At 41.1% G+C, this 72,089-nt stretch overlaps 2 protein-coding genes across 2 annotated transcripts in view; both read right to left on the reverse strand.

Annotated features, from left to right (window-relative positions):
- Positions 1-25,939: 25,939 nt before the first annotated feature.
- Rbm46 (RNA binding motif protein 46) lies at positions 25,940-55,183 on the reverse strand. Its single transcript, XM_075950637.1, has 6 exons — positions 55,108-55,183; positions 48,079-48,240; positions 46,868-47,335; positions 45,555-46,337; positions 30,352-30,411; positions 25,940-26,066 (listed from the first exon to the last, which is right to left on the reverse strand). The coding sequence occupies exons 2-5, from the start codon at positions 48,227-48,229 to the stop codon at positions 30,356-30,358; spliced, it is 1,458 nt and encodes a 485-aa protein (XP_075806752.1). The 5' UTR covers positions 48,230-48,240; positions 55,108-55,183; the 3' UTR covers positions 25,940-26,066; positions 30,352-30,355.
- A 16,753-nt stretch (positions 55,184-71,936) lies between these two features.
- The window catches only part of Lrat (lecithin retinol acyltransferase), a 4,423-nt gene continuing 4,270 nt past the window's right edge, over positions 71,937-72,089 (reverse strand). Inside the window, exon 2 of the mRNA XM_075950740.1 lies at positions 71,937-72,089. This exon is cut by the window's right edge and continues 519 nt beyond it. The gene's annotated coding sequence lies outside the window, so the exon portion shown is untranslated.

Below are 72,089 nucleotides of genomic sequence, written 5' to 3' on the forward strand. Positions count from 1 at the left end.
TCTGCCAGGAAGACAAGCTCCCAGTGGAGTGTCTTTGGTGCTCAACGTTCTCTCGGGAGTAGAGTGGTGTTGCCAGGAGTAAATTGTGTCTCGATGGCACAGAATTCTAGGTTAGATTAAAGGCCATTTTCTACAGCTCTTCAAAGAAGCTGAAGATTATACTATCTATACTGAAAATAATCTCTATGTATCTAAAAGACCTGATTAACCTAAAAATAATATGACAAACATGTAATTCTCAATACCTATCTAATTTGAAAACTAAGGGAATAAACAATTGTGCAATGTATGAAGACAATGATCTTCACTTGTAAACAATGTCATTACTTATCAAATGTAAACAATGTTATTACATAAATAGGACCAGAGGTAGAAATGTACATTGTGATATGATAGATGTATCCATACAATATAAGCATACTCTTATACCAAAATAGAGGTAGGAACACTCACATTCAATATTCAATATATCAATATACAAGAAACAGTACCAACATAATTTTCTAAAAACAGTAAGTCACAAATACCAATCATCCCATCAACCCAGTTAATCCCCCTCTTTTTTTTTTATATATATATATATCCCTAATTCCATACAATATCTCCCCATCCCCTCACCCCTAAACCAACCACTAAAAGATGTCCCTAACCCTGTGGGCAAACTCTGTTGGGAGAGGGGACGTCGTCCTCTTAGATTGCTTCTAGCTGACATGGGGGCGACGTTCTTCTTAGGGGCCCCTGTGAAAGCAAACGATGGTAAAATTCCCAAATTAACCTTTGACTTAAGAAAACTATAACTAGTCTCTGTGTGTTTCGAGAAGGTCCGGCCAGAGCGTTGTCAAAAATGTGCATCATATGAAATTGTCTCTTGCAATTGGTACCAAAAAACAGATCCAAAATTAGTGCTTAAAAAAAAAAAAAAAATTCATGACGTCATAAAAACCAGATTGAGTTGATGTTGTGGGGCCCCATCTTCATCCTGGAAACTTCAAAAATTACTGTAGGAAAATATGTTGCTTGTTATGGGAAATTTAAACATTAACAACAAGGACTTATACTGACATATAAAGAAAGACACAGATGTGAGGGAAGGCAAAGAAAGTTTATCAAGTATAAAATTATTCTTATTCTGTCCCATTTCATGGCTCCTGACCTGAGACAGAAACTTTGAAATATCTCTTATCAACAGGCTTGGAATTGAAGAAGGACTGAGCCATAGTCCAACTCCAAAACCAGCTCTACACATTTATAAAGAAGTGTTCAATAAAACATATAAATATACATAAATATATATAAAACCAATACTTACGATACGTATAGAATTTTATTGTTGATGTTTAATGGGTCGTATCTATTTTCCATCCATCAGTAATTAAATATTCAGGGTCCCTCAAATTCTTTGGAGATGAATATTTTCCTGTGGAGATAAGAAAAGAACCCTGCCCCCATCCTATTAGTAAACCTTACCATCTGTATGTCGGTCATCCTTGTGAATGAATTGTTATTTATCTTTTCCAAGTGACTTCTCTTCCTCAAACCGAACCTTTATTAATTTTGACGGTATCCATAATTTTTCCTCACCTGTGGAGATAAGAGCAAAACCCCTTCCCCAACGCAGCACATCTCCTGGCTTCCATTGTGAGGTCAGTACATCCTTGAAATAAACTGGTTGATTTAGTTCAGCAGACTTTTCCATTATCCAATGTCTTTCTGCAGCCGTCGTTCCCTTCTCGTTAGCGTTGAGAAAATTCAAGGTTAACAAAGCATTATGTAACCTATTTCTAGGGGTGTTTTCCACCCCTTTCTGTTTGTGCAACATATCCTTTATAGTTCGATTTGATCTTTCTATGACTGCTTGACCTGTAGGATTGTATGGTATACCTGTAACATGCTTGATATTGTAATGATCAAAAAACCGTTTCATCTTCCTAGAGACATAAGCAGGACCATTATCTGTCTTTATTTGTGTAGGTATACCCATGATAGCCATGACTTCTAATAAATGAGTGATTACTGAATCAGCTTTTTCTGAACTTAAAGCAGTTGCCCACTGAAAGCCTGAATAAGTGTCGATGGTGTGATGAACATACTTCAATTTGCCAAATTCTGGAAAGTGGAACACATCCATCTGCCAGATTTCATTTCTATGAGTGCCCTTTGGATTAACTCCTGCTGGCAGTGGCGTTTGGTTATAGAAAGAGCAGGTAGGGCATTTCTTCACAATCTCCTTAGCTTGTTGCCATGTAATAGAAAACTCTTTCTTCAAACCTTTGCTATTAACATGATGTTTTTTATGAAATTCAGAGGCTTGAAGCACACTACCAATCAATAATTGATCAATTTCTGCATTACCTTGTGCTAGAGGACCTGGCAGACCCGTATGGGATCGGATGTGTGTTATGTACATAGGGCAAAGCCTGTTCCTGATCAAATCTTGAACCTGGATAAACAATGAGGTTAGTTCTGTATCATCAGGTATAAATTCAGCAGTTTCAATATGTAAAATAACTCTTTCTGCATATTGTGAATCAGTAACTATATTAATAGGTTCTTTAAAATCTCTTAGTACCATAAGAATGGCATATAATTCTGCCTTCTGGACAGAATCATAAGGACTTTGTTCCACCTTACCCAAGTCTTCTGATTTGTAACCTGCCTTCCCTGATTTATTGGCATCAGTATAGAATGTACGGGCTCCAGTTATTGGAGCATCACGGACTATTCGAGGAAGGATCCAAGAAGTTCTCTTTATGAAGTTGAGCCGCTTGCTTTTTGGATAGTTGTTATTAATGTCTCCCAAAAAATTAGCACAAGCTCTTTGCCATGGTTCATTATCTTCCCATAATTTCTTTAGTTCATCAGCAGTGAAAGGCACTATAATTTCTGCTGGGTCTATGCCTGCTAGTTGACGAAGTCTCAGCTTGCCTTTTATAATTAACTCAGAGACTTTTTCCACATAAGTTTTCAGTTTCTTACTTGGTTTATGTGGTAAAAAGATCCATTCCAAGATAATATCATCTCTCTGCATTAAAATTCCTGTAGGAGAAATTTTCGATGGTAATATGACGAGAATACAATCGAGCTCTGGATTCACTCTGTCCACATGTGCCTGTTGTAATTTCTCCTCAATCATTGTCAGTTCCTTTTCTGCTTCAGCTGTTAATTCTCTGGGACTGTTTAAATCTTTATCACCATCCAAGGTCTTGTTCAAATGAATTATTAGATCAGGTGTTATCCCAATAGTTGGTCGTAAACTGGAAATGTCTCCTAACAGTCTTTGAAAGTCATTAAGAGTCCGTAAGCGATCCCTCCGAATTTGTGCCTTCTGTGTCTTAATTTTTTGCAAACCTATTCTATAACCTAAATAATTAACAGAATCTCCCTTCTGAATCTTTTCAGGAGCAATTTGCAATCCCCATTTAGGTAACAGTATCTGTATTTCTTCAAACAGCCTGTTCAAGGTATCTATGTTTGAATCAGATAACAATATGTCGTCCATGTAATGGTATACAATAGATTTGGGAAATTTCTTGCGTATTATTTGCAATGGTTGGTTCACAAAATATTGGCACAGGGAGGGGCTATTTAACATACCCTGGGGGAGGACGGTCCAGTGGTACCTCCTCGAAGGTTGAGAATTGTTATAAGTAGGCACTGTGAAGGCAAATTTTTCTCTATCTTCTTTTTGCAAAGGTATAGTGAAAAAACAATCCTTCAAATCAATAACTATGAGAGGCCATCCTTTTGGTAATAAAGAGGGCAACGGAATTCCAGATTGCAGAGGGCCCATAGGTTGAATAACCTTGTTGATGGCCCTGAGATCTGTCACCATTCTCCATTTACCTGATTTTTTCTTAACCACAAATACAGGAGAATTCCAAGGGCTGGTAGATTCTTCTATGTGTCCAGCATCTAGTTGCTCTTGTACCAGCTGTTCTAAAGCCTGTAGCTTTTCCTCAGCTAAAGGCCATTGCTTTGTCCATATTGGTTTCTCAGTCAACCATTTTAGAGGCAAGGCTGTTGGTATTTCTGAAGGGACATCAATTGCTTGTTCCTGCACAGCCCTAATGGCCGGTTTTGTCCTTTTGTAATAACTTTTAATATTCCTTTCAGAAATATGGGCTCTAGAAGTAGCAGGAATGTTAATTTGAGTATTCCATTGTTGTAATAGGTCACGACCCCATAAATTCATTGCAATATTGGCTACATAAGGCCTTAATTTTCCTATTTGTCCCTCAGGCCCTATACATTCAACCCATCTCGTGCTCTGCCTTACTCGAGATAGGGTTCCAATTCCCAGGAGCTGGACATTTACATTCTGAAGAGGCCAATATGGATGCCAAGATTCTGGGGTAATGATACTTACATCAGCACCTGTGTCCAGTAGGCCAGTAATAAAAATGCCATTTACACACACTCTCAGCTTAGGTCTTTGATCATTTATAGAAGTTTGCCAAAACACACGTAACTCATCTTTCTGATTACTATTGCTTGTAACAGTAGGCATGTGGCTTTCTAATTGTCCTGACGAGGCATGTTCTCTGCAGAAACTGGGAATGTCTGAACCATGTTTGCCATGGGGGCCTGAGAGGCCCCCCCTCTCACGTTTCCCGTCTGTATCAGGTTGCCTTGTCTATCTCTTGTAGACCTGCATTCATTCGTCCAATGTCTGCCCTTCCCACATCTTCTACATAAACCTGAAGGCTGATTCCTTCTATTCCTGTTATTTCTAGAAGATGCATTATTATTATTTCTGAAAACCCGTTGTTTACAATTCCTTTTCATATGACCCATTTTGCCACAATTAAAACATTTGGTATTCTGGTGTCTCTTTTTACCATTGGAAATTGCTTCTTCTACCCATGCTTCCGTGCCATAGTCAAATGTGTCAACATCTAGTGTATGCAAGACCCATTCTTCCAAGGACGCTGATCTGAACATTAAAGGCCTCAAGATCCTTTTGCATTCCACATTAGCATTTTCATAGGCCAAAGACTCAATTATTATACGTCTTGCTTCTGGGTCAGGTATCCCCATTTGTACAGCTTTAGTTAATCTTTGTAAAAAGTCACTAAAGGGTTCTCTCTGACCCTGTTTAACTGTGACAAATGATTCCATTCTCTGTCCTGGGTCTTGTACTCTGTCCCAAGCCCTTAAGGCTGCTGTAGTACACATAGAAAGTATGTTTTCATCCAAATTAGCTTGTTCCTGAGGGTCTGAAAAGAGCCCTTCACCTAGAATTTTATCTAGGGAAACGTCAATTCCCTTCGCCTTTTCCTGCTGTTCTAAAAGTCTAGCCTCTTGCCTGAATAAGCATTTCCATTTTAAGTGCGGTCCACTCTCAAGGACCGCGGAGCTCAGCTGGAGCCAGTCCAAGGGGGTTGCTTTGCTTGTTGTGGCCCAAGATTTTAGCATCTCTTTAACAAAAGGGGAGTGCATCCCAAAAGACATGATGGCCTGTTTAATTTCTTTGAGATCATTCATACGGACAGGCTCCCATGTATCTTCCTTGATGACCCTATGGTTTCTGGAACCAACCACCTTTTCTGTTGTTATTACAGGAAAGGCATGTAGAGCTGTAGGTAGAGCTTTGTGAAAATTGTCCCGGAGGGATTTATCCACAGATGTAGTTAAAATTTGCCTTTCTACCCTTTGCTCTTCTTCTTCAGAATTTAGAAATTCCTCAATCTTTTCAATTCTATTCACCATTGCTTTTTGTAATGTCTGAATCTCCTGCCCAGAATTATGTTCTAAAGCCTTCATTGAGGATTCTAGAGTATGAAATTTGTCCAGTAGAGATAACTTGTCATCTTTGGACATAATTTTTATGGCATAAACCGTGCCTTCTTGTATTGACAATCTTTCCGCCAATCTGTCATAAGCTTTAGACAAAATTCGATTGTCACATTCAGCAGTTTTGATTCTCTCAGTTAACGTTTCAGTTCCTACAGAAAGGGACTGCTGAAACTTACGATCCAATTCAGCTGTTCCTTCTTCCATAGTAATGAATTTCTCCTTAACATCAACCTGTACTTTTTTTAGATTTTGCTCAGTTAACCGAGTCATGTTAAACAAAGATTTGTTTTCTTCCTGGAGAACTTCAAACTGATTCTTGAGAAGATTGTTGTCATTCTCAATTGTTTTTAAACGTTCAACCTCTGCCTTAAGAGATTTGATCATTTTCCTATTATCAAACCAAATAGTGCTAAGGAAAAATAAGAATCCCAGGAATATCCATATATGCGGTGTGGTAGACACCTCTTGTAAGATCTCCCAAACGGTGCATTCAAAAGAACTATTGAAATAGGCTGCGGTCACGTTGTCAGACATTATTTAGAAAAGAAAAAGTTCTCTTACCTGTAATAACTGGTTCCTGCCAGTGGTGGCGAAAGAGCCCAGTTGAATCCACGTGTCCTAAATCTGAAATAAAAGGACTCAAAAACAAAATTGAAACAGACACCAAGCTGATAAGTATTTTTTGCCGGGGCTCTCAGGCCGCTGTCACGTGACCTGAGCGCTGGCGGCGGTGGGGGTGGTGGGAGGGGGAGCAGACACAGGCAGCGCGCGCGCCGCGGGCGGTTGCGCACGGGAAATCTGGCCGGGGCGGCTCGGAACAGAGCTTTAGGCGCTGTTAAAAAGGCTCTGTGGATATCAAACTCACTGCTTGATACTCTAACAAGCGGCAGGGAAAATCGAGTCGCTCAGAGTCTCAGCTGTTTCAGCGCGCGCCCAGAGAGACTGCTGAGAATCTCAACTTCTTCCGCGCGCGCCCAGAGAGACCGCCGTAGCGACCCCGGGGTGCAAGAGACTCCGTTCGGGGCCGGTTCTCGGCAAAGCCCCACGGGGGAGGCGCCAGATGTTCCGGCACAAAATAAAGGCAATGCAGATATCAAAGAATATTTACCAGTTTATTGTTAAACTTACTAAACCAAAGTTCCAGCGTAGCACAGGTAGCGAGGAACAAAAGGGCCGAGCCGCCTCTCCGCGCACTCTTTATTGGCCGGGATTTGCCTGAGGCAAACCCCGCCCTCTAAAGGGAGCTGATTTAACCCCTTCAGCCATTAGTGAGTGCTGGGACCCGGAGCAGAGGGCCCGTCCTCTCTGGGCCCAGTTTCTGTCACTAGCAGATATGAACCCCTTCAAATTTCTGTTGTTCTTACCATTCATCTTCTGGTCATCTGGTCTACCACAATAGTTTTCATGGCTGTCCCAAAGTTCTCTTCCCCGTCCAGTTGTTGACAAACCCAGTTTCCAAAGCCTACGTTCTCACCTGTGCCACCCCCAGCATTCCCTGGCATCAGGATGGCACTTAAGCTTCCCTCTGGGGTCGCGAAGGCCCCGATCTGGCCTCAAGTCGACTTGGCTTGCAAATTCCTAAGGCTGTAGATCTCACCTGTACTCCCCTTTGTCTTAGCTGCTGAAAGAACGAAGGATCTCGCTCCTTAGATCTTAGATTCTCTCTCTCTCTCTCTCTCTCTCTCTCTCTCTCTCTCTCTCTCTCTCTCTCTCTCTCTCTCACACACACACACACACACACACACACACACACACACACAGCTAGAAATCAAAATTGGGTCAGGAAAACTACATGGGATGTTTTTGAATCTGTTTTCTACACTTCGCTATTGATTTGGACCTTGGACAGCTATTGCTTTACATAGTTTCTGCCCAGGGCAACATGAAGGTAAACTTGGTTTTTAATTTTTGATTTCCTCTCCTCTTGTCTCTGAACTTCTTAATGGGAAAATTATTCCCATAGAGTAACTTAGCACCACAACTTTATGAATATGACACCTTTCTTTAGTTCTGTAACACAGGAATTCAATTCTAAATATGAAGTGATTTATAATATTACAAATTACACAAACATTCATGCTGATATAAGGAAGGATCTGCAAGCTTTTGAAGTCATTGATAAATGTGTACTACTGGATCTTATTTCCTTTGACTGATGCTGAGTTGGTTGCCTGTATGGTAAAGGCAACACCAGCCTACATAAATGACAACAAAATTGAATATCAAAGATGCGTGTAATATTGCATTGCTTTAAATAAGACAAGCTGATCATTCAAGTACATATGAGTCAACATTTCCAAAGGCATTTGATTTATGTAGGCATTCTGACTCAATGATGTATGCCTTGTAAGCAGAAAAGAAAGGTAAATACCAGAGAGCCTGTACACTACTGCTTTACCAGAAAAAAAAATCTATGAAACATTTTCCATATTAGTCACTCATTTCACGGGTCAATGACTCAGAGAACTGCTAAAATATTCAATTATTTAAAATGCAGCAAAAGAAAAATAAGCATTGAAAATATTTTCTTCTTCCTCCTATGTTTGTTTGGTTTTTAATTTTGTTTTGTTTGTGCTGTAACACTGAACCACACCCCTGGCCCTATTTATCACACTTTTTAAATAACTGTATATGCTAAGCCTAATAAAACAGGTATCCTATGCTATTTGGTTTAGTCTTTTGTGATAATGATTAGGTTCTTTATTTACGTGGTTACAGTCTTCAATAACCAATACATTTACTGGTTGCAGATGATACATTTCAATCAATTATCATGATGGAATTTATTTAGAATGTATGTGTTGAGATCATCGTGTGCCCTTTGGTATTCTAAACTGTGTGACAAAGAACAGCTCAGAGAAACACGAACTCTCGGGAAGCCCACACTGTATTTGAGAGAGACAGGAAATACGTGAATGCTAAGATGATTTCACACGGTGATAAACACTATGGAGAAATGGAAGGGGTGGTAGGAGGCTGATGACCTGAGCTGTCAAGGAGAACGTCAGCCTACACGACAAGAGTCAGCTGTGCGAAGCCCTGGGAGGAGAGCGGTACAGACTCGGAGTGAAAGCAAAGGCTTCTAAGGGGCAGCAGGTAGGGCGGTATGGAGTCTGCAGCACGAGAGTCAGGAGGCCTCAGAAAAGGACCATGCTGGAAGGGAAGGGGCTTCCCACTCCTGTGTGTTGGCCACACTGAAGGAGTTTGACATTATTGGAATTTCATCTGTACATCGCTAAAATCTTAAACAAGGAGTATGTCATCTATGTGTATTGTTTGAAAAGAACATTTTGAACATTGAATGGGAGAGAAGGAGGAGTGGGAAAGCAGGAATGAAAACAGCTCGTGGAATGCAGGTTGCAGTAGAGGAGGGTATGCAGCACACTTCTGACAGCACACACAGGACTTGCTAAGATCCAGCCAAACGAAACCCAGTGCGGTGCACAGAGAGTGGACATGAAATCCACCAGTAGCTAAGGAGATGTTGGCATCTGATGGCTGCTGGGCAGAGGGAGAGTCAGTTCCTCCACTTATGTGATCCCTGGTCAAACATGTGCCAGAGCAGACCCTACTCCCAGGGACAATAAGAAGGAGAAATCTCAGAGTTGGGTGGGAAAGGATGGGAGGGTAATTATGGAGAGAGTTGTGGAGAGTTATATATTCAAAACACGCTGTGTGAAATTCTCAAAGAATAAATAAAATATTATTCAAAAGCATAAAATGGCCAGGCACGGTGGCACATACCTTTTAATCCCAGTCCTCCGGAGGCAGAAACCAGTGGAGATCTGTGATTTCCAGGCCAGCCTTAGCTACAGAGGGAGTTCCAGGACAGCCAGGACAACATTGAGAGATAAAGAGAGACCCTATATCAAAAAACCAAAAGCTAAAAAACAAAGCAAAATACTGAGTTTTACATCTTCTCTACTTACCATAGAACTTAGAATATAGCAAAGTTAATAAATATTAGTAGAATTATGAATCAATAACAATATATTTATTTTAAAATTAAGTTTATTATCATCCAAATCAACCATCGTTCACAGGTCAAACTGTACAAATGTAGTTGCCTAATTAGATAGATGAGGTATATAATGGTGCACTGAGTAACTCCGGGTCTCTGCTGTATTGGCTTCCTCTGGCCTATGTATTCTGAGACTTAATTGAGCCTTCCAAAACTATGGCTTTCAATGTACAACTGGAAACAGAAGAATTTAAACCTACCTGAAAGGTCGGATGCAGAGATGTATGACATGGTAGATAATCAGGTTTGGGCCCTTTCTGTCTGACCCTGGTAGATCTGATCACAATTCAGCACTCAAAAAAAAAAAAAAAAAGAAAGAAAGAAAAAGGACCGGACGGAGGTGAGGTGAAGGCCGAAGGAAAGCGGAGGACCATCCTGGCACGTGGGCAACAAGATTCAAATCCTCCTAGTGACAGAGCAAGTCAGGACAAGTCTCTTTGACTACCCAGCATTGCTTAAGGAGTCAGAGACATGTGAGAGACAGATGAGCAAGCTGTGAAGCTGGTTTGCAGAATAACACCGCTGCCTCTGAAGAGCAATGCACGCAGGAGGCAGGGAAGGCAGGAGCTTGCTTGGGCAGAAGCTGGGACTGACTGGGCGCTGACAGAGGAGCGTTTCCTTCCTTTGGGGGAAACTGCCAGTTTGCATGACTTACTTCTGTTCATTGTCCCTTTCTTGTCATGGAGACAAAAATGCCGGGCATAAGCAACATCTACAGAGAAAAGTTTATTTAGCTCACAGTTTCGGAGATTTTAGCTCACACTGTGGCTAAAATAAAATAAAAGGGTCCAGCATAGCAGCTCAAACCATAGTAGGAAACACTCTGTGGGTTCCTTTTACTCTGCAGTGGGATCCAAATGTGTGACTCATTGGGATAATCCACTCTGAATTTACCCAAATGAAGCATCCCACACAGGCAGCGAGAGCTGCTAGCCCATGACAAGTCCGCAGGGCTTGAGTCTTCTAATTCTATCACACAAGATTCCTTCTTAACAACAAAGCAGAGCCAGATATAGTGAAGCACATTTGCAATCTCAGCACTTGGGAGGTGAAGGCAAAAGATTCAAGAGTACGAGACCATGCACAGCTCAATAGTGAGTTATGGGCAAACGAGGGCTACATAAGTCCTTGTCTAAAAAATAAAGTAATTAAAAATATTTAGAATTAAATTGACTTTTAAATGTAAGAATAAATAGTAAAATACTTCAACAATAAGGAGCCACTCTTACTCATCTTTTGTATTCCCAGTCCTGAGTGAATGGATAAAAAATTGAATAAACAGTATATGTTAAATTCTGCCTCCTTTTAGATTAGAATTTAGGAGTTATTCCAAAGTGGCAGAAGCAAAAGAAAACAGGAATTTTATTTTTGCCCTTTAGGGTAATGAACACACCAAGAACTGAATTTTTCCTAGAATGGAAATGTCTTCCCGTGCATGGAAATAGCCTTGTAGGAATCACCAGGCTTCATCTCTCCCTAGACTACCGCAGCACTGGAAGACCTGTAAGTGGTATCAGCCAACAGATGCATAGGTTTTGCTTTTTTGTTTTTTGTTTTTTTACTGGAATTGAACAACCCTGTGTTCCTGGAATTGCTATAAAAATTGATTGAATTTTATTTGAAATCAAAAGTAAAGAGAAGGTCATCATCAGCAAAGGCCAGAAGCGTAAGAATTCATGGAAGACCTAAGAGCAGAGCGGAGAAAGCCATGCACAGAGAGCACCTGAGAGCGGCTTCACACCAGGAAGCGTAGGTACCCACCATATGCAAGCCTGCTAAACTGCTAGCTTTAAGTCCCCATAGCTTTGCCCACTCATGCTCATCAATACACATTTATCTCAACTTATCTATGCATGCTTACAGTAGGCCACTGCACAAACACACCAGAAGGCTCAAAAATGAGGCAAGCAGATGCACACATACAATATAATGGAAAATAAAGGTGCACAAGCCTTTCTCCCCATTTCTTCCGTAAGCCATTAAACTACGTTTAACTAAATGTTGTCTAAATATGCCCAGTGTTCATAAACATAGATTTTTTTTTCCCAGTCAACAACTGGAACTCGATCCACTGAAGACAAACATGAAGAAGAGTATGAACTTGAAACCTGAGGATTTCTCCCTCCTCAGGGCTTTGGTTAAATCAAATGAAGTGCCTTTAGCCACTTACTTTCAAAAGAATAAGAAACTGTACACTCCATGTGCTTCTGATCTGACACCTGAGGAACAAGAGGGAGAAATAAAACCAGACATTGGGAAACTACAAAATCACAGTGTCCCGTTTCTAGAAGCTAATGGAACAAGTATAAAATCAAACTCCAGTAAACTTAGAAATTTCCTGTCTCAAAACAGAGCACTATAAAAAAAAATATTGTACAAGTATCCCTTGTGGTTTGGACTTGAAGTGTGCCCCATAGGCCCAGGTTAAAGGATTAGCTACCAACACTTCCTGTAGGTGGTGGAATTTTGGAGGTGGGACCTACTGGAGGGAATTCAGATCATTAGAGGATCCCGGGAAGAAATGTTGAATCCTCTTCCTGTCCCCTATGAGGTGGGCAGCTTTCTCCACCAAATGTTTCCCATCAGTGTTCAAGATCACAAAACAAAGCCAAGCAGTCATTCACGGAAACTTCTGCAACTCTAACCAAAATAGACCTTCTACTCCTTTTGAGTTGGTGTCCTTGGGAATTCTTTCACAACAACAAAATCAGAGTATGTAACAAGAACAGGAGCAAGAAAAAGCATAAGGACAAAATTATGTGTTTGATCTATAAGGACTGTATTATTGCTTGTCTGCATATATGTATGTGCGCCACACGCATGAAGTGTCCACTGAGACCAGAAGAAATGCCCAGTAGCTATGGACAGTGATGATCTCCCACGTGGTTTCTGGGAACCAAATGCAGACATCATGTAAAGAGTAGCAAGTGCTCTACTGTGGAGCCATCTCTTTGGGCCCCAGACTGTAGGCTCTTTAAAAGTCTACTTTAACATATGTGCCTCCAAGAAGATGGTAGCATTGCGACCTATCACGAGCCTCTAAAAACAGTTTACTATACTATTTTTAAACTCTGATCACATGGACAAAAATAAACAGGCCTCCATTTTATGCACTGCAAGGAAACTTACATTCAACAAGTAAACTAACAAATTGGATACCTGCCAATCACAGACCCCTTGTGTGATGAGAAAACCTCCTGCTTCCTCCTGCTTATTGAAGATTTAAAAAAACGTTCCCACTAGGCTAGGAGACAGGATGTCATATTGTCAGTATTGATAACAGAATTACTAGACAAAGTAATGAGAGGAAGGGCACGCCTTCTCATACATCTGTCTAAGTGGTGGAGAGAGAGGATGATCTCATGTGTAACTAACAAACCTGTGTCATTGAAAAGATGAACCTTCTGAGTTAGGGCTTGGCCTACAGTGCCAGCCAACAGACCTGAATCTTGTAAAGACCTCGGTGGCATTGTGCAATCCAGCACTTCTACCAAAGCCACGGGTATGGTGTATAAATAGTCTACTTCTATTCTGTTGCTATGAGAAAACGCCCTGACTAAAAGCAATCTAGAGGATGAACAGGTTTACTCAGCTTCTACTTCCTGCCACTGTCCGTCGTTGGAGGGAAGACAGGGCAGGAACTCCAGCAGCTAGCCACATCACATCCATAGTCAAGATGAATGCTTAATTAAAAAACTGTTCCTATCAGGTTGGCCTATGGCCACGTCTGTGAGGGGTTGTCTTGACTGTTAATGGGGGTGGTAAGATCCACCATGAACATGAGCGGCACCTTGGATAGTCTAAGAGTGAAGGAATCTGGCTGAGCGCAGCATCGAGTAAGCAGTGTACAGCCACGGAGTCTTTACAGTACAAAACAGGGCCTTAACAAGGTCATAGATGATAAAACATCAGGAGGCCCCATAGGAGCCTTCACTATAAATGTGTCTTTACTTCATTGCCCTTTTAAAAGCTATTCAAACATCAATTCTTGACAGTATGGCTCTTTAAACACTGAGATAAATGTGTTCTTTCAGACATTAAACATCGAATGAGGTCAAAGTGAAGAAACAAGAATGCTGGAGAGGACTGAGGGATTCATTAGGTGAGTATCCAGGGAACCACTGAAGTGGGTACCAAGAGAAAATGTGGAGCTTTGCCCCAAGACCGAGATAGGAAGATTTCAAGAAATAAAAAGTGAGCTCCTAATGCTAAAAGAATCCTAAATCTTTTGAGTTTGACTAGCGTTTAGCTTATAGAAATATTTTACCTAGAAATACAAGCAAACAATAAAACATAGAATTGGTACCAGGTATTTCCTTTATATAAAACTAAAGCAATTTAAATCTAAATTTAAATCACTGAACCAACCATGACTTTGATCTTTGGTTGTATGTCTTTGATTAAATTGAATTTTAGTAATGTGATCATTCCTCTTGTTTTATTTCATTTCTCACCAAAGAAATAAAAAATCATCCTGAAAAGGTTAATGTTAGCTCCTTCTGCTTCTTAATCTAATTCTCTATTAACATTCCCATTTTCTGAAAGTTGCTACAACATATTTCTCACATATTAACAGCAGTGCCACATTAATGCCTTGTGTATATGTAAGATATTAAAATAGGAATACATAGATACAAAGACAAGAATAAAAATGATGATGATAGTAGATTTGTTCCTAACTACAAACAATGCAAAGCCCTTTCAGAGTCTAACTAATGTATTAGACTCAAACAGCCAATATGGAACCTCTTGCTCCTAGACAACAGGCTTTCTGTCCTCAGAGAATAAATTCAGACTTAATGGGCTGACTTTGGTTATAGCAATAGAGAATTATCAGAGTCAGGCCTTTGGGGGTTTATAAAAACTTAAATATTTAGTAAAATATGCTTTGTTCCTGACCATCATTTCAAAAGTAATAGTGTAGTCACACTCTTTAAGGGACAGAATCTAAAGTTCCATCTAGTTACTGCAACCAACTCAAAGTCCAGGGTCTCTGGGTGAGTTTAACTCCCGGCACCTACATAGCAGTTTACAAACGGCCTATAATGCCTGACACCGGCAGCACCAGACAAACACTCATACACATAAAACAAAAAGAAATAAAATGTTTTCAAAAACTAAACCTTTAAAAAACATTGTGTTCACCATATATTATCAAAACTTACTTAGCACTCACCTTTGGATTTAAATAATAGAAATAAAAGAAAAAGTTGGGAGCACACAAACCGCACAGAATATTGGGACAGGCATTGTATCGCAGTAACAGCATCCTGTTCTTTGCTCTTCAGATGTAATTTTTCTTAAGCATATCTACATTGGGACATGACTGAATTTTAAGCATGATCATGTTTCTCTTCTTCTACCATTAAGCATCCTTGTAGCTCAGAGAGACCACCAAACATGTCACACCTCGGTGGGGAAAGCCAGTGTTCCTACTGAGGGCATTACATAGTTCTGTTGCTGTTGCACTTAGCTTTCAAATCCTTGCTTCTGATAAATCTAAAGGACCCAGGATCAGCAGGCAGATCACCAAAAATAAATTTTTGATTAGAGCAATTATTCAGAAGGAATAAATGAGGCACTGTTATATAATCATCCTCCAGTCCCTTCTGCTTATTCAAATAAACAGGTTTCTTGGCACTTAGGTCTAATACAGGGAGCAATGTGGGTAGAATTGTCAATGAGCTCTGTCTTTTCGGAGCAGCAAGTGATATTCATGCACAGATCCAAATGCGAATGTGCCTGTTTATTACGCTAGGCTGCCTCCTTTTAGGGCCACAGGCCGATGTTGGAATACCACATGCAGGTAACCACCTCAGAGTTGGGCAGAAACATGTCCCCCAGACAAACCTCCTTTCCAGGACTGGGTAACATTACCCAGGAATCCGGTCCTCCGAGTCTGTTCCTTCCTCGTCTTCTGGAGACTCCTAAAGCCAATCGTGAGTTACCCCTGATGCCAGGTGGAACCACAACCCTGTTACGAACCTCAGACCATCAAGTACACGACCTTACACTTACAGAACTGCCACCAAGCAGCACAGGTAATTCTGCCCATTTTTCTAAATTCTAACACACAAAACCCAAAGTAAGTTCCCACTCTTCATTTCCTTCTTTCTATTCTTCTCCTTTCTTTTGTTTTCTTTCCTTTACTCTTCTTTTCTTTTCATTAATACTAGTCAAAACCCAAGCATGCTTCCTCTAGCATCTGGACACTGTCCCCTTCTGCCATGTGGCCGTGTGTCAACTCAAAAGGTACCGATTCCTCTCCTCTGTCTTTCCTGCACCTGTGGAGACAGACTCCTCCTTGGCCCTGTTGTTTCTCTTTCAAACTTTAATAAAACTATCATTGAGCTTTAAAAAAAAATACTTAAGCAAAATGTGAGCAAATTCAGGGTTCTATCAGCAAGACTAAAATATTGTTCAGGCAGCCATAGTCAGCCTCAGTTTAGGTCCTAATGTAAGGCCATGAGCAGGCAAACATTAAGGTCTGCCTCAATAAGACAAGGACAGGCTCTAAGGTAAGACAAGATTCAGGGGCCCTTCCTGCCTGCAACATCTCTCTCACACCCTCCAGCGACACACTGCAAACACTGACCGGAAATTGCCTTACTCTCTGCTCGGAAGAAATTTTCACAGTCCTTTTTTTTGCAAATGGCTTCACTGGGGGCTGTGGAGGACAACAAGCACCAAAGATGAATGTGGCCCGCTTAGTTCCAAGGGATGTAGGAGGCATGAAAGAATGTAGGCGTGGAAGGGGGCGGGACTGCATTTGTAACTCAGAGTGGTGATCTCCTGTGCAATGCTGAGCATTGGCCCCTGTAATGAAGGCCGCCACCCTCCTTCCTACCATTTGCATCTACTATAAACTTGGAAACGACTAAACTACATCTATCTTTGGGACAACTCTTAGCACTGCCCTTTGCATCTGATTTAATAGTAACTGCAATGCATTGAATGTCTGCCACTGCCAAGCACTGCCCCAAATGCTTTCTATGCAATGAACGATTTAACACTCCCCACAAGTGAGGTCTCAGCATCTCCATCTGACAAGCAAATGAAGCTGGTCCAGAAAGCCTCAGTGCCTGCCTGAGGTCACAGGTGTGGGAGCTGGTTCGCCCTCTTCTCACTCTGGTATTTCTGCCTCTAATTAGCATTCATTGCGGGAAACTGAATCATCTCTGCTTGTTACCCAGCAAATGCACAGAGCTGATTACTAGTTGTGTGCCCAGTATGGTGGCATGTGCTGGGTGCTTCGACATGTTATCTTGCAGAATGCTGGTTTTCTAGCTCCTACAAATATGGAATGTTAACTGAAGAGATACTGAGTAAATCAGTCATATCACCAGCTACGAGGAATCACTACTGGCCTCCTCTTTTGCTGTTTTGATGCAAACAGAAACAACACAACCATTTATAAAAGTCAAAACAAATTACTTCTTTCTGTTAATGTGGATTAGCCAGTAATAACTGACATCTTGAAAACTCTATTCACTTTTATTACCCAGATCTATTTTTACCAGTTGTGTACAGGATGTCTCTGTGTGTTCTTAAATCCTGTTTCTGTAAGTTTTTGTGAGATATAGTACTGGGAGTTCTTAGATCTGTGAGATATTTCAATGAGCCACGAAGCCGGGTGGTGGTGGTGCACGCCTTTAATTTCAGCTCTCGGCAGAGGCAGGTGATCTCTGTGAGTTCGAGGCCAGCCTGGCCTACAAGAGCTAGTTCTAGGACAGGCTACAAAGCTACAGAGAAACCCTGTCTCAAAAAAGAGCAACTAGATCTAGTAAATTGATTTTCTCTGCCAGGGAACTTACTAAGGTGCCAGAGTGCCAGATAGACTCTAACCAACAAGCTCAGCCCGTGATATCTGATCTGTTCCTCTGTGTCCTGTCTCCAATAAGGTGCCAAGACTGTATTATAAAATTCACAGATGTATTTAATAGGTTACCACCTTTTGGAAACTTTCTGATCCTGTCTAATAAATAATAGCTCAACCATTAAAATACTTCAACACAAGAATGTGTTCTGTTAAAATGCACTTAAATACACACGCGCGCACACGCACACGCACACACACACACCTTAAGGAAGGAACCTTAAGATATGAAAAAGTTTTAAAATGATTCAAGAAAAAGAGCAGGGACTAGATTTTAGATTCGCTACAGCTGAGTTTGCCTGAGTGAACTTCAGCACATCGCTAGAGCAGGATAGTAAGTGAGTTGCTGTTTAAGATAAAGTTAAAACAAAACCTAGTAGATTAAAGCAGGCAAAAGTAGACAAAGACCTCCCCATTTTGATCTCTGCCACATATCCAGAAACTGTTTTGTCTCTACCATTTCTGGACTTTATTTTGCAATTTTGCTTCCATCAAAGTTCACGATCTCAGAAGGAAAACAAGAGAACAAAAGAAAACAACGTGGAGCCCAGGATTAAAGCCAAGGGACAGTGGAGAGTAAAAGGCTCTGGCAGGGTCTGTCTTTGCAAAGGCAATTTCCAACTGCACCGGGAGTAAGAAGCAAGGGCCACTTACTGCAAACCTGATTCCTTAATTAATTAGGTTACATCTAAATCAAGTAATGAAAACTGATGAGGAAATCGCTCCTGTGACCAAAAGCTTTTTTTTTTTAATGTGTGCCTTAGGATACCACAGCAATCATCAGAAAAAAAAACAAACATCAACAAAGGCTTCATGAGAATGTGGAGTTTTAAGTCAGTGGATGAAATAAGGGCGTGAATGTTCCCCTAAGACAGACGAGGAGTGGCTCTGAGTTAAGGAAGCACTTACATTTCCAGAGGACCCATGTCTGAGAGCTCTCAAATGCCTGCACCTCCTGCTCCAGGGGATTCTACAGGCACCTGCACGCATGTGCACATGCCCACCCAGAGACATATATACGCACACAGTCAAACCAAGTAACATGAGAAGTTAAAATAAATTTTTAAATATGATAGAAGATGACGAGACAGTGGCATAGACCCATTGCTGTACCGAAGGACTGAGAAGCAGGTAAGCCGGTAGAATGACTTCCAATCCAGCCCTGAACCCAAAGACAGAGAATGCTAACGCCCTGCTCAAAGACAACCAAAGCAGAGAGGGCAAGCTCTACTTTACTCCACTTTTTATTCTGCTCACACAGGAAGCCATCTAGAGAGGTCTACCCACACTGGAGAGGAAAGCACAGCCTCTTGAGTTACCCACCTAATGCAGATGGAATAATGTCTAGCCGAACAGTTGGTTACTTTGTACAACTAATATACACCAGGGGTTTGGGGGGTTTTGTTTTTAGAATTCCTGAGGAGCTGGAGATAACTCAGTGATTAAACACATTGGCTGCTCTTCTAGAGAACTGGCTGCCCTTCTAAGATCAGTTTTCTGCTATCACATGGCAGTAACAATCTAACTAGTCTCAAGGGATCTTCTGCCCTCTCCTGGTTTCCCCAGGCATTACAGGAAACATAAACAAAACAAAAAAACGTCCTAGGCTAGCAAGATGGTCAGTAGGAAAAGGCACTTGCTTGCCAAGCCTGACCATATGAGTTCAATTCCCAGAACTCACATGGTGGAAGAAGATAAAGACCAGCAATAAGTGTCTTCTGAGCCCCCCACTCCAGCAACAACATGCCCCTGTCCACCATTAACTTTATTCACAAGTTAAGCCTCATTATTTGGGAGACGCTGACAACTTCCAAGTAAACTTTGTATAGGCAGACTTTGGCTCCTCTTTGCTTCCCCTGCAGCCGGGAAAGTGGATATGCATGCCGTCCAGATGTGGACACGACCTAGGATGTGGCAGAGCAGCTGACAGACGCTTTATTCTAAGCTTGCCTCCTCCTCTCCATCTGCATGGGACGTGATAGGGAACATCAATCAAGTGATAACTGAGTTTTCTCCTGCTGGGAAAATACAACTGACTCTATGCCATCACCAACATCCATAATATGTTGAGAAATTTAACCTGTGTAAACCTAAGACTTCTGTAAAGATCTCCCAGTGCTGTCCTTACAGGCTGCCTTGCACACAGAGGTGGTGGAGAGAGCAGGAACATAGGACAGGAGGAGGAAAGTGAGGGTTTTATTTCTCCTGCAGGGTTTCTGAAAAGCACATTGTGAACCCTAAAGATTATCCTTAGTAATAGGAAAATCTAAGAACCTAGCACAAATCAGTTTTCCTTTACTAATGGGAGTTTTCCACAGTAATGTGGTTTTACTAGAAAAGGTCCATGAATTCAGTCACTTCCAACAGATGCTCTTTCAAATGTCACTTGTTTATGCCTTGTTTCATTGAAGTTGAAGAATCTTGCCAAAAGTCATTTTATTAAAATCAGATAAAAAGAGAAAAGTCAGGGGGGAAGAACCATTGTGCGTAGCTTGGTAAAAGGCCTTGGAAAGAGTTTGGAATCCTACCTTGCTCAGACTCCACAGCGCCCCACAATCCCCCGGGAACTTGAATTTGGTTTGAAGTCTACCAAATAGTAAATGCTTACCTTGAAGTCTGAGTCACTTCCTGATTAAACTAAAAAATTGTTCTTAAACACTTTCTAGGCATTATGGTTTGTACCCAGTGATAGAAGGTAAACATTTGGCAAGAGAGCCAGGTATAGTGGTACACACCTTTTGTTCCCAGGACACGGGAGGCAGATGGCCTAGTTAGTGGCTAGCCTGATCTACTCTGTGAGTTCCAGGAAAGCTAGGGCTACATAGTAAAATCCTTTTAAAACAACACAGCCTGGTCTACAAGAGCTAGTGCCAGGACAGGCTCCAAAGCTACAGAGAAACCCTGTCTCAGAAAAAACAAAAAAATAAAAATTAAAAAAAAAACATCAGAACTGGGTGTTTGTGGTAAGATGATTTCTGCCATGCAGAGAAAAGATGGGATTGCATGTTCATAGCTGATTCCTCACTCAGGATTAGAAAACAGGAAAACATACAAGTGATCTGAGAAATCCTTTCCAACTTGCAACCACAAAGGACTTCAGAGAAGTTGGTATCTGAGCTGAACCTAAAAGAGCTGGAGACCACCTCTCGTGGTCGGGGCCACAGGACTTCACATCCTGTCCTCAGAGTCGCCTTTGGCAGCTTCTGTCCCAGCAACAAAAAGTAGAGCACAGCTCTCGAGATGGGATCCACCAGGGTATCTGCGTACACCCACTGGAAGTTAGTCTTGAAGAAACATATGCAAAGCTTGAAAAAGGCTGGACCTTTGCATATCTGGGGACAGGTGGGAGAGGGTTTCCTAATATCCTTACAAGCTTCCCTGTCTGGGAAACAGAGGCTTAAAGGCAGGTCACTGGGAAGTCTGCAGCAATGACTGTAGCAGAAGCATCAGTATCAAGTGCCTGCTAGCACTGTCCCATCCCGCACACATACCCATTGACTCCCACCATCCCTTTTGCACATTTCTGCTTTGCACTGGCAACTAGGGGCCATCTTCATATCAAATTCACACCATCCTCTGGTACCCTTACCATGGTATCACCAAAGAAAGCTCATAGATCGGCCTGCTAGACTAGCCCCCCTCATCAACACCCTTTAGAACCCAGTCACACACCATCCTCTGGTACCCTTACCATGGTATCACCAAAGAAAGCTCATGCATCAGCCTGCTAGACTAGCCCCCTTCATCAACACCCTTTAGAACCCAGACACACAACATCCTCTCTGGCTCTTTACAAGAACACATTAAATTTTGCGGTTATCAGGACCATGTGGTTGCACTGAAACTCAAGCATTAAGTCTAGAACCTAAGACTCGGAGGGGAATATATGACGGCCGGGTGGTAGGAGAGTTATGCTGTCTTGTTGCCCAGGAACTGACTCTGCAGGACTCTAATATGGGAGAGTGTAAGCTATTAGCAGGAGGAAAAGCTTTGGAGATGGGGGCATTCACTCAGATGTCGTATCTGTGAAGATTCCATTCTTTTTAAATCATGGATGTGTTGACTGTTAGCTCTCTGCCCATTGGTCTGGTCCTGACAAGTTTTTGTTCTGTTTATTTTTTTTTAACAACTTGACATTTAACAACTTCATTTGGGAAGGAGCCTTGGGTGGGAAAGTGCCCCCCCCAGATTGGCCTGTGGGGAAGCCTACAGGGTATTTTCTTGATTAATGATGGATATGGTGGGCCCAGCCCATGGCATAGGCAGAAACAGAGGATTGTTGGCATCAGCCCTGGTCAGGCTGTCCCGACTTGTATAAAAAAGCATGCCAAGTAATCTGACCAAGCTAGTAAGCAGCATTCCGCCCATGGCCTTTTCTTCAATCCCTGCTTTCCAGCCTTTACTTTGGTGATGGAGTGTCATGTAGAAGTGTAAGCTCTTTCTGTCCGTTGTTTTCAGTCATGGTGGTTTATACAACAATAGACTCCATCACTAAGACACTATTTCTCCTTCAAGAAAGGAACTGCAGAACAAGAAGTGTGCATTCCACTACATAAGAGGTCTGTTGCAGCAAAGATAGCACATAAGCAAAGAGCACACATAGCCAGAGCGACAGGGCAGGAGGTGTCCAGAAAAGCAGCACCTTCTGGCCCTGTATGGATTTATATAAAGATTTTAAGAGGGTGTGGGATGGGGCTGGATTCCTTTCCTTTCTTGAACAGGAATGGGCAGAATGGATCGTTTTAAATGAGCAGGGGCTTAACTGGGTGAGACAAAGTTGGGACCTCTGAAATTCCCAGAAACTCCTAAGCCGTCATCAGATCTGCCTGCAGCAATTTACCCTGTCCTGCCCAATCCCGCAGCTGTTCAGTCCCAAAGAAACACACAGAGGCTTACATTAATTGTAAACTGGTTGACCCATTAGCTCAGACTTATTAACTAACTCTTATATCTTAAAGTAACCCATAATTCTTGTCTGTGTTAGTCATGTGGCTTGGTACCTTTTATCAGTGAGGCATTCTCATCTTGCTTCTTCTGTCTGGGTTATGACTGTAGATTGAACCTTTCCTCTTCCCAGAATTCTCCTGTTCTAGTCGCCTCGCCTATACTTCCTGCTACTGACTACAGCCAATCAGTATTTTACTAACCCGATACAACTGTCAGCTGTGTTCTCCACAGTACTTTCCTACATTGGGTACCGAGTCATTACCATCCTCATCCCCTCCCTCACCACTCCTTAACTCCAGCTGTGGAGATAAGCAGCTTTGCTCCACCCACCACCCAGCCATGCTGCACTCATGTGATTGGAGGAGGAAGTGAGGAAAGTTGTGCAAAAAAACAAATACCACATCAGTGCAAAGATACCCCCCAAAATATCAGCTACTATGTGGCTTCTTACACTTACCAGTGTTCTAGCTTCAATATTATAAGGACCATAGCACCCTCAACAGGGGCCTTCAACTAGACTCAAATAGATTAAAACCTGTTCAAGTTTAAAGAACAGGTTTTTGGCAGAAGTCCAACTTGACACCAAAATTTATGCATTACATGATCATGGATTTTCAAATCTTATGGGATTAAAGCTCTCTAAATTGAGGTGGGTTTTGGTTCCCCAAAGTGAAAAGTCCATGACAAAATTTGTGATAACTTATAATTTGGGCTATTACAAGTGTTTTTTTATAAAAAACTAAATGTGTCTGTTTTTCTAGCTTAGAATCTGAATCACCTGTGTCCCATGGGTACTCACAAAGCAGTCAGCATTCAATGCCTGTTTTCTGAATGATTTTACCCAAGCGCCTGTCATGTATGTGACAGCGGGGTTGTGAAATGTATGCAGTGCTCATTCAGTGTCTCTACTCTCTTAAAACTAGAACATCTAAAGCACCGGACTGCAAAGGCAGCAGACATGCTTTATGGGAGATAACCCTGCTCTAGCACTGCAAAACTGAGACTCATTTACTCTTTTTATAACTTCCTGCTACAAAAGTCAAATTAAGCTGTAAGGGAAGTTATTTGCAACTATTTCTAATTCTGTGTACGTAAATCCTGGCTCTGGCTCTACCACTTGTTATTTTTAGTATTCAATATTTAGATATTAATGATATCTAGAATATCTGGTATCAACTATGAAAACCATCATAATTAACCATGCATGCTAATAAATGATGAAATCAAAATTATCTGAATTCGTTAATTATTCTTTAGTAAATAAGGGAAACTTCTGTAATTCTACCAACAAAACATTTCTATTGGCACTTGAAAATGATTCTACTTTTATTGTACAAATCTCTTTATAATATCTGACCCTTTGATCTCATGAAGACATTGAACTTGCAACTGTTGACCTGGCAAGTTAAACTCTTCTCAAAGATGAGAGACATTTGAGTGTGTAAATTTTAATAAAAAACAAAACACACATTAGTAGCAACATATATTTAATATTGAAGAATCTGAAGTATAAAAATTAACACATGATTTCAACATTTAAAAACATTAACACTTCTTGCCAAAACAATGAATATCAAAACATAGATGAAATATAACTATAAAAACCTTAAATTTATTAACAGCAAAATTATAATTTATTTGTGTAACAAATATTAACAAAAATATTTAGTTACTTCAAGGACCACAATGGTTGACTGATTTTTCATTATGACTGTCAAAAATTTGCATCTTAATCTTTTTTGTCTCATTATTTCTTTCTACATAATAGTTAGATGCTTCTGGTTACATAACTATTCCAAACTCCACTACAGATAGTGATCCTTGGTAATCTAGTTTAGTGTAAACACTGTCTTTAAGCACTTTAATAGTTATGAAATGATGCTTTACAAAGTTGTTATACAAAAAGAACATAAACTACTGGAATCTTTTCAAACTAGGAATTACAAAGTCCCAAAGTTCACAAAGAACAGTGGTAGTTTGCTACCACTAACTTTTAAATGTGTTTCTGCTAACTACCACTCTTGTAATTCTGAATTATAGTTGATGTTTAATATGTTAAAATATATTGTTTTTAAAGTCAAATGTGCAAACCCAATTCTAAAATACAACAGTACTTTAATTTTCATGCCTTATACAAAGAAAATTTATACTACTGTATCCAGACTTTCTTCAGAAGAATGAGGCCTGATTGGAGATATATAGTCGTTGTCCAACATGGCTGCCATTAGCAAGTGATATTGTTGGTGACAAGGGATAACTTGGATAAGAATAAGGCCGTGAAGTGTAAGGAAGCACGCTGGGCGTCCCAGAAGAGAGGGTAGCGCTAACAGGGGAAAGACTATTTATTGAGCTGCGGCGGAAATTGTAGTCTGTAAATAAATATATATGAACAATTATGCTGCACATCTTTTATGGACACAAATTTAATTCAAGAGACAAACATTCAGACAATCATGTTTTAACATAATGTTCTAACATTTAAATACCTGGTGATACCGTAATGGTGGTGGATTACTATCACTGCAGTGCAAACATAGCAGTTACATCAAGTCAGGACTCTTATTATCTGACAACACTGCTGGGGAGATCTTATAACAGGACATTCTTGGCTATCTTTTTCTTTTTAACACAGAAAAAGAGAACCTCTGATTTTAATCAACAAAGAAGTTTCTTTAAATTTGGTTCTGATATATAGATATATATATATTATATATCTACATATCATGAATGAAAGAAAAGAACAGCAAATTCAGTTTGTTTGTTTGTTTGTTTCTTTCTTTCTTTCTTTTGAAACTATATCAAGCATCAAACCAGCATAAACATTTGCCCTTGGACTTCTGGTACAAACTAACTATCCAAAATTTCATTATTTAAATGCTGGCACAAACATTCATATAACCAAACACATCAATTTAACATTAGAGTCTCACTGGTACCACAAAACAGTAAAATGAATCATCTCTACCAAATGAACTTCAAAAACCATTATCAACCTAATAGTATAGAAAATATCTAAAATTAACCAAATTATTAAAACAATTATATTTGAAATTACTATTTCAAACAAACGTTCATCTTATGTACCAATAATTTCCTGCTTCCTTAATTATAGTATTTCTGTATGTGTGTGTTTTATTGACCAAATTTGTAGATCCTGTACTTTCCAAAAACTCAACTATGCTCTTTACTGCAGTGTAGTCAAAGTGGCGACTGCAATTGTAAAATAATCATTGGTAGAAGCTGTGCTGTTGCAATGGGAAGTGGAAAGGTCGTTTAATGTACAGGTCAATTTCTCCCCCCAGTATCATTCACTATGAGCCCTACAACACGTGTGCATCAACTTTATGTTGTCATGGGACTTAATATGTAACCAACAGGAATGAGACCAACTGCAGGAGAGTAAGCTCAAGCAACATCAGAAAGGACCTATTTAAGAAAAAATAAAAAATGAAAATCAGTTGTAAATAGGTTTAATTGCTAGCATTGTAAAACTTTAATTTTTGTAAACAAACTTTTAAAAAATTTTGTAAACAAATTTTTAATTAATGGTACTACAAAATCAACAGAGTAGGTTGTTTTAAGAAATCATAAACATGTTTTGTTATGTCCAAAAAATGTTCAAAATATTTTGGATATTCTGAATTGAGAAATTACCTGAAACCGTTTACTTTTCTAACATCAGATCTATTCTTTTAAAGAATCTACTTTATCCAAGGGTTGAGGTATTGAACATAAACTAAAATGCAAGATATTCTATGTATTGATAAATAAATTGCCCTTTAAAAGTTCTGAGTTTTCCTGTTGAAGACTGGTAGGCACATACAGTCCCTTAGTAGCCACATACCTTTAATGTGCCAAGTTTTTTTAAACTTTACTGATGTAGTCATCAACAACATGATTTAAAAGTGACTTCAACAGACAGAAAATGTAGTTTTCAAGGAACTGTCATGCTTTCTTTGAGTTTACACCAATTCAAGAGATCAATGGAGCTTACTAAAAAATGTGGACTCAGAAAGTATCTCCAGAAGATGTAAAAACAAGCTACAAAGCGAGCTATGAGCATAACATTTAGCATTTCTGGTAGTCCTCTACCACAAATCTTTAAGCAAACATGGATCACCTACTATATTCTTGTTTTTAAAGAAAACTACATTAAATCCAAAATTAGAAGATGACGCATAACATTATTCATATAAGATATGAGAAAAACCTCCAAACTACTGCAAGAATTGGGCAAGTGAAAGACTTGCGAGATGTTTATTAACATTTCACAAGCACTTCACAAGTAAGTACTACTCCTAAAACCATTATGAATCTAAGTACATTCAGGAAAACAACCGGTTGATTAGAAAATAGAACACATGTTAAGATAGTAAATTAAATGTAAAGTGAAATATATAGTTAAATAAACATAGGAGTAGGAGCATATTCCTTTGACACAATTTACATATTATAGAAAACAGAAAATGAAAAAAGAAAAAATGAGTTAAAATTCCAAGCATGTACATACTTGTCCCCACCCCATCCCAGTTGTTCCTCTTCAAGTACATCTTCAATCTTCAGTCCCAAACTGAACTCTACACCCCCTTCCCCTTATTAATGAATGAGAGGGAGCCAATTTCAGAGCTGAAGTTTTACAGCTGTCTTGACAGTGAAAACTGAAGCACAATTTGCAAACAGTAAGACACACTGCGCTCTTGTATCGGATTTGATGGTTACATACCCTTACGTCATCAAGTCACCTGTCTCTCCCCAGTCTGCAGTCACTTTCTAACTCTGCTACCATGGATTCATTCATCTGGTTTTGGATCTTGTTATTTTTAAAATATTTGTTATTTAGTTTCTTTAATACAATTTCTAAGATTCAAGTTCTCTATTTCAGCAATTTCTTCCATTTTATTGTTAAGTATTTCTCAGCTATATGAATACACTATGATTCTATCTGTGGATGAACATGTAACTCTCCTAATACCAATCTCTTACAGATATGCTCTATGCTCACTCTTACATAAATAGTTTCATGATTTTTTTTTCTTTGAGGTAAATACCTAGGAATAGGGCTGCTAGGGCATGGGGTAGAGATATTATGCTCTGGAGTATTCAAACAGTAAAATATGAAACTGCCAGTTGGTCATATCACGTCTTCCACAACAGCACATGCGCACACGTGCACACACGGGAGTGGGGTGGAGGTTGTTGCATACTACATCTTACTCTGGCTGGCCTGGAATTCACCTTTGAGAAAAGTTTGGTCTCAAATTTGCACTGATTCTCCTACTTTTTCCTCCTAGATAATGTGAAAACAGGTAGTAGGCACCACAAAACCTGGTCTAGTATTCTTAACTATAGCTTCACCAGTACATATGTATTCCATTGTGGTTTTAATTTATATTCCTTTATAACTAATAATGTGTACATTATCTATGTAAATATCTCTTGCTCATCAATATTGGTTTGGTCTTTTGACTCTTATTACTAATAAACTTTTTACTATCTAATTCGAAATTGGAAATAGAGAATGGACTGAAACTTTACGAGTTGTTAATTCAAATGACCCCAATTCATATGAATGACAAAGACAGCTGATTTAGGTTAAGGCAGATCCATAGGTCCACAGGTTTATGGGTACAGAACAAGCTAAAATTTTCAGATCTCCTGATTCATAGGAAGGTATTGTTTCTAAGTTTTTAAGAAACCTTAAGCAGGATATTTGAAAGCAACCATCTCCAAAGGCCTCCAAAGGCCTCCATTCCGACAGGGCAGGAGCACAAGGGTCAAGTCGAAGCAGCCTGGGTGTGGCCTGTACCTCTTCATTTTCACAGCTTCTCTTCTCAGTGCATGCAGCTCTCTGCACATTTTCTTATGTGCTAAAATTTTCTAATTTCAATTGTATTTGTGGGAGATCGACCATGAGAATGTTCTAACAGAGCTCTCTCTCCCATTCCTGCCCCGACCCCGTGACTTACGTATCCCAGGTTATCCTTAAACTTGTACCAGGGATGAGCTTGATTCTAATCCCTTTGCCTTTACTTCCCCAGTACTTGGAAATAATAAGAAAACATGAACAACAATAAACCCCTCTAGAGACGAAAATTCAGCACATAGGCAAATGGTAAAGGAGGAGCAGATGTAAAGACAGTGCCCACGACGCTGAAGTTACTCCAGCTGCTTTCCTTTTGAAGAAGCAAGAAGCCCAAACAAACCACACTGTGAGATGCCAACTGCTCCCTATGTACTAAGAGATCATAATGACAGATTCCTTCTACTGCTAGTTTCTCCTATGTAGTGAGATCATGACAGACTCTTTTTTTCATTATTCACCATTTTTTTATTTTACATACCAACCAGTTTCCCCTCCTTTCTCTCCTCCCATTCCCTGACCTCCCTTTTACACCCCCATCTGCTCCTTCTCTGTCTCCATTCAGATGGAGTAAGGAAGGCATCTTATTTGCTTTGCTGATGGGAATCAGCAAATCAAGTTGAATCACGACCAAGCTTCTCCGCGCTGCACCAAGGCTGAACAAGACATCCCACCACAGGGAATAGGTTCCAATAAGCCAGCTTATGCACTAGGGACAGGTCCGACGGCTAGGGGCCCCACAAAAGACAAGCTACACAACTGTCACACAGATGCAGAGGACTTAGTTCAGTACCATCCTGGCTCCTTAGCAGACCATTCAGAGACAAACAACTTCTAATTCTAATTTCTAAACTGTCTGGACACAGCCTTCAGAGAAAGAACCATGACGGGAACTGTAAGTCTAGGGTTCAGAACAGGTCCCACACTGTAGCTCACTAGATATATCCGGGCCAGACTCAAGAGAAAGGCTTAGATTTAAAGACACAACTCTTCACGGGTTTCAGTTTTGCCAGTCCTCACAATCACTCTTTCTAAATCAAGCTTTAAACTCATGAGGTTAAAAGAAGGTGGCTCTAAAATAGCACTGTGTGCTTGAAATTTATGTAGGAGTTAAGACCTGCAGCTAGTTTTGCTAAAATCTGTAAGGATAAATTTAAGGTTTAAGATTTAAGTGTCAAGAATAATAAACATATTTCTCATAGACTAAGGCTAGCACTTAGTACACGCCAAAAAAGACCAAACAAGATCAGGAACAACTGAAGCTCTCTCACTGCTCCCTTTGATAATGCTGAATTAAGGCACACACTGATGAAGTAACCTCCTCAGGACACAGAATTATTACACGGGCTGATCCATTCACATGTATAAAAGGGTTCCTGGCAAATCATAAACTGCTTCAAACTGCCCCACAAACAGTCTCTTTATTGTGCTCTGGTGAGGAAACATCAAACTCAACTTTTATAAAAATAATTTAGAGACAGAATATTATTGTAATAATGTAGAAAATGTCTCATTCTCAGCTTAGTTTGAGAAACACTACATAACTGAAATGCAGCATTTACTCTTAACTATACCTGATTTAAACTACTATTTACAATCCTGGTGGTTCGATTTAGATATCAAAACATTGTCAGGTTCAAAGATTGGAAAATATATAAAATATGGAAACTCATTTAACTTTTAATTTTTCCTTAATGAGTCTTTAGCTAGTAAAACTATTATAAACAAAATACCACACAGGGTTTTATCAGACAATTCTAGGCATTTCCTAATGTTCGAGAGAGGATTAGCTGAAAACTGTTTTTCTGGGAATAAAATATACCACAATATTCCTAAGAGATGTTTTCTTACCTGCTTATTTTCTCCAAATTCTTCTACACAGGTCCAGGCTGAAGAGACTGTGTTCCCTGTCTGTAAGCAGTGAAGACAGAAAAGAATTGAGTCCTTGGGTTAATGTTATCCCTATCTTGGAAGTGCATGGAATCCTTGATAACTTTAGTTGAAAACTTTTTGGTTAGTAAGTAAGAAAAAAAATGGAGAAAAAGAGACAAATGCCAACCAACAGGTATCATTTCTTGACTCTGAAAAGATGAACAAGAACTATATCTGATATCTGCATAAAAATCCTGAGTTAGTGCATCATCTGAAAAAGCCTGTCTAAGTCAATTAAGGCCTTACTCATCAGTGGATTCAGGAAATACTCTCCTATTAAGAGAAAAGATTTTAAAAAGTTAAGTGAGATTACATAACTTCAGAAAAGCAAAGAAATGTAAGTAAATTCAGGAAATGTAAATGTTGTAGGTACAGCTACTTACACATGAGCTATCGTTTCCTTCCTGCCTTTAGAAGAGATAGATGGACAAAATAATACTGAACTCCAGAAACTTGCCTGGCAGTCACCTTTCCAAACATAGTTCCATGGCAACACCTTCATCTGTTAGCTGCCATCATTTCATATGCCTTGAACCCTTCCATCAAGAAGATAGATCCAACTCCATGCTAAGAAACTACATACAAGTAAAACATGTCTGATGATCTCCAAAGGCACTGCAGAGTTTTAAATAATGTTTTAAAGATAATTCAGTATAAAAAATGTCTCGATAACTTGTTAACACATAATGAACTAGGTAACAATCGATTCTGTTTTAAACACAAACACCTATCTAAAATCACTGACAACAGCTAAGAGAATAACGAAGCATAGGGTAATGATTGTAAGACACATTGAAAATCCAAAGAGGTATAACTTTCTTTGAGAATTGTCTCTGTCCCTGTAAGGATTGGTCAATCCTCAAGAGGAAGATGACACAAAGGGGAAATTATACATGGAAAAATCACTGAAGTTCAGGGGTAACAAACTGAGAGCTGAGGAGGAGCTACTGTTAAGGCAAGATCGATCCTGGTAAAACTGACTTCAAGTAGACCAGCAGAGTGAACTGAACTCAACCAGACCAGCAGTGTGAACTGATCTCTAGTAGATTAGCAAAATGACCTAAATTAGAGAGCTTCTCAATTCTCATTGGTAGTAAGACAATATAGACTTTTCAATTATTTTGCACCTCTGTGATGAGGAAATAACTTCTCTATGAGTAAAGGTAACATCATGTTAGACCTTAAATTCTCTATAATTTTTCATATGCAATATCTGGTATTCAATTAAAAATCAGTTATACTAGAATATAAACTAGATCATCTAGAGCAAACAGAAATAGCAGTCAAAAAAGCAGATCCCTACACATTTAAATAATAAAGCTTCAAACTGGATATTAAGATAATTATGTCTTGATGGTAACACATAAACACACATGTAAACCAGTGAGAAAACAGAGGACCCTGAAATAATTCATTCTTGACAGAGGTGCTTCCTAGTGTACATCAGAGGAAAGGCAGTGATAGAAGTTGGGAATCTGTTACAGGATAAACTAAGCCTCTATCCTCCATGCTACACAAAAACCAACTTAAAATGGATCAAACATGTAATGTAGCTGAATCTTCTATAGAGGAAACATGTCAAGATATGGGATAGTAAGTGACTCTTTGAATAGCTTGGGACACAATGGCAAGGACTGACAATGAGACTGCAGCAGACCATGTCTCTGCACAGCAAAGGCAGTAGAGAATGAAGAGAGAGCATTCCAGAATGCTAGAAAACCCGTCAGCTACTCAGCTGACAGGGAATTATTATCCAAAATACAGAACCCATCGAATTTGTTATCAAAACAACAAATTATCCAAAGAACAAATAGGCAAATGAATTGACGAGAGAGTTCTCAAAATAAATATAAATGGCCAATAAACTTAAGAAAAAGCGTTCAGTATCTCAGCCATCAATGAAAAGCAAATACTTACAAAGAATAAGGATCTATATCTACTGCTAGTATGGTGTGAATTAGTACAGACAGGTACTAAGCCAGACAGTATGGCGCTTCCTCAAAAAAATCTAAGAATGATGACATGATCCGTCTGTACCAAACTTCTGGGATATACACAAGGTATTCTATCTCTGCACACCCCAGACATATCTGTACATCCATGTTTACTGCAGTAACAGACACATTAACCAACATAATGAAATCAGCCCAGCAACAAATGACCAGATAAAGGAAATGTACCATAGAACAAAGGAGTTCTATTCAATCATAGAAATGAAATTATGAGGCTACTGAGATGGCTCAATGAGTAAAAGTACTTACTGCTGAGCCTAACAACCTGAGTCCAATTCCTGGGATCTACACAGTGGATGGACAGAACTGATTTCTGCCCTTCTTCTGGATGTCATGCACCTGTGTTCCCACACACATACACATGTACACATGCATAAACACATATGAATCGATGCTTTAAAATATTTTTAAATGAAATCATGGCATCTACAAGATAATGGGCTGGACTGAAGATCTTCATGTTATATAATATAAACTCAGAAAGATAAATATTGCATTTCCTCTCATTCAAACTCTATATTTAAAAGCAAACCCCCCACAAAAGTAGTGATATTACTTGGAATGAGAAATGGGACCAGTGGAATGACTGAAGAGTGACAGAGATTATTGGGGGTGGATATAATCAAAAATATAACAGACATGTATGATACCATGATGTTACAATGAAACCTACTTATCTTGTATGATTAGTGCACACCCAGGACCTGAGGAGATAGCTCAATAAACTGTCTGCTGCACAAGAATAAAAGGACTCAGCTCGAGGTCCCCAGCACCCACATCAAAGCCTGGAAGGATATAATCTCAAAACTCAGAAAGTGAAAACAGGATTCTCAGGGTAAGTTAACAGAGAAAAAAGAATAAGTGGAGAGCAAGAGGCCTTGCTTTAGTAAATGAAGTAGAAAACACCCGATGCCAACCTCTGGCTCCACATGCACATACACATACATGTCCACATAGTAAAAATGAGTGTTCATATAGTGTTCCTATAGTGAGAATATTCATACATACATGCATGAAGAGCATAGGCAAATACACTAACAAATATGAATGGTAATAAATAAAAGTTGCTCTGCCTAATATACTCAGGAATTTTAAGGTTAAAATTATTTAGAAGAAACTGGAAGTCCTAAATTGAGCATGGTGACACAGGTCTGTCATTCCAGCTCCGAGGAGTCAGTAAATAAAATTCAAAATCTGAAAAAAAATCCAAATCAATATTTCTTACCAGCATGCTAAGAAGGAAATACTCAGACTGAACATACAAGAGGGCAGAAAATACTGAAAGGAAGTGTAAAGGCCTACCGAGGTGTGTAAGTAGAATGATAGAGGCAGAGGAGAAGTAGATATCTGAAGACAATACTAGACTTTTCTAAGACATGCTATAAAACCTGATAACATAGCAAAAATAATCTTCCAAATACCAAATATATAAAACACAAAACAAATAATTCCATCAGTATATCCACACAAAATCAGAATGTTTTTAGATAGATGCTTCTGTTTTGAATGTTTAAAAACAAAACTGATTGTTAACCTGATCCATGTACACACACACAACACTCATTTATGCTAATGTGACACTAGTTCATTGTGTGGTCCACGTGAGCACACATGTCGCTGGCTTATGCTTGTGTGACACTACAGTCATGGGGAGTGGCAGTCTTCCATAACTGTAAAGAAATGGAATAGGGGCTGGTGCAGTAGGCAAAGCATTAGCTATGTAATTAAGCCTGATGAGTTCAGATTCCCAAAACCCCCTTCAAAAGCTGAATACAGTAACACTGTATTAACCTTCTATAATACCAGTGTACTTAGACGGGGAAAACAGATACAGAAAGAATACATAACCAAGCAGCTCCCAAGATAGCTAGCAGAAAACAAAAATAGCCAAAACCCTCCTCTAAACAATGCAGAAGACATTCTCCAACAAAACCCTTTTCTAAAAAATGCAGAAGACATTCTCCAACTCCTGAAAGCTGTCACAGGCCACCACAGACACGTCCTTCTCACACTCACATAAATACCTTACACACGCACACCAACATTTAAAGAAGCTATTACAAGAGCTGTGCATGAGCTTAGTCTGGTAAACTGATAGCTTAGCGTGCACAAGACCAAGACCATCACCACCACCCTCTGCTACACAGGGAATGTGAGGACAGCATGGGCTAGAAACAACAAATCCAAAATAAAATAAATAAATAAAAATAAAATAAAGAAAAGTTCTTCACAATTTGAAACAAGACACAAATGTAGCAGCAAGTGAACAAAACTGCTACAAAACACCACATGGATCATCTTCAGAATCACATTAAAGAACCGGAACAAAATATATATAAATGTATAGATTTCAACAAAATACAAAATTAGAAGAAAGGCCAAATTATGGAAGAAAAGAGGATAATGTGAGAGGAAAATAAAAGCCTCACCAAGTACACAAAAAACTACACACAATGTCACTAAGATGACACAGTCTGAATACTTAGTTTACATGTAGTAAATAATGAGTAAAAATTAAAAGCAAAACATTGGGAAATATGACACCTATTGATATAAAATATTCTTAATATATTAACTGTGATAAATTATAAAACCACTGATTCTAACAGGTTATCAAAACCAGATAACACAAAGTAGAAGAGAGCCCAATATGAAGAGTGTTAGAATTCCAGTGGCTGTTTTCAGTACACGTGCGGAATGGAAACATTAGAATACAGAAACTATCTTCTCTGTGTGACACACCTGCTAGCTACTCAACTGCAGTTTTGTAATTTAGTTTAAATTTTCAATATCAATAAAAACAAGTAAACAGAGAAAAATACTGGAATTTACATTTAAATCACCATCAACTACTACTTCAGTGGAACACACACCTCCCTCGGTATTAGCCATCCATTTGCCACCACTCATAATTTAAATGTTCCTGTGTCAGTGCCTGCAATTTCCTTATCACAGATTATCTCCTTTCTAATTCTTCCTTCTTTCTACCCAAAATACAATCAAAATTGATTTTCCTCAGACTCTTTCAACCTTAAACGTACGTATCGCTTTCAATTATTTGAAAAGCAAAGGAGTAATAAATGACAAGCATTCACCTATGTAAGGAAGGGCACAGAAACAACCAGTTCTCCACACACAAAATTCCTTTACTTTATAAATCTTTATGGATCAAAAATGTCTAATAGTAAATAGGCAGGCATTGTGGTACTTGATGATAAATCTAGCACTCAGAAGTGGAGGCAAGATTACAAGTTTGAGGCACGGCTAGCCTGGGCTACATAGTGAGTTCAAAGGCCAGCTTGAGCTATACATTAAGATCATGTTTAAAAACCTTAAAATACACTGCCTAATAGTAAAGACCCACAAAAAACAAGGCTCCTTTTATGTTCTTTCAAATTCTCCCCCAACCCATAATCATATCCTGATTTTTAAAAGATAACCACGATCTACTTAACTGTAATTGTTAATCATTATTGCTTTTTAAAGGAGCTTTATTACATATTTATATTGCCTTATAGTACTTTTTAGTTTTATTTGCCTAATTACATTCTCCTTGTTTAATCTTTCAGTTAGTAACTATGCATTTTATGTTTTACATATTTTACTAACAGGACTTTTAAATGCATCCCAGGATAAATAAATATACTTAAGGAATCCAATTATTTATGTATTATATAGTCTCACTATAATCATGCCCATACACACACAGACTACACTTTAGAGTTGACTACACAATTTTTATCACATAACACTTAGAATTTCAAAATCCCAAACTTAGAAAGCTGAAAACAAAACTCATTGTTCAATAAAACATTAAACAAAAGCTTAAGAAAATAGAATAATTTCCCTATTCCAATAACAGAGTATTTTTCATCGGTAAACTATTTTCTGAGTCTTGGAACATTTATGAAAAAGCCTAGCATCTGCTCCAACCAATGTTAGTTAATGTAGCAACTTCCTGTTATAGCAAAACCACAAAAAAAAATTACAAAAAAAGAAAATCCAGAAAAGCTCCTTTAAAGGTTGTGTGTGTGTGTGTGTACACACGTGCCTATGCACATACAGAGGACTAAAGAGGGGACTAGATCTCTTGGAGCTGGTAAGAGGTCCATGGGACTTCAGGCTCATTGTGTGGGCCTTGGGATCCCAGCTCTGGTCCTCATGACTGTATAAACATTCTTTACCTCTGAGCCATGGCTCTTGTCATCCCAATAGACTTCAGAGAAGTGAGAATTTTTCAATGCCGGCACATAATTGAGAGAAGTGACAGGTATCTACCTATATGTACTTGAGTACAAGAAATAAAAACAAGTATACTAAGTAAATCCCAGGCAAAACAAAAAATAGAGTAGGAAAACTTTCCCATATCTCTAATTCCCCTATGAACCAGGAGTCTTTACAGAACACAAAATCTATTTTTTCTTAAGACTCTCCTCTTTGCCTTTAAATTTTAAAGAAAAATGTAATTTTTCATGTTCTGGCATCATCACTAAGCTCATGCATGGAACACCTAAATTTTATAGAAGGGAAACCATCAAGTAATTCTTTTTCTCTTTGGTTGGGATCCCATTAAATAAACAGACATTTCTATGCTAATTTTTAGTATAATACACAATCTCAAATTTGTCTAATAAAGGTTAATAATGGCATATCTGAACCTCATGAATTCTGTGTTTCTAAATTTTAATAAACTATTTACTACCGAACTGGTCCTTCTCCAGTCAAAAATTAAGAAAAGTAGAAGAGAGGGAAGTTATCCACATATATGACACACATTCTGCCAATTTTATGACATTCATTTCTTATGGTTTGGGTCAGTAAACAAATAGACATGAATATGTACTGCTGAAATAAAGTTAAGATGAAAAAATAAATTAACAGGCCCATGATCTTGAAATAATCCACAATCAAAACAGGATTACAAAAAATGTTAATAGAAAAATATATAACACACTTTAAAATATGGTAATGAGCTGTGCAGTGGCGGCACACACCTTTAATCCCAGCACTTGGGAGGCAAAGGCAGGTGGATCTCTAAGTATAAGACCAGCCTGGTCTACAGAGCGAGTCCTAAGACAGGCACCAAAGCAACACAGAGAAACCCTGTCTTGAAAAACAAACAAACAAACAAACAAACAAAAACAAAAAACAAAAAATATATGGTAATGAAAAATCAAAACATAAGACAGAAAAGGTAAAAATAACCACAGGCATACACTGTATTTAAAAGAAAAAGCTAAAGTTCTATATCATGGGTTTACAATTTTTACTAGTTCATGTTTGTCAACTACATAAAGTGTAGCTCCTACACAAAGAACCAGCTATAAATTTGTAAAATGTTATTTGTTCTTATTTTCTTAAGTGCTGACCTGCAAGGTCAGTGTGTTGGGCGCAAGCCTAGTGTCTATACAACTCAGGAGTGCAAGTTGTTCTCCTGGGACTGGAGCTGCAGATGGCTGAGCCTCCATGTGGAAAACAAATCTAGGTCCCCTGCAAGACCAGCATCTCTCCACTGAAAGAGCACTCAAGCTCAAAGTTAAATTATTTTAAAAACTACATTATTTACATTATTATAAAAATTACAAAGTTACATTATTTCATGAGCAATTACAAAATTATCGTGCCACCTATTAGCCATCAGCTAATGTTCTGCGATGACTGTGGACCCACACATTTATTTCTCTGGGCAGAAGGGCATTGTGCAGCAGACAAGAGTACTAAGAACGACGGGTACAACTAAGCTATATACCCAGTCCCAATCCAATACACTTTTTAAAAGATTTTAGTCTTTCAAATTATGTTTACATGTGTGGATCTGTGCATATGAGTGCAGTGCCCTTGGAAGTCAGAGAGGGTGATGATGGATCCCGCCCTGCTCAGAGTTGCTGTGAGCCACCTGACATGGGGGCTAGGGAGAAAACCCTGGGAGTCCTCTGGAAGAGCAGCACTCTTCACTGCTGAGCTTTCCTCCTGCCCCGTCCTATATACTTGTTAGTCTAAATTATAGACAGAAGTATAACACACGTCATTATATTATCAGTGTGGTAGAAATACTATGACTATTAATTCAAATCAATATATAATAGGTTATATTTAGTTACCTAACAATTTGCTTCCTTAAAATATGAATTATTCCCTAAATAAAAATCCAATTGCAGGTATTATAGTTCAAGTATAACTTTCTAGAAGACAAATGGGGCCACGTGTAATTAATACAAGTCTACCCAATAGTAACCACTTTAAAGAGCCAGAACACCCAAGTAGTTACTGATATTCTTATTTCTTAAAACTTCTGATTGAAGTAACTATGATTTGAAACAATTGTGCTTCCTTCTGCAAGCCTACAGGAAAGCCTATTATTCTTAAGGTAGCATGCTACCAGAGTTCAGACAGAGGACACCTCTACACGAAGGATAAAGTCTAGGACTGGTGAGATATTCGATATTAGCTACTAAGTTTATCTGACTTTAAGCAAGTTCCTATAAGCAAAGGTATATAAGATAATTTTAGAACATCGGAGTACAAAATGGATGGACATAGTAATCCCAGGATTTGGGAGGTAGAGGCAGAAGGACCAGATGTTTAAGGCCTGCCTCAACCAAATAGCAAGTTTGAGGCAAGGCTGGGATTCACGAGATCCTCCCCAAAAAGAAGAAAAAAAAGAGTAATAAAATAAATCCTTGTGAGTAAAAGCCTTACTGTGAACACCTGCCTCCAGTCACTAGTCCTCTTACTACATTAGTGTCTCAGCGAACTGTTGCTGCATAGTAAATACTAATTCACCAGAAACAGACGCAGGAAAGGTGGAAGAAAACCATCGTCCATGCTCATACTAGACTTCCAGACTCAAAACCAAAAGACAACACAGGAACTTAAAATAAAAACAAAAACATCCTTTAAAATCCACACGAAATCATGTACTTAGGCAACACCATGTGTCAGAACTATGAATTGCTGCTAACATCCACCATGTGTGGTAATATACTTGAATATTTAATATGAAGGAAAATTTAAAACCATTGCTTAAAATGAGTTAAATGACCAAGCTAGAAAATTACTGATACAAAAATACCTACTAATGAATATATCAAAGAATGAAATTTAGAAATGTATTGGGCACAGATATGGGAGGCACAGAGATTCTTGCCCACACAAGAATGTTAAGCACACAGGACTGTTCCTTCAAAGGGAGGGGGCACAACTTGTCAACTTCCCAGAAGACTGGCAGTGAACATGGTTTTACAGCCTGGTGACACCTGCACTTTCTGTCCCATCTACAGAACCATCTTTATGGAAGATGTCACACGTACTTCACAAAGAGTTCCAATGTAGTCTATCTTCAGTGGGATTGTGGACACAGGTTTGAGTTAATTATCACCAGGTAAATTTTCACAAAACTATGCTGTGCTTAAGTGTGCCTTTAAAAAAATTACCTGTAGTCAGACTCTCAAACATTGAATGAATACAGGCTACAGACATGTTGAACAAAACTACTTTCTTGTCTCCTACAGACTGCTACTCTGATGGCCATGATGGTTTGAGAGACCTAAATACACAAAGATACTAAGAAATTATAGCATAAAGGGTCAAGCTAATTTAATTTATAAGCAAAATTACAGGAGTTATTAAGTTAATATTAATAAATATAACTACGAAACAAATACTGGCCTGATGTATTTTAATACATATCAGTAGTTTTCTAGAACCTGTTATAAAAAATGTTTCTGAACTTCTAAATGTTTTATGGAATTTACAATCTTGGTTTGTATACAACTTACAGGAAATTTTTTAAAAGAAGACAAGAGCTGCAACAAAGGAGTTGGATGACTGACTCCTTCTCTTTTCCATGACTGCTGATCAGTTATGAAAAACATGTAAATCACAGCAGACAGGAGGCAGAGGCAGGCAGATACTTGTGAGCATGGAGCCAGTCTGGTCTACAGTGTGTTCCAGTCAGAGTTACACAGTTGAGATCCTGTCTCAAAAAAAGACATAATAAGTTTTGAATTATATAAAGAAATAATATGCCGATAAAAGGTTAGTTCTTAGAAAAGAAGCTCCTGGCTTTACATTATCAAAACCCAGATATGCATGTTGACAGATATAAATACAAATACGGAAAGTGGCATTTTTGGTCATACACAGACACTTGAACAGGTCCTTTAATAATTTAAGCAAAACTATAAATTTGTGAGATAAAAAGAACCCTCAGAAACCAGATGTGGTGGCACTCCTTTAATCCCAGCACTCAAGATGGAGAGGCAGGAAGATCTTTGAGTTCAATATCAAGTTTTAGGCTAACCAGAGCTATCTCAAAAAATAAAATAAAATAAAATAAAATACAACAATCCCTAGAGTCCACCAAATAAGCCTGACATTGCAGAGGTGAAGGTACTGAAGTCTGAGACCAGATGACATTCACAAGGTTGATGCCGGGTGGCAGGATTCTTGGGCTTTTGTTTCAGCTCTCCACTAAGCAGCTTCATTCACATTAAATTAAGTATTTGTGGCCCATTAATTAAAATAAGTGCTATCAAGATGAGAATAGGATCAATATGAGGTCATCAAAGAATCTTAAAGAAAAAGAAAATTCCAATTGGAATATGTGCATCCATTTCAAAAGAACTAGTCCCTCTTCAAGGGTCAGAGACACATAGTTGAGTTCATGGAATTTGGGTCTTATTTGGTCATGTGAAGGTGAGCTGTGTAAAAAGTGAAAACTGAAAAGTTAAAGCTGAGGCTCCTTCTCACTTAGGTGCATTTTAAATCAAGTTCAGCTCTTTTAAGTATCGGCCTGAGACAGTATGAAAGAGCTCTCCCTTAAATCTAGAAGGAATACATCCTGAAAGTGTTTTCTTCTCTATAAAGAAAAGTTCCATTGTAATATAACCATTATTTTACATTTATTTAGCTTAAATATCTATTAAAATTATTTAATAAAAAAACTAAAGTTTTCTATTTCTAAACAATTTATTGACAAATTTTCTAAATCTAAAATGCTGTTTATGTTTTGCCCATCAATCTGGAAATAACAGCTCATGAGAAAAAAAGCACCAATTATCTTTCAGGTCAAAGACTCACAGTAGTGACACTTTTTTCCCTCGGCATCTAACCAAAATTGTGTGACATAGAGAAATCAAATCTTAATTTACATGTGAAGACAGAAAATAAAGTATTTACAAAATTCCATTAAACAACAGAAAAAATAAGCCCTGTGTAACATAGCAAATGTTAACACAATACATATCAGCTGCAGATTAAATGCTGAGAAAAGCAGTGGCGTTAAAAACATGAACACTGACACATGAAATGTTTCTACAAACTAAAATTATCTAGAAAAAATTACTTGCTCAGAGGAAAAGAAAGTACAGTCAAGAAAGTAATTATGTAAATTGTTTTAAACAAAGATAAATTAAAGTTCAATTAACTAATGCCACACCTCCTCAATTTCTTCCTAAAATCTGCTAGAAATCATTAAAGCAAACCTGACCAGAGTTCCCAGCCGTGAGCCCACCACCATGCTGCTTTTCTAAGGATGTGCCTGTAGAAAGGCATCTCGAGGCTCCTCGCTCTGCTCAGGAACTCTTCTTAAGAGAGCAGAACTTTAACTCCCAAAGCTTGAGAAAGTATCCTAACACACAGGAGACCTGCAAGAGGCCTGTCTTGACTGTGAACTTCACTTGTCATAGCCAAAGCAGCAGCACACAAGCCAGATAAGAGTTTCAAACAGAAAAACTAACCAGTGTTCAATTAACTTATGCCACATCTTCTCGATTCCCTCAATTCTTAAAATCTTGCAGAAATCACCAAAGCAAACCTTCCCAACGCAACCTGAAGTGACACAATGTACTTTCCAGCAGAAAATCTCATCTCTGTTTTTAAGAACATCAAAACACTGCTACAGTCATCAGTGAACATCACACAGGGAAACAGGAAAGGTGCACCATGCTTGGCTATCTCTCTTCTTCATCATATTATTTTCTAGCAATTTTTTTTTGAAAAAGCATAATCATCTAGAAAAGCAATTGCAATACTGACAGGTCCAGGTTCAAAAGAGAGTCACATTTAAAAAGAAGTGATACGCAATAATCTCAAATGTAACCACTGACCCAACGTTAAGTATAAAACTTGTTATCCTAACATACACACCTGCATCTGACCCACTAAACTCAGTGATTTCAAGGACAGTTTGAGTTAACAGGGCAAGATCCTATCTCAGAAACATAGATGCAAAAACAGGTAAACTCACTAAAATTATTTCAAATAAAATAAAATGGAAGTATTTGTAGTTTTTAAAAATAAGCACTGTGTTTCTAAAACTAAGTGAATGAATGCACTGCTGTTTCTCCCACTGGATGACTGAGATGAGGAAGGTTACTCTGACATGAAGATAGAAGACAGGCTCTAATTTTGAGGTAAAAATAAAGAGGGCTATATTAGAGATTAACTCTTAACCCCCCTTTGGCTTTCTTTCTACTAAAGCAATCAGAAAAGATTTGGCTTTAGAAGGGACAAAAATCTATAATCACTACGAGGTTCTCTGACTCAGGAGTGACTTGAAGCAAACAGATGGCTTCTAAAACTCATTCAGCTATTGACTATCCCTAAAGGACAGCATCTTTTCTTTAAAACAAATATGGTCACTGAAACACAGAACTTCTTTTAGTTCCCATTCAAGTTTTCAAATTTGAAATATGGGGATAGCAAATCCAAGACATCACAAGACTGTCAGAGCTTACTACATCAAACTGGGTTTAGCTTGGTGGTAAGTATCTGGCTTAGCAATGTCATTTAAAGAAAATAACCAAGATAAAACTGTATAATGATGACTGAAAAAGAAAAGAAACTAGCAGAGTTAAAAAAGGATTATCATAGCAAACTGTAAGAGAAATTACTATGTCCAAAGAAATTATCTTTAAGTAACTGACACTATCTGCAAAATTACATTTCTGAAATGCTTTTTAAAATATAACCAAAAGATGTATTAATGTAGTAAAAAAAAAAAAGAAGTATTTGAAGCACTCTTAAGACTCAATAACCATCCCTCAAAACCTCAGGGAAAAAAACAGTGGTGAGCAGACTGAGAAGAGAATGAGAACACTCGTCACCTCACCAACCCTCTCTAGGACACATCACTGCCACCAACTAACCCGTCTCCACTGTGTCATAAAATACTTCACTTCTACCTATGGGTAAAAAGTACTGGGAAGGAAGGCGTCAGCCTTTTAATATCTGCCCCTGAGGACCCAACATTACTGAGGAAAGATCAAGACAGGGCACTACTACCTAACAGCCACATGGCACACAGCACCTCCTGTCTACGTACACTGCCTGACCCTGCTTGAAGCTCTTTCATAAAGGCCTCACCTCTGCTTTCTGACCAAGGTTTTCTAGATTCCGTCTAGACTTTCCACTTCTGTTGTCTCCTGTTCTTTGCTTACCTGCACAGTGTTTTCAACAGCCCCATTTACACTTTAGTCAAGCACAGTAAGCACAGTTGTACAGCACTCCCTACACAGAGCCTCAGACCTGGTTACTGGGCCCAAATATGCTCCAGTGTTTACTGTAATGTTTTTGTAAAGTCTGAGGATTTAATACAGGGCCATGCACCTACCAAGGCATCTCAGTCCAATTTCTTTTAACAGTTATATACTAATCATAATCTAATAATTCTTCTCTCTAGTGATGAACACAAACAAGAAAATTACATAGAAATGAAGTTTTCTATATTTTTAAATTAACAGTTCCGATACAAGACTAATAAACTCCAAAATGAGTGATTTAAGCCATGTGCACACACACTTTAGCAGGTGGCTAATCTGTGGCATGTGGAATGTATACAACCTGGTGTTGCTATGCATAGAGCCAAACACAAAACTGTAAACTTACTCTAAACATTGACATTTGTTTTGAAATTTTTTAACCTCAATTGTGCAGCTCTCCAGCGTGAACTCTGTATGGACAATACTGTGTCACAATGTGACAGGCTGGACACATGTAAATTTGACATAGGCTAGACTCTTAGGCAGCCCTAGATGTTGTAAGAAGGCAGACTGAGCCCCTAAACAGCATCCCTTCAAGTCTTCCTGCCTCCCGCTTTCTGCTTGAGTTCCTGCACCTAATTCCTTCACAGACTGTGATGTGGAAGTGTAAAAGCCACACATCCCCTTTCCTCCCCGATGTCACTTTGGCCTTAGTATTTTATCTGAGCAACAGAAGCCATAACTAAGACACACAGCTAATTTTATCTTTGAACAAAACAAATTAGGACTAGCCTAACTTTTCCTAGATCAGTAATAGTGAACTATAGCCCACGGGCTGAACTGAAAAGCCCCCAGAGGGAGTGAAAAGGCTAATGAAGAGCTCCTGACTGCATGCAGAACCTTATGTGTCAACAGAGGGGAACCCTTTTCTCCACAGAAGTATGTTGTAAGCAGAATACAGATAAGGACAGCCCCAGAGGGTTATAATGTCTTTTTCTTTAGACTACCAAGCAAGCATGTTTTATATATTCTAATTCTTAATCATCTCTCCAACTTTTAAGAAAATGGGGTTCTTTAAAAACATGAAATTTGAAGAGACTTGTCATCAACATCTCTTAATGATGCTTTTTACCTTTCATGAGTAGTAATGACAAATTTCCAGATTGGTGAGCGTAAAGCCATGACCCACATGAAGTCTGTCATTTTTATGAATCTCTAACCTTTTCCACCAAAAATTCATTGTGTAGACTTCACTAAAGATGTAAGGACAGAATTAAAAATTGGTTCACATAACAAATTCTGTAGCATACATCAAAATTTTTATCAAATGATAATTAGTTATTATGAAACAATTAAGTAATGAAAAGGGGCCTGAACTCCATAACCAAAGCTCAACTTCCCTCTCAGTAAGTAGTGCTTGAAAAGCAAAATGTAGGAAAATTATATAGGAGCCAAGTCTCATGAAAATTAACTATGAGTTTTGAACTTGTGGTCCTTCTGCTCTGATCTCAGAGAACTGAGAAAAAGGTACAAACTCACTACTGACATTCAGAGTTCAAATCATGACTGTAGAATCAATCTAGCACAGTATCCTCTATTGTCAACACATCAAGTCTTCTAAACTTACCCAAATGAAGCAGCGTGAACTGGGCTGCCAGTTCCTTTGCATCTTCCAGCGTGGTGCAGAGTTTATCCGGCATGAAGTAACTCTGGGATCCATTTGCAATTGCAGGAATAACTATCTTATATACCAAAAGTACTTTTCCATCTTGGCTGGTTGTTGAATATAAATAGTATTCTGGTGGTGCCCAATTATTCTTGTTGCAGTAATAATCCAAGTGCATCACTGCAGAATTAAAATGATTGGATTTTAAAGAATACATACTAATTGGGGTAAGCTTTGTTCCAGGAAAAAAGGGGTAAGTACATCTTTCAATTTCAGGGGGGCTGGGACTATGCTGGCCGTTGAGGCGAGTGGGAAGAGCTGGTGGCTTGCCTAGAGTTTTAGAGTGGCTCTCTTCTTTGTTAGCATACACAAGCAGGTTTTCTGAATTTGGGCTGATCTGGCCATTAAGATGCTGTCGCCAAGTATTCTCTTTATTCACTGGCTTTGCCAGTGTTACCTCGATGCTGGCTCCATCAATGCACTTTCCATTCATAACAGACATAGCGGCCACTGCGTCTTCTCGGTTGAAGAAGTGAACAAAGGCATAATCTCTAAGTTTCTTTACTCGTTCCACTGCACCAGGTTTGAATTTATTGAATTCCGCTTTAATCGTTTCCTCTGTAGTCGAAATCATTAGATTTCTTACATAGAGAACTTTAACTCTCTGCATGGTTTCCTCATCAACTTCTTTCTCTGGATCAGCCCAATCTACCTGAATGGTGTGGCCCCAAAGTTGAAATGTTCCTGAAAAAAAATTCATGAATTGATTTCATGTTAACTAAAGCAAAGAATACAAGTTTAAAGAACTACATAAAATAATTTCTCAAAGAAACTCAAGCATATATCAACATATCTGACTAACCACGTACTCCCACTCACACCAAAGTTGTTACGAAAGCAAACCTAATCAGAACTTATGACAAAATTTAGGAGTTGGTAACACAAGCAAAACTTTAAAAAAATAATTACTGTTAGAATTAAATAATGCTCTCTCTCAATTCTTATTGAACATAATTAACAAATTTAAATTATATACATATTAAAGTATCAGTTAAAGTATATACATATTAAGTAATTAGCAAATGTAACTCATTTTGTAGGAACCATTTCTCATACCTTATAGTCATTTAATTTACTTCCTCATTAAAACAATTCTTCATTCCTCTTCAAGTGGCACTATATATCTCACTAATAATGCTCTATCACTTACTGTTGTTTTTCCATATTCACAAGGGGATGAATATGTAAAGTAACCCAGGCAAAGGCTATCTTACCTGGAATCAGCTTTCTCCTGGCCATTGCAGCAGCCCTGTGGGACTCATACTCAACAAACGCAAAGCCACGGTTCTTGGTCTTGTCAGTTGCACTTGGATAAACTATCACATCCACAACACCTTCTGTAACTTTCTTCATCTCATCCAAGATTTCTTCCTTTTTCTTTTCTTTGGGAATTGCTCCAATAAATAGCCTGCAATTATCCAAGCTAACACACACACCGATAAACTTCCCTGGTCGAATCTCATAATTGTTAAGAATGCGGATGGCTAGCTGGGCTTCTTCTTTAGTGGTGTACATCACAAACGCATAGCCTCTGTTTTCACCACTGAACTCCATCATCAGTCGAAATTCATAAATCTTCCCAGCCCTTTCAAACACAGGAACCAACTCATCTTCATACATGTCCCGAGGTATCTTCCCAACAAAAACCTCACAGCCTCTGGGGGGAGGCGGACCTTCCCAACCTGAGAAAACAAAATAAACAACTGGAAATTAAATTCTAAAAAGCTATATTCATAGCTGAGTCATTTACTCAGTCAACAAATTGGCTATATCAGCCACCTATATGGCAAGCGGTATTCTAAGTGTTGAGGATACAAAAATTAAATTCCTTTCCTTGTAAAACTCATTCTAACAAAACTCCAGGAGACAGTGTGTGAATGATAAAATGCTGTGAGGAAAACAGCCATATAAGAAAAGAGGAGGATCTGAGCACAGAGTTTATGCAGTGACCTGAATGAAGCTAAGAGAGTGGAGCAGAAGGAATATGGATATGGATGCCTTCCCGCCTGTTGTAGATGGAGAACAGTAACAGGTGATGCAGCAACCAAGGAAGCAGAAATCAAGCGTTTTATCTGCTCATTTGGAGATTCTGAGCAAAGAAATGCATGGTTCAATGGTAAGATCCGTGCCTTTTGAATCTCGTTACATAATAAATACTAGGCCTCTATACTCACTGCTCTTTCAAGTTTCTCCCCAAATGACTTGTCTTTAATGCCTTGAGTATACTTTTCTCTGATGCCCTGAATCCTGATTTCTCAATCCAAACCATGTTATTTCTCAATCACTTTTAAACAAGAACAAGGTTTTAAATAAATGCATGATTTCTTTCAAAATCACAGCCGAGACTGGTAGGGATGTTTGTGAGACTACATGCCTCATCTAAATAACTGTGTTAAAGACTTAAACACATATCAGCAAACCTCACCTGGAGGTGGACCACCAAACTTCCTCTGACCGTTTTCTTGCACCATGTTGTAGCCAGTCTTCTCCATCAGAGCCAGCAAGGCCGCTTCATTCTGAGTACCAGTGCGCACTTTGCTGCAGCCGTTTGTTCCATCAGCGTTCTCTTCATTCATGGCTACAATTCCTAAGACAAATCAAATAACTGTAAGTCCACAACACAGCTCCAGGATGCTGGGAGCATTTCTTTGGATTGCATGAAGCCAAGGACAACGTGGCTGACAGGCGAGGTGACCAACCTTCACTACTCCCCTTTAGGGTCTGCCCCAAAGCTAGAGACATGCTCAGTGGTTAAGAGCACTTGCTGCTCTTCCAGTAAATCCGTGATGGATTCTCAGCACCACACATGTAACTACAGTTCCAGGGATTCAATGCTCTATTCTGATCTTTGTGAGTATGCATGTGATACACATACGTACATACAGGCAAAATACACATAAAGCAAATTTGATAAAAACATTTGAAATAAAAAGAACATCATTCCTTTGTACTAAAAACAGAAAACCTTCAAAGAATACTCTAGAGAATACTATAATACCAATTGCAAATGTTGGATTTTTTTTTAGATAAGCAAATATACATTGATAGTGTTTTACATGGGCATATAAAAATTGTGGGCCATTTACAAGTAACTTTAAAAATTGCAATCATTGGTGAAAACATACTTTTCTTTCTCAATTCTCTGTGTATTCTTTCAGAAGAGGCCTCCAGGCAGGGTTTCTTTGCTTGGTTTTGTTTTGAGAAAGGCTCTTGCTTACCTCTGCAACCCAGGAAGGCCTTCAACTCACAGCAATCCTCCAAATGCTAGGATTACAGTATGCCTCACCATACTGTTCCTTACAACCCACTCCAACCAATTTAGACAGTCACCATGGACTTCTCAAGTGGCTGAGTCTCCCTTCCCAACTTCATCTTATGTGGCCCAAACAAAGCCAATGGGTACTTCTTTTTGGCTTCTCAAATGTGCCACACTCTTCTCCATCAGCCCTTAGGTCCTCTGATCCCATGCGCTTTCCCTACTTCCTTTGATGCTCTTACTATTTATTATCTCAACTCCCCAATCTAAATTAGGTATTCCTTGATATCTACTTTTATCACAGAGCCCAGCTCTGAGTGTTGTGATGGCCAATCCCCTGCTCTTCTACCTGTACCCTGGTCTTCCCTCAGCCCCACCAGACTTTAAATTGTAGACTTATTTCCCTAGCACCACACAGAACCCTGACACATGATGCACAGGCAGTGAAGAAAGCAAGATGACTTCATGACTTCACTGAGATATGGCCTTGGAGGACACTCCTGTCCATCTGAAAGTCCTGAGACAGATTAGGTATCTGTCTATGCAAATATTCCCTCACACTTACCTACTGATGTCCCATGCATCAAACTGCCTACTTCCCCACTTTCCTTAAGACCTTACTTTTCATATTTAAAAAATGAGCTAGGGAGACAGCTCAATCAGAAAGGTGTTTGAACCTGACTTCCATGTCTAGAACTCATGTTTGAAAATGTGGTAGGTGTCTAGGGGTGGCTAACCAAACAACATCAATTACCAGTCAGTAAAGAAACTTGGACTCAAAATACATAAGTAAATGATGGCCAGTGCCTGAGGAACCAACTTACAGAGAAATTAGCATGCATCTTTTCAATATAATCATAAAATCATAATCGTAATTTATAATCATAAAACATCTTTAAAATACCCTAGATCTGGTCGACAGAACTTTCATCCAATCTGGAGGCCAAGAGAGGCCGATCTTTTTGAGTATGAGCACAGTTTGGTCTATCTGGGGAGTTCCAAGCCAGTCAGGGATACATAGTGAGACCCTGCCTCCAAAATTAAATAACAAACAAACAAAAGCAAACACTTCAAAAAACTAAAACCAAACCAAACAAAAAACTCTCTAGTCTGAGCAGTGGTTAAAAACTAACAATGTTCTCTCGTGACATGGAATATCTCCCCATGAACATCATTTGAGTCTGAATATTTGTTTTGTTAAACATTTATATGAAAATTCTGCAGGCGAGGAATCTTGCTACTCAGCCCAGGTTGTCTGTCCTTGAATTGACCCAGCCCATCAAGTGCTGGGGTTATTTACATAATAAAGCTACAATTTACAAGAAAGGGACCCAAGAATCCACTGAAGCAAGGAAGGACAGGGAGTCTGAAGGGTCTGACCTAGGTCCTCTGCACCTGTTAAGGTTGTGTAGCTTGGTATTCCTGTAGGACTCCTAACAATGGGAATGGAGGCTGTCTCTGACTGTTACCCGCTTTTGAGACCCTTTTCCTCCTGCTGGATTGCCTTGTCCAGCCTTAATATGAGGGAATGCACCTAATCTTACTATAACTTGATAAGCCTTATTTGGTTGACAGCCCTGGGAGGGGAGGCCTGCCCTTTTCTGAAGGGAAAGGAGGAGGAGAGGATCTTAGGGAGAGAGGATGGGTGGACTGAGAAAAGAGAAAAGAAACTGAAGTTGAGATGTAATATGAGAATTAAAAAAAAGTTCCACTACAGTATAGGTAAAAGTCTTCTCCTCTGCTTGTTTCAGAATAATAGACACCATCTTGTTTCTCTTTATTATTAGTAGGGTCTCCTAACTTAAGAAACAGGAAATATAGATAAATTGCTATCAAGAAAAAGATTTTGAACCTGTATTAGCACTAAATGTGTGTCTTTAAGTATAATTTAAATAAATTTTATGTGACTTCAAATCCAATTAATATTTTTAACCCATTCTGGTAAAAGAACTGATAAATTCTAAAGATTAAAGATATGAATGAGACAGATTAACTGACCATCTTTTGAACTTTTCTTTAATAATTCGATGTTTTCCCTTCATTTCTTTAAAACAATTTTAACCAATGCAGGTTTAGTATTCTTTATCTAAAGTGTTTAGATGCTAATTCAGACTCAAATAATTCTGGGCTTGGGGGCAGCAGAGGTATTATGAGTATCTTGCAGATAGGAGCAAACTTAAAGATGAATGCTACCCTACATCCACAGAAACTGAAGATTTTTTTTTAAATACAGTATTTCTGATGCACTTGTGTGGGCTTTGATGTTGAGGTTCTACAATGGTACACAAAAATTTAGAGTTTGGAATATTTAAAATTCAGGTTAGATATACTTAAAGATATCCACTTAAGATGGTCTTTACTCTGGAGTCTGCCTCTATAGCATTATTAAATATACTGTAGAAAGAAAATGCCAGAAGCCCTTGGACCACCACCAATATATGTAGGAAAGCAAAAAGATAATACTTGTTTGTAAGATAGCAAAACTAGCAACTGAAAAAGACCTGGAACTCAAACTCCTATCAACACTCAGCTTCTAAAATCAGTTGTCTTCAACAATTTAGTCCAGAACAGCATTGATTCTAACATCAAACACAAAAGATTATACTTAGACATGCATAGACTAGGAAAGTGATACTTGTTTTAATAAAGACTGCTACCATACAAAGGTGACTTACTGACTAAAAAAGCAACTAAAAAAGAAGTTTCTCTTCTTTTACCTGACGTGTCAAAGTCAATGTAAAAACGGGACTTTTGTTTTTACTGTAACTCACAGCTAGCTCCAATGGCTACTAAGTTCCACAAGCCAGTCTATGCCTACTGCTACCTGCACACATCTATTTTAGGTTAGTATTGTCACTAAAGTGTATGCTAAAGAGACTGTTTACACACTTATGTTGAAATAATAATCAGTTCAACATCTAAAACACTCCTTTTACTACAGAATAGCTACAAAGATATGCAAGACTGTGCATTTCAAGAAATCTTAAAATATGAAACTTGAAATACAGGACTAAGAAACAGAGGAACATCACCGATCCTATCTTCTCTTTAGTAAGTATAGCATATTCTTATCCTAAAACCTCCTTAACATCACCAATCCCATCTTCTCTTTAGTAAGTATAGCGTACTCTTATCCTAAAACCTCCTTAACATCACCAATCCCATCTTCTCTTTAGTAAGTATAGCGTACTCTTATCCTAAAACCTCCTTAACATCACCAATCCCATCTTCTCTTTAGTAAGTATAGCGTACTCTTATCCTAAAGCCTCCTTAACATCACCAATCCCATCTTCTCTTTAGTAAGTATAGCGTACTCTTATCCTAAAGCCTCCTTAACATCACCAATCCCATCTTCTCTTTAGTAAGTATAGCGTACTCTTATCCTAAAGCCTCCTTAACATCACCAATCCCATCTTCTCTTTAGTAAGTATAGCGTACTCTTATCCTAAAGCCTCCTTAACATCACCAATCCCATCTTCTCTTTAGTAAGTATAGCGTACTCTTATCCTAAAGCCTCCTTAACATCACCAATCCCATCTTCTCTTTAGTAAGTATAGCGTACTCTTATCCTAAAGCCTCCTTAACATCACCAATCCCATCTTCTCTTTAGTAAGTATAGCGTACTCTTATCCTAAAGCCTCCTTAACATCACCAATCCCATCTTCTCTTTAGTAAGTAAAGCGTACTCTTATCCTAAAGCCTCCTTAAAATGGTGCAGACATGTGTAATGCACTAGGAGAGACCAAAGCCCTGACTTCCACATCATACCCACTAGATGATGCATAATTCCTTCAGAACCAGAACTAGCTGGGAAATAGTAAGTAAATCTAAAACAAGCTGTATTTTAAAGTTCATCCTAAAATGTTCCACAATCAGTCAGAGTTACTCAAACGGCCAGAGAAGCACAGGAGTGTAAGCTAGCACACGTAATGAGGGTTACAGAGAAGCACAGGAGTGTAAGCTAGCACACGTAGTGAGGGTTACAGAGAAGCACAGGAGTGTAAGCTAGCACACGTAATGAGGGTTACAGGTTCAATGTCTTCAGTTACTTTAAGATGTGTATTCACATTCCAAAATGTCCCACAAACGTTTAGTTCACTAACCTAGGGAATGGAATAAAAGATGAAGGGGTTCTGGGCAATAGAATGAGCAAGAATGATGTCAATCATTTATGGGAAAGGGAAAAAGAGAAAATCAACAGAAACAGTAAACTGGAAGTTTTATAACATTTTTTAAACATATTTTACTTCAACTTTCAAAGATAAATCTTTTTTTTCTAAACTTTGAAATTTACAAAGATTTCTTTCTAAATTAATTTCAAAAGAAAAAGAATCACTATCCCAAACCCACTAAGATATGTCAGGATAGCATAACTAAGTAATCACAGGACAAATATTCAACTAACAATCTCAACAAATCTTTAAAATACTGAAAAACATATCTCATTAGCTTATAGCACCCTAACAAATCATAAAGTTTAAATTTCATGGGTCTGAAGAGAGAGCTCCGCCATCATTTCTTAGATTATAAAACTGAACAATATACAAAGTTTAATTCTTAAAAAAATGTTCAGTTTAATAATCCGAGACCTAAAACCCCTTTTCTACAAGGTGCACTACATCTTTGCAGCATTGCCCAAACACTGTGAATGTTAGTTAAGTTCCAGACTGGTCAATACAGGTCAGCGGAGATTCTGAGCAGCGCTTAGTTTAGACATGACACTACAGTCAACATGCTCGAGAAATAAAAACTGTGGTCCTATACATATAAAACAATTCCCAAACACAAGTCCACAGGTGGATCAGTTCAATTCCATGTTAAATTATTTCTATTAAATAATAAGAGTATGTTTAATTGCAAAAGTTAAATATTATAAGTTTTAGTACTAGGTATTTCATTTATGTTGAACAAATCTAAAATCATAAAAAGTATTTAAAACAGTCCTTCGGAGGCCACAGTGTGCAGGGGTGAAGGCACTTGCCCTCCAGCCTGAGAACTCCATCAGGAGAGAAGCAACTCCTGAAAGCTGCCCGTCCCTGTACTCTCTCACACATGTAAAATGTTTCAAATTATTATAAATAATTTTTAAATACTGAAAACAAAAAATTAAAAGGGTTATCTGCAAATGTTTGTCTAAACTAAATATGCGAACTACCAGTCTTCTATAACATTATATGAAATCTTATCAGTTTGAACACAGAAATCACATTTTCCATTTTTCCTTCCTTGTCAACCATCAGATATTAAAATAATACTTATCACTAAAATTTTAAATTTATACAAACTACTTATTTGTAATCCTTTTTTAAAATTATAGTATGGTGGCCATCAACAAAACAACACAATTGAACACTTAGGATTTAATTTCAGCCACATAACATACTTTACTTGCATATATTCTTGGTATTAATAATCCTTATCTTATAAATACCTCTGCATTTGGCATGGTTTAGTAATTTCGGCATTAATGTTAAAGTTCAAGACTCTAATATGAAAATTAGCATTTAAACATAGCCACACGAGGGAAATAGGGCACTGTTGGCATTTGGTAAATACACCAGTAACAAAAATCTTTATGTCCTTAGTGGTAAATAATCGCGGTTATTAAAACACTATTTCTAACCACGTGACACAAATCTACCTATGACAGCACGAAGTAAACTTAATCCTGAATGACCACAAATGGAAGTTTCTTGAACTTCTCATTGCGATGACCCTTGAAATGAAAACGTCCAGTTATTCAGATTACCGAGTTTCCACGCGCAGTATTCATACACGACGGCGCGTTACCGCCTCGTGGGCGCTCCCTGCGGTGCTTCCCGGTTTTAACTCTGTCCTGGGTGGCTCAAGGGGGCGGATGAGCTGAGCCGGGTCCCCTCGGATCACTTCCCCGGGAGGCAGACCCCCTTCCCCCGTGCAGCCTCCGCCCCGCGCCCCGCTGCTACTCCCGCACCCCTGCGTGCGTTAGCGGCCACGTAGGGCAGTTGGCTCCCGATGGCCACTCCCGCAGATGCGCTCCGCGTCTGGGCCCTCGAGGAACCCGGGCGGCCTCAGGGCGAGGGCCGAGGCAGGGAGGCCCAGGCCCCGCCGACGTCGCCCGACGGTGCCGCCCCACTCCAGCCGCCAGGCCACCCCTCGCCTGCGGCCGTTGGCCGCGGTCCGCCCGACACCCCGGGGCTCCCATCCCAGCCTCCTCACCCTGTAGGGTCTTCCGAGGCCGGACCTAAACACCAATCCCGGGACCAACGAGCTCAAACGGCCACCAGCTCCGGATCTGCGCCGGGGGGCGGAAGCCGCGGAGGGGAGGAGTCGCCGTGGGCCGGGGCGGAGAAGGGCGTGGCCGGCGGGGCTCGTGCCGTCCTCGCGCCTCGGGGCCTCGGGCTCCGCGCCTCAGCCGAGCGTGCCTCACGCGGAGGCGCCCCCTCGCCACGACCAATCAACGGCCGCCGCTGCCGGTGGGTGGGCGGGACCGATGCACGAGTCTCTCGGAAGCGCTAGCGATAGGAAGGGCGGACCTGGAGTGGCAGTCTGGCTGGCCAATCGGGACGAGAGAAGCGGATCCCGGCGAGTGGGGCTTGGCGCGGGGAAGGCTTGAAGGCGTTAGGACACAGACGAGTTACGGTCTGAGCTGGTGTGCGTCCCCGCCCGGGAGATACCTAGGTGGGTTGGGGACGTTCTTTGTCTGGTCGGGTGCAGTTTGCCGACGCAGAACCGTCCTGGGGACCCTTCTAAAGGACGACGGGAGGGGTGGTTTTCAAAGCCCCCGAGCTTCTCCGGGTCCCCTTGAAATGGATGCCATGAGACCTGGATGATAATCGCGCTGACAGTGCCTGCCGTGGATGCCTCTCCACGCCGGCAGCCGTCTAGGGCATGCTCATCCCTTCCCACACAACGTCTGCCACAGTGTGGCGTGTTTGACGGACGGGAAACCCGCGCAGAGAGCGCTAGGCGTTTGCACGGGCTGCGTGGGCTCCGGTTGTGCCGCAGAGTGCATATGGAAGCCCTGTGGTGTGCCCTGTCCCGAAAGGTGCCCGCCAGGGGAGCGCGATGCCCAGGCTCTGACCCTCATACCGCCTCAGAAGCTTAAGCTCCAATAGACTTGCTTGGCTCTGCTGTTTTTAAGATGTTTTTTAACCTCAAAAACAGCTTAGATATGCCAGGGGCGTAAAATATGTTATATACTATTTGCTAGACTTTTTTATATCGCGGATGTCTTGTCCTTTACATAACGAATTAATTCTACAGAGTTTAGATAGGTTTATAAGGGTTGTTGGAGGAACCTTTAATAGCCAGGAGGTGGCGATATTTCACTGTGGGACGTGAAAGAGTTCTTGGTAGCCTGCCGGCTTTCCGAGGAGCTGTGATTCAAAGGAAGGATTAAGTGAAATGTAGATAAGCTTTTGACTAGAAAGGAGCCAGAAGCAGGAAATAGCCTTTGCTGAAGAAGAAAACAGAAGATCCGCCACAGGCCAGAGGTTGTGGGCACTAAAGAGTGGAAGGGGGCCTGCAGAAATAGCTCAGCAATTAGAAATCGTTTTCGTTCTTCCAGAATACCCACACTCTGATCCTCTCCCCAGGTCAGGTAGCCACAACTGTAAGTCCAGTTCATGGGGATCCAGTACTCCTGGCCTCTGGGAGCACATACCCGCATGCAGACACACACCTATACATTATTTTTTAAAAAGTACAATTTTTTTAAATGGAAGGAATATGTAAAATGGTGGTGAGAATAGGTTGAACATATGTAAGTATATTTTTCCCAAATAAAATGCAAGCTTTGGAATATTTAGAAGTTAGTTCCTTAGACGCCCTATATACAGACCCCAAAAGGTAAGGAAAACAATGGGAAGTCGTTATAAATGTTTGCTCTCCAGCTCCCTGGTGGGAATACGGGTGAGTTTCCCATAGAAAGGTCAGTGTGTTGGGAGAGACTCCTCCATCCACAGCTGGCAGTCGTGACACAGATCGAAACCCATGATAGCTGCTTGTTTGTTTCTAGAACTCTTGTCACCAGTATGGAACTCTGGCACAGGAAACAGCTCTGCTTTGATCTGCTTACCCTTCAGTCAAGATGGCCCCCTTTCAAAAGTTTATGTTTTCTCTTTGGTTTTCATGATGATGATGCAGTCATGTTCCCAGCCCACTGGACCCTCTCTCTTGGTGGTGTGATACCTTCTGCAGCAGAATGACTGAATGACCAGAGGTTCCCATCACTTCAAAACCCTGAGCCATTTTCAAGATGTCTCTAAGGCAAGGTAGGTGCTTCAACAGGGCCTTTTCTGGTGACAAGAATGAGCCATCTTGTGTTCCATCTATGTTGTCCTGTGACTGACAATCACAGAAATCGTGGTCTTGGTGTGTATGTAGCTCAATGTCAAGGTTTAAGTGTCACACCCAGCTCCAAGGCCTCAGTTACCATCAGTACAAACTGAAGGAAGTTCTGATGAGGACAGAATTTGTGGTTTGTACTAGGTAGTAGTTAACTCCAGGAACGTGTTGCAGAGGCTTCTCACTGTGAGGGGCAGGGAACGGGGAGGGGGGGCGGGCGGGAGAAGGGGGGAGGTTTGGACCCAACACAAATACAATCTTCAGAGGCACAGCTCCTGTAATGTACTTTCTTCAGCTAGCTCAGCCTCCAACAACAACACTGCTGGGATCAAGCAAGCACCGGACAGATTGCATGCATTTCATTCGCACCCAAACCATGACAAGTCTCTGTAATTATTATCAGAAACAAACCCCTGATGTGCAGTTATAAGAAGGAACTGTAAGCCTAACGCCGCTGCTCACAGTATGGGAGGTAGCGTCATCTGCAGTCTCTAGGTTAACATCCACATGCCGAGTCCACTGACCAGCACACGATCACCTCTGGCACTCAGGAATACCCTCTTATGCTCAAAAAAATGAGGACTGAAATCATTTTCCCATGGTACCAGCCAATCAGGAGCCTGACACGAAGCAGGCTCCTCCCACTTTATCAGAGCGCATTCCCCTAGGAAAGACCAAACAAAAGAACCAGGAAATATGAAAACTTAGTTTAGCAAAATGTAAATATATGATCATGAAACACACAAAAAGATTAGTGAGTTGAATAAACAGTTAATTTAATTAATATCCAAATTTCTTGTCTAGCTTAGTGGTCAGGAATGCGCTCAGTTTGTCATCACTGTGGAATGCTGTTCTGTCAGTTGTCAAGGAGAGTTTGGCTGCACACAGTAACCTGAGATAGCGGTTGTTGTCCTTCCACGTGTGCAAACATCACCCCATGCTTCTGTTGTTGAGAAATGTGCTGTTATTCTGATGAGGTGTCTCTATATGTGACTTGGTCCTTTTCTCTTGTGGCTTTCGGTACTCTTTGCTACCTATCTGTCTTAGTTGTTTTAAATATAAAATGATTTGGGGCTTTCTTTTTTGAGCTTAACTGTTTGGTATGTTTTGGTGAATGTCTATTATCATAGATTAGGAAATTTTTGCCAAAAGTTTTTTTTTGTTGTTTTGTTTTTCCTTGCTTTTGTTTTGAGACAAGGTCTCTCTATATAGCTCTGGTTGGCCTCAAATTCACAATGTGGACCATCACACCAGTGTTGAACTCAGAGAGGTCCATCTACCTCTTCCTCGTGAATGCTGTGACTAAAGACGTGTACTACACCCCGCTTTGGCTGTGATTTTGCCGAGTGTATTTTCTTGGTCTGTAGTTTGTATGACTCTTCCTTCTGTTCCCATGATTTGTAAGCTTTGTCTTTTAATGTTGCACCTGCATCTTGAAGGTCTTGCTTATAATCTTTATTAATTTATCTCTTTTATCTGGCTGTTGCTAATTTATCTGTCCTATTTTAAATCCCTGATAGTGTAGCTTCTGCTTGATCTGTTAGTGAGGTTTTTGATGTTTTTATCCACTTACTGAACTTTTCATTTCCAAAATTTCAATTCAGAAATTAATGGTGTTTTTTATTTTGTTGGACTATTATGTATTTTCAGTTCTTCCTCTGGAATTTCATGTATGTCACCCTCACTGAAAAATTTACTGTGAAGTCCGTCATTGTTGAATGACGTCATTTTTGTTTATCTTCATTGGGACTTACGTGTCTGGCATTAGGTAACTTTTAATTGCTCTGTGTTAATTACTTTTCTCATTTTCGTGACAAAATACCTCCAAATAGCAGCTCTTTAAGAAAGGAAGGGTTTATTTACCTTACAGATAACAAGGCTACAGCCATGGTGGCAAAGACGGTCTGGCAGCAGTGTGTCCACAGTCAAGAGCTAGAGTGGCAAGTGCTGGTGCCCAGCTCACCTCCTCTGCTTATCCAATCCCGAAACATAGCCACATGTAGAGGAGGCCTTGCCACCTCGGTTAGCCTCATCTACATAGTGTCTTACAACTTGTCCACATAGTTGTTTCCATGGTGATTCCAAGTCTTCTCGAGTTGACAGTCAAGATAAAGACACTGTTGATGGTCTGGTGAAGCGCCCCTCAACAGGACCTGGCCGTAACATTCTAAGGTGCTGTAAATTTTTATCCCCTATTTTAAAGCTACGCTTTTTTTATTTTCTCCCCTATCTTTTCTTGTGCCTTTTGTTCCTTTGCTTTCAGATATAGTGATTATGAAGTTTTTTGGCTTCATAAATGAAATGTGAGGACTGTGTCTAGCAAGTGATGCCCCCATTCGTGTAGCCCCATCCTTTCGAATGCCAGTAACTTATTTCCAATCTTCTCATCTGTAGCTAGAGAGGAATCTGGAGAGATGGCTCAGGGGTCAAGACCTGGATTTCGTTCCTAGCACTTACATGGTGACTTAGACTCATCTGTAGTTCCAGTTCCAGGAGAGTTCTTCAGGCACTGTATGCCCACTTATGCATGTGGTGCACATAAATACATGCCGGCAAACATTTATACACATACAATAAAATAGCTTTTTAAGTAGCTGCATAGATTTTAGCAACCTTCGAAGTCACAGTGCCAGAATCCCATCACATGTAGACTTGGAATGGGAAGTGCCTTCTTATGAAAAAGCAAAAGCTCCCGGGCTTTGTTGAGGCCCACTGAGGTTAAGAACAGAATTTGAGGAGCTGGAGAGCTGTCTGAGAGGATTAAAAACATCTACTTCTCTTGCAGAGGACCTGTGTTCTGTTCCCAGAATATCCATGGTGGCTCTCAGCTGCCTATAACCCCAGTTCCACTGGATATGCTGCCTTCTTCAGGGTCTCCATGGTAGTCCTCATGCAGAACATCCATGGTGGCTCTCAGCTGCCTATAACCCCAGTTCCACAGGATATGCTACCTTCTTCAGGGCCTCCATGGTAGTCCTCATGCAGAACATCCATGGTGGCTCTCAGCTGCCTATAACCCCAGTTCCACAGGATATGCTACCTTCCTCAGGGCCTCCATGGTAGTCCTCATGCAGAACATCCATGGTGGGTCTCAGCTGCCTATAACCCCAGTTCCACAGGATATGCTACCTTCTTCAGGGCCTCCATGGTAGTCCTCATGCAGAACATCCATGGTGGCTCTCTGCTGCCTATAACCCCAGTTCCACAGGATATGCTACCTTCTTCAGGGCCTCCATGGTAGTCCTCATGCAGAACATCCATGGTGGCTCTCTGCTGCCTATAACCCCAGTTCCACAGGATATGCTGCCTTCCTCAGGGCCTCCATGGTAGTCCTCATGCAGCCACACATGCAGATAAACTTTTAAATGATTTTTTAAAGAATGGAATTGAACCTAACTTTTAGTCCTGGGTGGAGCTGTGACATTCCAAGCTATTATGCAATGGAGATAGAGAAAAATAATTATTCTTTAATGAGATCATTAATTTCTACTTCCTAGAAGTTCCTCCTGTCCTACAGATTTTTATAGCCTTTTTCAGAGAGAGCATAATGGTGCTGGCCTGCCTACTTTGCTTTTCTGAGTCCTAACTCAGAAAACTAACATTTTGTTGCGTCAAAGACTAGCCAAAGCTTGGATGTGCTTTGCTTGATGCTCAGGGCTTCTCTGTTCATTCATTACTCACCCTTGCTTGCTCCACCATACAGATGTTTGTTAAATTCCATCGCTGAGCCTGCCAGCTTCCTCAGACCCTGACTTAGAAACATAGCTCCCTCTTTGCTGTTTTCTATCTCCTTCTGGTAGCTGCTGAGATTTATAGCTTATTGCTTTGTTGTTTTTCTCTCAAATTTCAATAAAGTTGTCCTTGAGAGTCTTTCCATAATTCAGAAAAGTAAGGAGCTTTAGACTTTGTGAGCAACTATGCTAGTGGCTGGGAATTCTGGCAAAGAAAAGTACCTCGTTAAAGGACAATTAGTTCTCCTGTCTCTAAGCATGACTTGTGGTAGACTTGCCCATTTTAGTCAGGGTTCTCTAAAGGAAAAGAACTGGTAGAATCAGGATTATATCAAAGGGTATTTATTGGACTGACTTACAGGATGAACTCTGGGAAGCCCTAATAATGTCCGTCTCACAATGAAAAGGCAGAACATGTAGTCAGCTGGAAAATTGCTCAGTCCATGAGGCTGGATGTCTCGACAGACCCAGTCTGGTACTGGAGTCCTGGAGCATTCCTGGAGAGCTGCTGGTCTACGTTGGATCCTGAAGAAGCTGGATTTAATACCAGCCACAGCAACAGTGCAGATTAATTTACCAATGAGAGGGAGGGCCAGCAGGCAGAAAGAAGTTTCCTTCTTCCTTGTCCTTTTATGTGAGCTACCACCACAAGATGTGGCCCAGATTTAGGAAGGGTCCTCATGCCACAAATAATCTGATTAAGAAAATTCCTCACAGATGTGCTCAGCATCTTGGGTGTTTGTTGATTCCAGATGTAGTCAAATTGACACCAAGGTCAGACATCACATTGCCTTTCCGAGGGATAGTCCCTTGGCCTCGTGATTGACTGCCCCAACTGTCAGGACTCCACCCAGCTAGACAAATCCTTTATCCTATGGGCCTCCACAGACCCCTGATCAGGATTATAAGACTAGTACCTAGGATTAACAACATGATGTTGTGTAAAAGTGGTGTTGGATACACAGTCAATAGCAAGCTGAACAGGAAGTGAACACTCTCTGTGTCTTAGTTACTGCTCTATTGCTGTGAAGAGACACCGTGACAAGGGCAACTTATAAAAGAAAGCATTTAATTGGGGGCTTTCTACTAGTGTCAGAGGGTCAGTCCATTATCATTACAGCAGGGAGCATGACAGGCAGGCATGATGCTGGAGCAGTATCTGGGAGATACATCCTGATCCATAGGCAGCAGGCAGAGAGAGACTTTCTAAACCTCAGAACCCATCCATCCCCAGAGTCACGCCTCCTCCGACAAGACCAAACCCTATAATCCTTTCCAGTTGATCGACTGGGGACTAAGCGTGCAAATATATGGGCCTATGTGGTCATTTTTATTCAAACTGCCATACCCTGCATTGATTCCAATACACCCCACTCCCCATATATCCTTAAGTAAGCTTTTAACCATAATATTTGCATTTCTCTTCCTTACAACTTAGTCAAATTGCTTATTCCTAATAACTCACCTGAGACAGTGAGAAGGTTTGGGCAATGCTTTGTAAGTGATGTCAGACTCCTCTAGAACAGGGCCCTCTGTGACATTGCCTCTTGCTTGTAATATTGAGTTTGAGTTTTTCCCAAAGTGGGCAGCACCTTGGGAAAAGATAAGCAACTCTTTCTTTCTTCTTTTTTTTCCTTCCTTCTATCCTTCCTTTCTTTCTGGCTTTTCCCTTTTTATTGACAATAGTATTTTCTCACAGATAGTATAACACGATTGTGGTTTTCCTTTGCCTTTTCTCCTCCCAGTTTCTCCCCACCTCCCCTCCCATCTACATCCCTTTTGCTTCTCATTAGAAAGCAAACGGACTTCTAAGGGATAATAAATAAAATGTGAAAAGATAAAGCAAAGACATTAGAACTGGATGAAACAAATCAACAGAGGGGAATGAGCTGAAGAGAAGGCACAAGAATCAGAGACCCACTCATTCACATACCCAGCAATCCCATAAAAACACTAAACTGGACACCATAATTTATATACACATAGGACCTGGTACAGATCATTGCAGGCCCCATGTTGTGCCTCAGTCTCGGTGGGTCCATATGTACTTTGATCATGTAGAGCCTTGTTTTCCTGGTGTCCTCTGTCTCCTCTGGCTCTAAAACTCTTTCTGCCTTCACTTGCACAGGGTTCCCGGAGCCCTGAGGGGCGGTGTTTGGTTGAGACATCCCACTTAGGGTTGAGTCTTCCAGGGTCTCTCACTCTGCCTATTGTCTAGCTGTGGATCTCTGTATTTGTTTCATCATCTACAGGAGGGAGCTTCTCTGATGATGGCTGAAGAAGGCACTGATCTATGAGTATATCAGAATGTCATTAGGAATCATTTTATTGCTACTTTTTAAAAACCACAGTAGTATTTGGTTTTATCATATGTTCTTGATCACCCAAGCAGTGTTGGGTGTAGGTTCCATCTCGTGAAGTGGGCCTTAAATGACATCAGATATGGTTTTAAGCCTCCTCTGCACTAGCATATCTTGCAGACAGGATAGTTTGTGGCTAGATACGTGTTTACATTTCTCTTTTGGTAGCATGCAGATTCCTTCACCAAAATCCTGGTGGTAAAGGCTGTATGTAGGCACCAGCTCAACTTCTCCATGTTCAGTGAGTTGGGTAGGTGTTGTCTTACACAATGGGACTTTGCTGTCAGTTTTCTGAGGGGAAAGGATAGTCTTGGCAACAGCCTGAGTTGTTTGGGGATTCCCATGGGACCTTTTTGGCCAACAGCTCAATTAGATGAAACCCAGTTCCAGGCCTGGAACTATTTCCAGTTTCAGGCTGTTGTGGATAGATCAACAATGAATACAGTTGGGCAAGTGTCTCTGTGGAAGGATGATGAATCCTTTGGAAATATGGTATAGCTGGATCTTGAAATAGGTAGATTGCCATCCTCGTACTGATTTATATAGTAGCTGTACAAGTTTGCACTTCTGCCAGCAATGGACCTGTATTTCCCTTGCTCCCCATCCTCTCCAGCATGGGCTGTCACTTGTTTCAGTGATCTTAGCCCTTCTGACAGGGAGCATTATTCTTAAAGCACTACTTAAACACAAAACCTTACTCTTATTGTTTGTTTGGTCTTCACTGCGGTAAGTGCTCTCACGTGGCTTTGTGACTTTGCTTACTGTTCCGAGTGTAGAACAGCCTAGGAAGGGGAGCTCTTTCTGCCTCAGTATTGATAGTGTAACAGAGATGTCCTTCTACTTCCCCTGGGACTGCTGTGTTCCTTGTTGAAAGGATCCAGGTAGAGCACAGTGAAGAAGACATAATAACTAGAGCAAAGGAGATGAGTGTGGGCAACGAGCAAAGCAGCCAGCAAAGGAAACGCTTTCCAATGTGAGGGCGACAGAACCAGGCACCGTCTTACAGAGCTACACATCTAGGGAGACATCATGCTGTGTAAAGTCCGTAACATTTTCCCACCCAGATCTTGGACAGGCCCATTAGGATTCTTTTGTTCTTTTTTTTATTATTAAATTTATTTATTTATTAAAGATTTCTGTCTCTTCCCCACCACCGCCTCCCATTTCCCTCCCCCTCCCCCAATCAAGTCCCCCTCCCTCCTCAGCCCAAAGATCAATCAGGGTTCCCTGCCCTGTGGGAAGTCCAAGGAACCCCCACCTCCATCCAGGTCTAGTAAGGTGAGCATCCAAACTGCCTAGGCTCCCACAAAGCCAGTACGTGCAGTAGGATCAGAAACCCATTGCCATTGTTCTTGAGTTCTCAGTAGTCCTCATTGTCCGCTATGTTCAGCGAGTCCGGTTTTATCCCAGACTTTTTCAGACCCAGGCCAGCTGGCCTTGGTGAGTTCCCAGTAGAACATCCCCATTGTCTCAGTGTGTGGGTGCACCCCTCGCGGTCCTGAGTTCCTTGCTCGTGCTCTCTCTCCTTCTGCTCCTGATTTGGACTTTGAGATTTCTGTCTGGTGCTCTAATGTGGGTCTCTGTCTCCTTTCATCGCCTGATGAAGGTTAATATTCAGGAGGATGCCTATATGTTTTTCTTTGGGTTCTCCTTATTTAGCTTCTCTAGGGTCACTAATTATAGGCTCAATGTCCTATGTTTATGGCTAGAAACCAAATATGAGTGAGTATATCCCATGCTCCTCTTTTTGGGTCTGGCTTACCTCACCTTTTGTTCTTTTTAATTAACTCTTAGGAGACTGACAATATTAGTCTTTGTTCTTTATCAGTTTTAAACAAAAGCATATATAAAAGCATATAACAGAGATTTTTGTTTTTTGTGTTTGTTTTTTTGGGTTTTTTGTTTGTGTTTGTTTGTTTTGGTTTTGGTTTTTCAAGGCATGGTTTCTCTGTAGCTTTGGAAGCTGTCCTGGAACTAGCTCTTGTAGACCAGGCTGGCCTTGAACTCACAGAGATCTGCCTGTCTCTGCCTCCCAAGTGCTGGGATTAAAGGCATGCCATCATCACCTGGCTTCAGAGTAAATTTTTTTTAATTAAAGAAAAAAAAGTCTATAAAACAGCTTTGCTTTACCAGGAGAAAATTGTCTTCTCTTAGGGCTTCAACAAAACCTTGCTGCATCTGCATTTCTTTATTTTAAATGGTGTTTCGAATTCTGAGACACCAGAGGTTGGGGTTGAGAACTCTTTGTGATTGACAGGTCAGTCTTCAGTGACACTCGACAGTGATGTGACTTGGCTACCGCTGTGTCAGTAGAATAGACATACTATTATCTGAGGAACTTGGGTCATAAGGATGAACCTTGACTGAGGAAGTCTGGAGGAATTTAACCTGCCTGCTTGGGATAGGAGAGAAATGATTGACTCAGGATTTCTTCTGTAACTGACATTTTTCTTCCTTGTTAGCTAATTACTCAAACCGAAGCAACAAAAGAGATAATACCCTCTTACCTACAAGTTCAGCAATTCCAATGCTGAGGGACATTTACCTTTTCCATCTGTCCTTCCTTCCTTTCCTCCCTCCTTCAACTACAAAGGACAGTTGAATGATATTGTAACAAACTAAACTCAGTCTCAGCTTCCTGCTTCTTACTGCCTCCTTCAAGTAAATTCCTGAGTCCTGAGGCAGGATTGCTTGTTCTTTATTCTGTATTCCCCCACACTATATACAGGCTGCTATAGCTGGCTAAAAAGTGGTATTAGGCCAGGAGTGGTGGAGCACACCTTTAATCCCAGTACTTGGGAAGCTGAGGCCCGCATGACTCTATGAGTGAATTTGAGTCAAATCTGGTCTATTGAGTGAGACCCTGTCTCTAAAAATGAGGAAGAAAAGTAAAATGAACGTGAAATTGCAGCACTTCAATGCTTAGCACAGAGTGAGATGAGCATCCGACGAATGATGGAAGAGAGTCGAGATACTTATGTTGCTTCCAGCCCCAAGAACTTAATAGACTGTAAGGAGAACCACTGTCTACGAACACATTTAATGTCAAACAGTATTTTCCGCTGCCTCCAATACTGATGTTTGAACAACAGCTCACTATGAGTTCACTTACACAAGTGCTCCCAGGGTGAAGGGAAATAACACCAACACAATGGCTCTCAGCATGACAATGCCTAAGGCTAAAATGTAAGTGGTTAGAACAGGCCCATAGAACACCTAGATTCTTTGATGTTTTTAAAAAAATATTTTATTTATTTATTATGTATACAATATTCTGTCTGTGTGTTTGCCTGCAGGCCAGAAGAGGGCACCAGACCTCTTTACAGATGGTTGTGAGCCACCATGTGGTTGCTGGGAATTGAACTCAGGACCTCTGGAAGAGCAGTCAGTGCTCTTAACCTCTGAGCCATCTCTCCAGCCATAGATTCTTTGATTTCGCCACTTAATGTTTTAGTTACATAAAGCATGTAAGTAATTAAATGTTTAATTAGGAGATTAAACAAAGTTTAATTATCATTATACCCCAGCTTAATTTATTGTAGGAAAACTCGCGGCAATAAAACCTCAGTTAAACAAAGATCTGCTCTTCAGTTTTGCTCCTATTGGAACCCTGACTAAAACAATTCCTCCTTTTCTCTGTAAGAATCACTGTTTTGTGGTTCCTTTGTTGTTGTTGTTGTTTTGAGATTAGGTCTTGTAGCCCCCACTGGCCTTGAACTCTCTGTGTAGTGCAAGCTAGTCTTGAAATCCCCTGTGGGATGCAAGCAAGTCTTAAATCCCCTGTGTAACAAGCTGCTCTTAAATTCCCAGTCTTCTGCCTTCACATCCCAAGTGTTGGAACTAACAGTGTAGCACCATGCTTAGCTATTTTGTGATTCCTTCTTCTGTAAGCTTTATGTTTAATTTATGTGTGAGTGTTTTGCCTGTGTGTGGTGGTATGTCTCCAGTGTGTGTGCTATGCTCATGAAGGTCAGAAGAGGGTGCTGGAGCTTCAGGAGTTACAGGTTGTGAGCCACCAGGGCTTGCTGGCGCCTGAACTCTGGCCCTCTGCAGGATCAGCAGTAGCTCTCACCTGCGAGTCACCTCTCTAGTACCTGGTTTATAACTCCTGACATTTAACAGGCAAGTGTCGTCCTCCAGCCCACACAAACCTTCTGCCTTCTGCATGCAGGTGTCATAGGCATGTACCACCTCTGATAAGACAGTTCCAATGCCTGAAATGCAGCTACAACCTGTGGTGTCAACAGACTGGTTCAGTGGACTCTGGAAAATCACCTTCCATGCTAGGCATTGTTAACTTCGTCAAAGAGTCATTTCCTTTGACTTACTTATTCAGGCTTTATATATTGCTGTGACACACCTCTAATAAGTTCATAAACTACACTTAAAGTGGAAAATTGACAGTAAAACTGTTTAATTAAAAGCATCACCTCAGCCCCTAACATCCTTACCCAAAAAAGTCTGGAATGTTTGATTGGGGTGCTTCACCCCAGCCCCCTGGCATCCTTCTTGGAATGTTGGGCATAAACTCTGGATCAAGCCACCTCCTATGGGTGTGGCCTCAGTCCAAACTCCACCTCCAAGAAAGCCTGCCAATGGTGACCCCTCCCAAGGGAAGGTCAAGACCACTCCCACAGGCTATTTAAACTGCCCCCTAGAGGACTAACAAGCATGTGGTAGCCCCTTTTCCCTCTTCTGAGTTGTTCCAGTTCTCCTTGTGTCATGCCCGCCCCCAACCCCCAGTCCCAACACACCCCCACCACATCCCCACACACACACCCCACATCCCCACACACCCCACATCCCCACACACACACCCCACATCCCCACACACCCCCCACATCCCCACACACACCCCACATCCCGACACACTCCCACCACATCCCCACACACACACCCCACATCCCCACACACCCCCCACATCCCCACACACCCCCCACATCCCCACACACACCCCACATCCCCCCACACACACCCCACATCCCCACACACCCCCCACATCCCCACACACACCCCACATCCCCACACACACCCCACATCCCCACACACACACCCCACATCCCCACACACCCCCACCACATCCCCACACACCCCCACATCCCCACACACACCCCACATCCCCACACACACCCCACATCCCCACACACACACCCCACATCCCCACACACCCCACATCCCCACACACACACCCCACATCCCCACACACCCCCCACATCCCCACACACACCCCACATCCCGACACACTCCCACCACATCCCCACACACACACCCCACATCCCCACACACCCCCCACATCCCCACACACCCCCCACATCCCCACACACACCCCACATCCCCCCACACACACCCCACATCCCCACACACCCCCCACATCCCCACACACACCCCACATCCCCACACACACCCCACATCCCCACACACACACCCCACATCCCCACACACCCCCACCACATCCCCACACACCCCCACATCCCCACACACACCCACATCCCCACACACACACCCCACATCCCCACACACACACACACCACATCCCCACACACACACCCCACATCCCCACACACACACACCACATCCCCACACACCCCCCCACATCCCCACACACCCCCCACATCCCCACACACCCCCACCACATCCCCACACACCCCACATCCCCACACACACCCACCACATCCCCACACACCCCCCCCACATCCCCACACACCCCCCACATCCCCACACACCCCCACCACATCCCCACACACCCCACATCCCCACATACCCCCACCACATCCCCACACACACCCCCCACATCCCCACACACCCCCCACATCCCCACACACCCCACATCCCCACACACACCCACCACATCCCCACACACACCCCCACATCCCCACACACCCCCCACATCCCCACACACCCCCACCACATCCCCACACACACACCCCACATCCCCACACACCCCACATCCCCACACACCCCACATCCCCACACACCCCACATCCCCACACACCCCCCACATCCCCACACACACACCCCACATCCCCACACACACACCCCCACATCCCCACACACACACCCCACATCCCCACACACACACCCACCACATCCCCACACACACACCCCACATCCCCACACACCCTCACCACATCCCCACACACACACCCACCACATCCCCACACACACCCACCACATCCCCACCACATCCCCACACACACCCCCACATCCCCACACACACACCCCACATCCCCACACACACCCCCCACATCCCCACACACCCCCACCACATCCCCCCACACACACCCCCACATCCCCACACACACACCCCACATCCCCACACAACCCCACCACATCCCCACACACACACCCCACATCCCCACACACACCCCCCACATCCCCACACACCCCCACATCCCCACACACACACCCCACATCCCCACACACACCCCCCACATCCCCACACACACACCCCCACATCCCCACACACACACCCCACATCCCCACACAACCCCACCACATCCCCACACACACACCCCACATCCCCACACACACCCCCCACATCCCCACACACACACCCCACATCCCCACACACACCCCCCACATCCCCACACACACCCCACATCCCCACACACCCCCACCACATCCCCCCACACACACCCCACATCCCCACACACCCCACATCCCCACACACACCCCCCACATCCCCACACACCCCCACCACATCCCCACACACCCCCACCACATCCCCACACACCCCACATCCCCACACACACCCCCCACATCCCCACACACCCCCACCACATCCCCACACACCCCCACCACATCCCCACACACACCCCACATCCCCACACACCCCCACCACATCCCCACACACCCCCACCACATCCCCACACACCCCACATCCCCACACACCCCCACCACATCCCCACACACACCCCCCACATCCCCACACACCCCCACCACATCCCCACACACCCCACATCCCCACACACCCCCACCACATCCCCACACACACCCCCCACATCCCCACACACACCCCCCACATCCCCACACACCCCCACCACATCCCCACACACACACCCCACATCCCCACACACCCCACATCCCCACACACACCCCCCACATCCCCACACACCCCCACCACATCCCCACACACCCCCACCACATCCCCACACACACACCCCACATCCCCACACACCCCACATCCCCACACACACCCCCCACATCCCCACACACCCCCACCACATCCCCACACACCCCCACCACATCCCCACACACACCCCACATCCCCACACACCCCCACCACATCCCCACACACCCCCACCACATCCCCACACACCCCACATCCCCACACACCCCCACCACATCCCCACACACACCCCCCACATCCCCACACACCCCACATCCCCACCACATCCCCACACACACACCCCACATCCCCACACACCCCCCCACATCCCCACACACCCCACATCCCCACACACCCCCACCACATCCCCACACACATCCCCACACACCCCCCCACATCCCCACACACCCCCCCACATCCCCACACACCCCCCACATCCCCACACACCCCACATCCCCACACACCCCACATCCCCACACACACCCCCCACATCCCCACACACACACCCCACATCCCCACACACACCCCCCACATCCCCACACACACCCCACATCCCCACACACACACCCCACATCCCCACACACCCCACATCCCCACACACACCCCCCACATCCCCACACACCCCACATCCCCATACACACCCCCCACATCCCCACACACACCCCCCACATCCCCACACACACACCCCACATCCCCACACACACACCCACCACATCCCCACACACCCCCACATCCCCACACACACACCCCACATCCCCACACACCCCACATCCCCACACACACCCCACATCCCCACACACCCCCACATCCCCACACACACACCCCACATCCCCACACACACACCCACCACATCCCCACACACCCCCACATCCCCACACACACACCCCACATCCCCACACACCCCCACATCCCCACACACACACCCCACATCCCCACACACACCCCACATCCCCACACCCCCCCCCACATCCCCGTGCCAGGAGCACTGGTGTGCATCAAACCTGGTCGTCTTCTAATTGGGTCTAATTTGGTCTGATTGACTTATTGCCTCAGCAGAGAGGTTTGTTGGTCCAGAAAATACTTAGCAGAAACAAATCTGAGGGTTTTTTTTAAAGGATGTTAATAAATTTAGCTTTAAAAAATAACTAACCAATGACATATATACAGATTTAAGGGCATAGGGAAGAAAATCAGACTTTATTTTATGTTTACCTGCTATGTTCACCTTTGTAGATATAATTACACTAGTATAATAAAGTAACCAGAAATACAGTTTACCTATCTATCTATATGTGTGCAGATACTGGTATATTTATGTAATGTGTGTGTGTGTGTGTGTGCACCAGATACTGGAATTACTTCAATCCTCTATCTGTTTACCTTTTTTAAAGTAGCCATACAGTACCAAACTATTCAAAATAGCTACTACCACTGTTTGTGCAGGAGAAAACATCTCTGTGCTTTCTGACCAGTTAATTCCTTACGCTCCATAATACTGATCTCAAGACATGAAAATAATATTCTTGACTGACTTGAAGTTGTATTATTACATCAAGAAAGCCAAAACAGAATATGAGATTTGGTTTCTTTATGGCTAATTATCAAACATGTTCATCTAAATGAGAGAAAATGTTGCCTTTAGTGTCAGTCATT

This window comes from Microtus pennsylvanicus, chromosome 16 (assembly GCF_037038515.1).
Source record: "Microtus pennsylvanicus isolate mMicPen1 chromosome 16, mMicPen1.hap1, whole genome shotgun sequence".
In the NCBI taxonomy this organism is placed as follows: domain Eukaryota; kingdom Metazoa; phylum Chordata; class Mammalia; order Rodentia; family Cricetidae; genus Microtus; species Microtus pennsylvanicus.

Excerpts from the sequence above, each read along its gene's own strand:
- Rbm46 (XM_075950637.1), bottom strand. The coding sequence starts at position 48,229 with ATGAATGAAGAGAACGCTGATGGAACAAACGGCTGCAGCAAAGTGCGC. Across the intron at positions 47,336-48,078 it reads GTTTGGTGGTCCACCTCCAG|GTTGGGAAGGTCCGCCTCCC; the intron begins GTGAGGTTTGCT and ends TTGTTTTCTCAG. Across the intron at positions 46,338-46,867 it reads CAGGAGAAAGCTGATTCCAG|GAACATTTCAACTTTGGGGC; the intron begins GTAAGATAGCCT and ends ATTTTTTTTCAG.